Source organism: Prionailurus bengalensis, chromosome E2 (genome assembly GCF_016509475.1).
Source record: "Prionailurus bengalensis isolate Pbe53 chromosome E2, Fcat_Pben_1.1_paternal_pri, whole genome shotgun sequence".
Classification (NCBI taxonomy): domain Eukaryota; kingdom Metazoa; phylum Chordata; class Mammalia; order Carnivora; family Felidae; genus Prionailurus; species Prionailurus bengalensis.
In genome coordinates this window covers 37,829,369-37,901,457 of record NC_057352.1, presented here as the reverse complement: position 1 = coordinate 37,901,457, position 72,089 = coordinate 37,829,369, and positions in this window count along the sequence as shown.

Below are 72,089 nucleotides of genomic sequence, written 5' to 3'. Positions count from 1 at the left end.
AGTGGAGGAGATTTTTTGAGTATTTATAATTTTGTATGACTACAGTTTTATTGGTAACTAAGAGAGCAACAGCGGTAGGGCAAAGAGTGGTGGTGTTTAGTGTTGGTAAAAGTAGTAGGAATAGGTAATAAGAGCTAACACTACTCAGAGTTTGCCATGAGCTAAAATCTTCACACATAGTAGGCCCCACAATCCTATGTGATAGGCACTACCTTTATGCCAATTAAAAAAAAAAAACTATTAAAGGTCTCTATTCTGAGACTTATTTAAGTAACTTTCTTAAAGTCAGGACTCTAACCCAGGAAGTTTGACTAAAGCTTCACTCTAAACAATGCATTCTATAGATTATGGAGCTACCAACTTTGTCATTTATACGGAAAATGTATACTTCTTAATTTTTGTGCTTATAATTTTGGTGATTTTAATGTACATGATTTTTTTGTAAACACAAGATTTCAGCATTATTCTGCATTAGAATTATTCTCCCCAGGTAGTCAGTTCTTTCAGGAAATTTTCATTTGTTATCTTTAGATTTTTAAACCTTCTGAATATGAATACATATATGAGCAGGGAATAGTTATTTTATGTGAACAATAGGGGCATTTACATATTGTGCTTTATTTCTAGATGCTCTACTTTATTCTGCTTTCCCCGGTATTAATTCTGGAGACAATGTTTACATTAATCCTCATGATATCCATCTCAGAAATTTATAATGTTCCCTTTTTGCTTCCACTTGATTTTGGGATCTATCACAGTGTGATTTGCATCTTCTGACCCTTGTTTATATTCTCCTTGAAGCATATACTGTTGGTATGCCTGACATTCCCTCGGGGTTCATCAGCCGTGGTCATGCGTACTCAAAAGCTTCCAAAGGAAGCATATGTAGCTTTTCTAAAAGGGGCTTCCTCTGTCAGTACCTACACAGCCTTGTAGCTGGCAGGTGGAAAGTGCCAGGATACAAACTGCAGTCAATCACAAATGAAAATTGGCACATAAATAACCTAGGTCCCCCACCTCCTAGATGACATAACAGTTTATCTGAAGATCTGTCCTTGCCAAAAGAGGTAATGTGCAAATAACACATGTATTATGGATTTTATTCCTCTGTCTTGCATTCCAATTCTCCCACAGGTGTGCTTCCTTCAACCCCTCTCCCAACAAACTGCACTCAAATACTTCTCTAACAGTCTGCTCCTCAGAGAACTTAACCTCAGACAACCCTTCATGGTGTTTTTTTTTCTTCTCTACTGGATTGGGTGCATGGTAGGTTTTCCCTCCAATTTGCTTAGTGCCATGATCACGAGGCACTTAGTACATTATTCTTCCACCTGAGGGTGATTCAGCCTGACCAAGAGGGAACCTGTCCTTTGGTTGCTTCTTCACAGCAAAGCTGACAAACGAGACACGTAAGTTTCTGGCCTCTCCCACACTTACGTATTTGGGTGAAATGCCCCATCATGAAACTTGGGACCTGGCATCCTAAGAAGCTACTAAAGGAGCTAGTGGATACACTCTAAACTGCCAGGAGTGAACTCTTTATGGGATGAACTTGGACAAACGAGAAACAGGGGATGGGGAAGATTCTGACAGATAAATGTGTTGGGATCAAATATGAGATAATCAAAATAATTTTACAAAGGCTTGGGGATGTTATTTATAAGATACCTACAACCCTGGCCTGAGTTACTTAATAACTCAACCAAAGGGGGGGAAACAGTCATCTATTATGTGCCTGTCACAGTATGAGACATTGAATGCATTATAAAAGAATCATGAGTCAGGGTGTTGGAAATTTATTGTAACTGACATGGCCTAACCAAAGGAACACATTATTGAAGTCTGCAAGCTCTTCAGAGAGTGCTTCCTCCAACTATGATTTTTAAAGGGATTAAAAATTTTATTGTGAAGAAAAGCAAATACAGAAATGAATAAAGAACAATATAAACCATCTAAAGACAACTTCTGCTAATACTTTGGTATATGTCATATATTTATTTATTTATTTTTTTTTTACTGTATGTACATATAAAGATGCATTCTATTGTTGAAAAGAAAAAAGTTCACTTGTCCTCTTAGCTGGTGTAATAACTAAAATGACATTGCAGGAGCCAAGGACAGGCTGCTCCAAAATGGGCCACTTTGGCATGAGGATTATTTTGAGTTAAAAGCAATAAAAACCCAGCAGAGTCAGGTAAGGCACTTTACTTTCCTCCCAAATGCCTAAAAAGAATTTAGATAGAAGATTTGTTCCAGGTAGAGGGCTATCACCAAAGACAACTACATTATAATATGAACTAGATATGGTAGACATGGAAGGTTCTAGCTAGTCCTTTATATCCCACTGTTTCTGAGTGTCCCAGCAAACATTTACCAAACATTTAATATTTCACCTTCCTGTAAATTTCATCCTTTTCCTTTGAAGTTCCAGACCCCTGCCCCTTCTCCATAGTTCAGAATAACATATATACCTCATTTTACCAGTCTTTGGAGTTTCATCAATTTGATGCATAGTCCAGCTGAGAGGAAATTTCCTCCCCAACAAAAGCCACATTAACATGAGAAAAACAAAAAATTAGTAACATTTATAACATTTCCTGGAAGATATTCAGGAAAACTGATAATCTCCCTGAAATAACCCAAGCCATCATATATCTAGCCAAAGACAAAAGAAGATGTTAGAGGTATGGAGTGAGTTATGGGAGATTTCCAGGAAAAACATAGTAAACAAGGGTATGGTTGTTGCACAGATTTAAGTCCAGCCTTCTCCACTGCTAAGTTTGAGTCACCCCTTCTTCCTTTTACAGCTACAGAGACACCCCTACAAATGGATATTTCCCTTATATTCATATGTTTCTTATTGAAGGGTAACTTCTACTTCCTTTCAGAATTTCTCTTCTGTCTGCAGTTTCTTAAAAATAATCAGCTTAAAATAATCCTTAAGTCAAAGAGGCATATCTTAGAGTGGCAGAATTTGTTCCCCTTCACTGTAATTTCACATTTGCCTCTTTATCCTTTTTCTTTTCTAATGTAATTAAATACTCTTTGAAAACATGCTATTTAATATCTGCATAGTATTCCTTCTATTAAATATATATTCACTTGTTGAACTAATCAGGCATTGTTGGACATTTAAGATTGTTCCAAATTTTTGATTAATATAAAAAAACATTATGATAAATACCCTTGTAAAATACAGAATTACATAGCTATCATTAGTTTTTTCAGAAGAGTTGCTCTTTCTTCTGAGGGTTGACTATGACAGTGATTTTTAATCTTGAATCACAAAAGCAATATACCATAATAATGATATTAAGAAAACAGCAATCATTCTAACAGAACTATTATTAATTTTTCATATTATCTTCTGGACTGCTTTTTCACATGACTATGCTTCTGAGGAAAACTATTTTAACATGAGCTTTTCAATTACTATTTTCTCTTTTGTAGTTCCAGTGTGGCTAGAGGTACTTGATGATGATGATTAATGTATACATCCTAGTCAATCAAGTGTATGGGCCATGACTGACAATTAAAGGGGAGCAGAATTTGCCACTCCCAAATACATCTCTTTGGCATAAGGGTTATCATGAGTTGGTTATTTTTAAGAAAATTCAAACACGGGAGAAGCTCTGAAAAATGAGTAAAAGCTACCCTTTTGTAAGAGACATTTACATTCATAAGGGAAATATCCATTTATGAGTGTCTTCCTCACTATACCAGGAAGAGAAGGATGACTCTAAATCAGAAGAAACTTTTTTTTAAGTTTACTTATTTATTTGGAGAGTGACAGAGACAGCGCAAGTGGGAGAGGGGTAGAGAGAAAGAATCCCAAGAAGGCTCTGTGCTGTCAGCACACAGACTGACTCCAGGCTCAAACTCACAAACTGTGAGATCACGACCTGAGCCAAAATCAAGAGTCAGACACTTAACCAACTGAGTCACCCAGGCACCCCTAAATCAAAAGAAACGCTTATCAATGGAAAAGACAAGGTCTTAAATCTGCATAACAACCATATGTTGTATACTGTACTTTTCTGATAACTGCCCAAAACTTGCTTTCCTTACCTTCCACATGTTCTTTGGTCTTTGGCTAGAGATGGTATATAAGTTGGTGGCTTGAGCCACTTCTGGAAGTTACTTAGTTTTCCTGGGTATCTTTCATGTATACCAAAGGTATGTAGGTTATATTGAATTTTCTTTGTTTGTTTGTTTCTTCTGTTAATCTGCCTTTCTATTACATGAACCATCTCAGCCAAGAACCTAGAATGGTAGAGGGAAAATTATTTTTTCTCCCCTAGCCCCATACAACTATTCTTCTATAGTAAGATATTTAAATTTCTTCTAATATTTATTTGTTACAAATAACCTCCTCCTTGAATGATTTTCAGGGTTAATCATTGGTTTTCTGTTAAAAGATTCAATCATTATTTTTTAAAAAATCCAAGTTACACAAAGGGTAAGAAGTGGGAAGAGTTTTGCAGCTGCTCACTCTTTAGCTGTTAGATTTAGTTTTTGTTGGCATCAAACTCAAATTCCTTCTAAAGACAGGTGACAGTGGCACTGTATTTCATCAACATGACCTGAGCAGGTTGATTTAACTTTATATTGGGTATTGGACTAACACTGTCCAGGAAAATCATTTGTCCTTCTCAGTGGGGAGGGACACAGACCAGTGAATGCATTTATTTTTATCCTTTACCATACAATGGCATATCCCTGCTCAGCTGTTGACTCAGAAGTATTTGCTATGAGCTCCAGGATAGCCAATAAAACAACCAAAGTCTGTTATTTATCTTGATTTAAAAGGGAGATGCTATTTCTAGGCTAAACCTGAAATGTCACTTTTGCTATAGTCTTTATACTGCAAAGTCAAACCTTTTCCAAAGTGGTTATTAAATGACAAGAGAGTTGACTAAAGTTTACTGACCACTTGAATTTCTTGATATAGTTAGGCAATTTACATAAAATAACTTAATTATAATACCAACCTCATGAGGTGTGTGTCACAAACACCTTTTAACCAAGAACAAAGTTGTTTCGCCGAGATTCTGTCAGACACATAGCTAGTAGGTGCAAAATTAGAATTCAAATCCATCTTAATTCTTTCCAAAAATATTTAATATATAAAATGTTTTTGACATTGTAAACATGCCTGTGGGTAAGGGCATAAAAAAAAGGTGATTTTTATTCTTCTTTGTGATTTTTTGGTGCAGGCATCTCTACCACATTGTTGCTTATTTGAAAATGTGTAATAAAGGTGCTTCTCCAACATTTTTTCCTAAATTGAATCCAAAATAGTGTCTAGGGAAAACTGATAATACCTTAAATTAAGAACACATAACATTTACATCTTTCATCCACTTTGAATTTATATTTGTGTATGGTGTAAGAAAGTATTCCAGGTTCATTCTTCTGGATGTTGCTGTCCAGTTCTGCCAAAACCATTTGCTAAAGAAACTTTTTTTTCCATTGGATACTCTTTCCTGCTTTGTTGAAGATTAGTTGGTCATATGTTTGTGAGTCTATTTCAGGGTTCTATATTCTGCTCCATTGATTTATGTGTCTGTTTTTGTGCCAGTACCATAGCAGTCTTGGTGATTATAGCTCTGCAATACAACTTGAAGTCTGGAATTGTGATGCCTCCAGTATTGGTTTTCTTTTCCAACATTACTTTGGCTATTTGGGTTCTTCTCTGGTTCCACACAAATTTTGACATTGTTTGTTCTAGCTCTGTGAAGAATGCTGGTGTTATTTTGATAGGGATTGCCGTGAATGTGTAGATTGCTTTGGGTAGTATAGGCATTTTACCAGTATTTGTTCTTCTGATCCAAAGCATGAAATGTTTTTCCACTTCTTTGTGTCTTCTTCAATTTCTTTCACAAGTTTTCAGTGTACAGGTTTTTTACCTCTTGGTTAGGTTTATTCCTAGTTATCTTATAGTTTTGCTGCTATTCCTTGATTTCTCTTTCTGCTGCTTCACTATTGGTGTATAGAAATACAACCAATTTCTGTATGTTGATTTTATATTCTGCAACTTTGCTAAATTCAAAGTGGATGAGTAAGCTAAGAGTGAGACAGGAAACCTTCAAAATCCTACAGAAGACAGGCACCAATCTCCTTGACCTTGGCCACAGCAACTTCTTACTAGACATATTTCCAGAGCTAAGAGAAACAAAAGCAAAACTCAACTATTGGGAGCTCACCAAGATAAAAACTTTCTGCACAGTGAAGGAAACAATCAACAAAACTCAAAGGCACTGACAGAATGGGAGAAAGTATTTGCAAATGACATATTGGTTTAAGGGTTAGTATTCAAAATTTATAAAGAATTTATTGAACTCAACACCCAAAAAACAAATAATCCAGTGAGGAAATGGGCAGAAGACTGAATAGGCACTTTTCCAAAGAAGACATCCAGATGGCTAACAGACACATGAAAAGATGTTCAACATCACTCGTCATCAAGGAAATACAAATCAAAACCACAATGAGATACCACCTCGCACCTTTCAGAATGGCCAAATTAACAACTCAAGAAATAGCAGATGTTGGTGAGGATGCAAAAAAAGGGGAACACTCTTGCAATGTTGATGGGAATGCCAACTGTTACAGTCACTCTGGAAAACAGTATGGAGGTTCTCAAAAAATTAAAAATAGAAGTCCCCTATGATCTAGCAATTACGCTATTAGCTTTTTATCCAAAGGATACAAAAATGTTGATTTGAAGGGGCACAGGCACCCCAAAGTTTATAGCAGCACGATATACAAATTATGGAAAGATCCCAAATGTCCATCAACTGACAAAGAAGATACGGTATATATACACAATGGAATACTGCTCAGTGGTGAAAAAGAATGATAACTTGCCATTTGAAACAATGTGGATAGAACTAGAATGTATTATGCTAAGTGAAATAAGTCAGTCAGAGAAAGATAAATATCATATGCTTTCACTCATGTGAGGAATTTAAGAAGCAAAACAGATGAATATATATATGGGAAGGTAAGGAAAAATAAGATAAAAACAGAGAGGGAGGCAAACCATAAGAGACTTAAAAATTGGGATGCTGGAAGGAAGGTGGGTGGGGAACAAGTTAATTGGGTGATAGGAATTGAGGAGGGCACTGTTTGGGATGAGCACTGGGTGTTATATCTAAGTGATGAGTTACTGAGTTCCACTAAAACTAATACTACACTGCATGTTAACTAACTTGAATATAAATAAATTTTTAAAAGAATGCATAGCATTTGCTGATCCTGAATATGAGGCAGACACTATGTACCTGCTGTACAGTGACTCTTGCTAATGCCTGGTCACTTAAAAGACAATTTAGTTTTTTTTCCCAATAATTCAACTTAAATATATGGGAGTGGATATTCAGAGAAAGAAACTCAAATGGAATATAAGGCTTCCTGAACAAGTAAGCTAAAAAATAATCCCTTCCATTCAACTACCTCTTACCACAGGAGGTAGAGAAGATTTATCCTTTTCATTTTATCATAGATATTCTTTGTGATTGGAGACTACATCCTCATACTGAGAATTGCCTTTCATATATTTTGTATTAAATCCTTATTTACTTAAAGATGATGGCAGATGATGGGCCCAACATTTGTCTCTTCATTCAGATCACATGGGGCTGAGGGGTAACTTTCAAAAGTAGGTTGATGGCAGAGAAATTATCCCATGATGTCAAGGTGCAAAAGTCAAGACAAAAATCTCCCAATGAATGCATGGACATTTAGTTTCTCTAAGTTAGATCAGAGAGGGCAACCCACTGAAGACTGCTTTTGAATTTGTTTAAATGCACAAAGTGCACAAAGAAGGAAACAAGCAAGAAAAAAACTTAAGAGGTAAGCATCACTGGATAACAGGAACATAAATCATAAATCATTGGATTAAGTGAGGGTACCTTTAATAAAGGGGATACAAAGGCTCTTGGAACCTCTATCAGTACATTCTTTTAGAAGGCATGCCAATAATCACATCGTCTGAAGAAAAGGTATGATCTACCCTTTTAAATGTTTTGATACTGAAATAGAATGTGTACAACGTATTCAGAAGAACAGAGAACCGTGGTTCTGTATCCACAGAAGAGAAAAGGCCTGAACCAGTCCTGGGCCAGCCTTCTTTGTATTAACTGTAACCTTGGGAATCAGTTCTCCTTGGAAATGCACACAATTGAATTCAGATAGTGCTTAAAATGAGAAATAAAATCTAAAATGAGGGTGTGTTATTCCTCCAGCAAAACAAAGCAAACAAAAACAGAGCAGGTCGGTCAAAACTATGGGCCCGCAAGGAATTATGATCATAATGGATTAGACCTTTGTCAAGTCACAGGATTGGGGATAAAAATAGCTACTGGGGAAAGGACAGTACTCCTGGAAGTGATAAAAAATAGTCAAGGTGTAGCATATATAATATGTTAATTAGTTTAAAAATAGGAGATTTGAAGAGAGCCAATGTGATTATAGTTGTTATCATCAGTTTGGGAGGTTACACTTGCTTTCAAATTGCTCTTACTTTGCTCCAACTATTTCTGGAACTTCCCTCTGAGATGAGTTTCATTACTTTTTTACTTCAAATTTGTAGGACCCAGCTTGATCATCTATCAGTTCCACAGACATGGCACCCCATGGTTAGTCTTTATTTCCAAAAGTCATGTCTTCCTCAGGGAACTAAAACTCTTTCTCCCCCAACAATCAAAATAATAGACTTCAGCCTCTAAAGTGAATTGGTCTTCATTTTGTCCTTTACACATAAAGCAATTAGGTTGTTAAAATACAATGCAGTGTAGAAGATAAATGTTGTCTGTGATCATTATTACAAGATTTTCAAATCTTGGATCCTTACAAACAAACTTCTTGAAAATATAGGGAAATACTAATTTTTATGCATTATGCACTATGCTACAAGATTTACTTAGGTCATTTGAAAATTATTTTTCCTATACCTACTGGCACAATTGCATGAAATAAAAATTATCTACAGATTAAATAGGTAAAACAATTTTAATAAAGTCACATAGAAATGGGTAACAGAAGATGGAATCCTTTTGTTTTAAAATCCCACCTTCCCCTACCAAGTCACATCGTCCTGTATTATCATTTACCTCTAGTACATTTTCAGTGTATTTTAGGCACTTACTTTTTGCTTAGTATCATGCAGGAGGAGAAAGAGAAATATTTGAAATTTCCAAAGTTAGTCTTAACTTCACCAAAATAGCCCCTTGGATGGCAGTCATGGTAAATTCATTTCAAAAACTACCAAAAGAATTTTACAGTTCTCAAAAAGAATAAGTAACTTACTTTTAGTCTTTCCAGGATATTTAAAATATGCAAAAGTATAGAAGATAGACAACAATCTGAAAATGTTCTTCTAATTCCAAGATATAGTATCTTGGAATTCATCTAGTAGAGGCTATTTTGCTGGAATCATTCCATGGTTTATCAGTAAACAAACAATTCATTTGTGAAATTCATAGGATGTGTGAATCCAAACATTCATTGCTAAGCTTTCTGTGTGTCTGTTTGTGTGTGTATGTGTGATACACATACACCTGTGTATATACACATAAAATGAAATAAAATGAATAAATGTGGGGCACCTGGAAGGCTCAGTCGATCAAGCATCTGACTGCAGCTTAGGTCATGATCTCATGGTTCATGGGTTCGAGCCCCACATCAGGCTCTGTGCTGACAGCTCAGAGCCTGGAGCCTGTTTCAGATTCTGTGTCTCCCTCTCTCTCTGCCCCTCCCCCACTCATGCTCTGTCTCCCTCTGTCTCAAAAATTAATAAACATTAAAAAAAATTAGAAAACATGAATAAATAATAAGCATCTTTTTTCTTCACAAATTCTAAGGAGATAAGACTATTCTAACTTCTCTGGCAATTGCCAAAGCTTAGTTGTGCAGGCTGGGTTGTAGGGTGGAGAAAAGAGTAGTAGAATCCAAGAAAAAACTAATATTTCTTCATAAGAATGAAATAGAAAAAGAATTGAGTACTCAGAAAATAAAAGAAGTGAAGCAAGAGGGGGAAAAATCAGAACCAAGAGGATTATTATAAAGTATTTATGTATTCAGTCTTTACATATTGCCCATATGCTGTTATTTCAAGAGAATTTACCATAAAATCCTACACTGTTCTCTAAATGTAGTCAAATTCATATTCAATTTTGCTGCTACCCTGAGTCGACAGAAGATTTCAGGCAGGAGTAAACCATCTATTCTAATTCGGGCTACAGGCTACCTCTTTGGAAATTCTAATAAGGACTTATGGAATATCTCATCAAATATACAATTAATTTAGTCCATATTTTGTATTTATCAAATATGCTAATCCAATTATTTGTCTATAAACACAAAACATTTTCATGTTCTGTGACCCAGATCCACATTTGACATTAACTCTTGGTTCAGTTCTACAAACCACAGTTTCTTTTCAATGCTCCACTGAATAATCAATATAATAGTACCTTGGTTTTCCAGTGACTTGGATGAACGTCAGTAAAGAGTCATAAGAGAATAATAGAGTTTTTAGTCAGATTGGTGATGCCTTTTTTTTTCTTTAGTAAAGTTAGTCCACTGTCATTTTTACACTAATTAAACCAGACCTTCATCCTAATAGAGTCTAAAGTAACCAAACTCCATTGCTCTTTATATAAATATATCAAAGCTCTATATTAATGTATCCTTGAGATGTCAAAAAGTAAACAGATGGATATTTACAAATGGCACTCAAATATGAACATCAGGTACATGAAGTGTAACTCTTTTTATGTTCTTAGGCTTGTTAATATTAATACAAGGATTCCAGAGATCAACCAATTTAAAAAATGTGGAGCAATGCTCATGGAGCATTACATGAAACAGGTGATAGTTCTCTCAAGAAAAATATTATAGAAAAACAATGTTTAAATGTGTAAGATAATAGAGGTCAAACTTATAGCCATGACTTTCTGCACCTTTACTGACAGTTTAAATTTTATTTTAGTAAGAAAAAAATCCTATAAAAATTAAACTGCGGTAAAACACACATTTCTCCAACGCAGCCTGCAATACAAAGAACAATTAAAGTCTGACCAATTATATAGGAAAGTATATAATCTTAAATGATTGCATTTGTCAACCATTTATTTGGTACAAATTGCTTACTGTGTACAAAGTACCATATTAGACCCACGGAGTACAGAACATGAGCCATTTCTGTAGCCCCTAATATCTCAAAGGAGATATACACATTAATAAATATTGTAATAACACACAGATGCTGCAAGTGCATGTGCATGTACATGTCACGATGATAATGTCAAGTGTATGGAGGGAGTGGGCAGATTATTTCACCTACTTTGGTGCATCACTGGAAGTTTTATGAGTAAAAGTGACACTTCAGCTGGGTCTTGAATATTTGTAAAATTTTTCCATACGACCCTTCAGAGAAGGTCCTTCTGGGAAAAGAGAACATTTCCAAACAGTATGATATGTTCTGGGTTTACATGTTAAAGGATATATAAATAGTTTGATATCCCTAGAGGAAGACATACATCCAGGAGAAGGCAAGGGGGATTGAAGCTTTAGAAGAGATAAGTGGAGAGACAGTTGTAGATAACCTATAAATGTTGTTTTGTGAGCTTGCCTATTATCCTGCTGGAAACTTTTTTAAACAGGAAGACTTTTTTCATCATGCTTAGATTTATCTTGTGATAATCCTAGAAATTCCCACCACAGCTCAGTTGCATCTGATTGTCATCAATAAACAATATCACTCCATGAATTCATTTGGCACAAACTGTGCTCTATTTGGTGTCTTAGAAGAATATATGATATGTGTGCTAAAAGCTGGGTAGCATCTCCTCACTGCCAACTTCAGCACACCAGCACTGGACAGCTCCATGTTCTCAGCCCAGGTTGTCCCTCTGAGGGGATCTCTGTCTTTGAGGCATTTCTACCTCTTTTTTCTCTGAAGTCATGCAAACCTGCCACGAGATAATGTTCAACTAATGGGGACAGGAATCCTAGGAAACGTACTGCATCTTCATATATGTTGTAAGGACAATTTCAATGTTCATTTTACTTTCTTGAGTGAAGCCCCAGTAGGATTGAGCTTCTCCAGAAGCTCACTGCAATAAGAGTTCAATAATTTGCCCTTTATTTTTTTTTTGTCTTTGTGTCACTTCCCTACCCCCTCACTTTTTATTCTTTAATTACCTCTGAATAAACTACCTATGTCCAACTCCACATCTCAGGTTCTGCTTGCAGGGAGACCCAAACTGAGAAAAACACATGTTCTTTGAAAACAAGGACCATATTACGCTGCCCGGTACGTTGAATACAAACTAACTTTAAAAACAACACAGTAGGCTGCAGTGTCAAAATCTGGAGTAAATAATATTCATTTTTTTTAAATTTTTTTTTCAACGTTTATTTATTTTTGGGACAGAGAGAGACAGAGCATGAACGGGGGAGGGGCAGAGAGAGAGAGGGAGACACAGAATCGGAAACAGGCTCCAGGCTTTGGGCCATCAGCCCAGAGCCTGACGCGGGGCTCGAACTCACGGACCGCGAGATCGTGACCTGGCTGAAGTCGGATGCTCAACCGACTGCGCCACCCAGGCGCCCCAATAATATTCATTTTTTAATAAAAATAAAGTGCTTTTATATCCCAAGAAAAATGTTTGTGCATGAGTTCATGTAAGGTTGCTACTGAGGAGACAGTTTGTGCTGTTGCACTTAATTTAACATGCTGGGAGAGAATTACTGGGTATTCACAGCACACTCAAATCTAACTACCTCTGTGGGTAACATGTTGCTTTAAGATGTCTTTGGAAGGTACTGATGTTAAAACTTATATTAATTATAAAACTGTCCTATTCCAGTTGGTTATAGAAGTAGGCACTCCCCAAAACTGATTGTTAAGCAGACTTTTCCAATAATTGTTTAGTGTATAATGAAGTGTCCGGGGCTATGGTACACTGATAGACATTGTGAATGATTCACTAGAAGAAAATTCATTTCATAACAATTTCAAATCCAATATAATCTTTAAATAAATTTAAAATTCATCAAGAAAGATGGTAACACTATTAGCACTGGAAACGCTGTTTCCTTGACCAGCAGTTTTTCAACTCTTCCACCTTTAATTAAAACCAACAGAATCATAGCTATTTAGAAGAAAAAAAAGGAATATTTTTATGTTCCTTTAATGTTGCACTAATAACCATAGGAAGTGAACTGATAAAAAGTAAACTGCCATTGTCTCCTTTTATTTAATTACAATAGTATAGAATTTCCCCTCTGCTTATTCTTAAAAAAAAAAAGGAATAACCTAATGGGTTATTTCCTTTGTATACACTGAAGAAGATGATACCAAGGAAAGAAACATTTCTTAAAACCAAAGTATATTTTAGTTGGAAATGAGGATAAGGACGCCTGTACAAATAATTCTGCATATGATATGATTTTATTTTTCAACATAAATTGTACAGGTGGAAGATGACTGAAGCCTCTAAGTTCTGAGAAGTTAAGATTTGTAAAAGAAAGGCCTTTAATTAATCTATGTTGCCATAGCAACGGAGTGTGCAGCCATAGATAGTGAAAATAAGTATGGCATTTACATTCTGTGTTTCGTAGTGGCATGTGATAATTATAAATACCCATATACATATATGTATTTGAGTATTTGTGGGATTATATATCTATGTGTGTGTAACTGTAATGTTTATTTTCTCTGAAACTTTTCCTAGCCTCTAGGCAGAATTAATCAGGATGGCTCTGGTGCTCCCAACAATCCTTTGTTTTTAGCAGAACAACAACATACATCCTATTCTATTTAGGATGGCTGTGCATATAGTTATCTTCCAGCTCTAAGGTGTGAGCTCTTTCAAAGCAGGGGCTATATCTTGATGATATCAAAGTGGAGTGACACATTTTACTTAGATTCTAAAACTAGTGAGAAACCCAGATATTTGCATGGAGCTGAAAGTACAGAATAATTTCTCAATGTCTGAAACTTTTTCTTACAGCACTTGATTATTGCTAAAAATGACTAAAGAAGACAATTTAGGTGATACTAATCAACTTTACCTAACACTTCATGAAAAACAGTCTCTGTTCCCATGGGTCAAGAGAACTTCAAAATGAAGTAGAAGGTGGGAAGCTTTTATAGGATAAAGAATAAGGAACAAAGAAGAGAAAAATTTTAAAACGGAACAAAGAACAGGAAGTAAGTATAGAGCCCAGAGTTGGCTTGGTATTTGGGAATTGGCTGAGTGAATATATTGTGTTTCTGTTCAAGCAGAGCATTTATAACGACATGGAAGTTATTAAAGTTTTTGTTTTCTGACATGATACTGGCTCCATCTTGGGTCCTGAAATTAATTTCAACTGATGATGATGATGACAATGATAAAAAAGAAGGAGGAGATAATGATTTACACCAGCACCACTCCCATTACTACAACTACTGCTATTACAACTTCCCCACTCCTACTATTAAATAGACGGCTTAAATTTTAGGTTTCTTTATAAAATGTTTATTTTTTAAACTTTTGCATTTTTAAATATTAAATGGATTTTCATAAGCAAGTGAGGTGTTCATATTATGAAATACAAATAGAAATTAGATCTGACTGGACTCTATGAATTGCAATACCTCATTTCTTCTTTATTTTAGGGCCTAAATTCTCTGAGAGCTAACAGTAGGTTCAATTGCATTATTAATTTTATGTTTTGCCTTTATTTTTGGAAAGCTTATGATTGTAATTGTTTTTATACATACACTTGATTTATATTACTTGTGTAATAGGAAACTCTATAATCCTGAGAAGTGTAATAATTAGTGTCAATGTGGCATGTGAAGCACTATCATTTATTGATAGTGTGTGTGTGTGCATGTAAGATAATCTGATTTTAAATTTTATGTTAATTATTTTATGACTGAAGAGCCAAAGTGATACCAACAGTTTGTTTTCTTACTTCCAAAGAAGAGTTACAGGGTTTTATTGCATTCATTTATTCAAGTAATTAGTGATGATCTTCTCTGTTCCAGTCACCATTCTAGGAGCAAAATAATAAATAAGGCACTTTTGGAAGCTATGAAATGGTAGGTGAGGATGCCAATTTTCATAGTAACTGAAACAGAAAAATTACTTATTAGGATAAGTGTTATGAAGGAATATGAAGCAGTGTAATATTCATTTTTTTTTATAAATCTTAGTAGTCACAAACAGATCCAAGGGGGAAGATAGGTAAATAAACTAAGTTAAAAGAGCCAGAAAGAATGTTAAGAAGTGCAATAGGGAAACCAAGATGCTGAATAGTCTCCCAACTACAGCCTCAAGGTCAGGAGGACAAGGGTGACGATTTGGCAAATGGGAAGTGGAAGTCATTACTCAGCTTCAGTCAGTTGTTGCCTTGCCCGAATACCAGCCTAGTAATGTGAGAGCTTATGATTTTTTTAAAAAAATGTAAAAATGTGACATTTTCTGCCCTTTAATGATTGGGAACACATTATTATTTTTAATCACAGTATGAGCCAACATTTTGTGACTCATTTAAGAACACGAGTCTCTGTGGCCTCAGTAATGGATCCAAAGAAAAGTTACAGTCAGAAGAAAGAAGGATGGAGGCTGAGTTCTTCAGGCATTGAAAAGAGAGATGAGGTGATACATTGGTTAGAATAAGGTTTTGTGTATCTGTGGTTGCAGGACTGTAGATTCGTGGTGGGCAGGTATGAGTGGTATTGGTGCTGCATAAATGCACATGCAATTTATTTTTTTTTTTAATTTTTTTTTCAACGTTTATTTATTTTTGGGACAGAGAGAGACAGAGCATGAACGGGGGAGGGGCAGAGAGAGAAGGAGACACAGAATCGGAAACAGGCTCCAGGCTCTGAGCCATCAGCCCAGAGCCTGACGCGGGGCTCGAACTCACAGACCGCGAGATCGTGACCTGGCTGAAGTCGGACAATGCACATGCAATTTAGACACTGAGCACATTGACCACTGAGACTGGGAGTTCCTATGACCTTCCTAGTGTAGAAGCAGTGCTATCAACAGGAAGGGTACCCATCTTGTAGTAAAGTATTTGGGCATGGTCAAGAATGATGACTGAATCAGTTTTCAGATACTATATAGGGAGGGTAGAAGGGGCCACAAAGTTACTGCTAATAACTTTCTTGCCAATTTTGGCAAATGGAAACTTACAACTGAATTGAATTGAATTGAATTGAATTCAGAAGAGTAAGGGATGTTGCACCAAGGGTCCTGGAGAAATTCCTGCCAATAGCACATATTTTAGATAATTTGATACTTAAAACATGAATATGGTAAAGGTACTATATGATCTTAATTTTATAGATATAAAAAGTGAGCTGTTTAATTTCTCTCTAGTGTTGCAATTCTAGGATGTGTCAGTCAGACTTGAATATGAGCCCCAGACCTGATATTAATCAAGACAGCAGCACAACTTTGGGCTAAAATGGAGATGTTAGATGGTGCTCCTTGTGGACCCACACACTTTGAAGTGAGAAATTCTTTGGTAATATGCAAATCCACCATTTAGTAACAACTGTCCTTAAGTAATTCTGGCTATGGCCAGATTCTTGATATTTTGAAGTCTAAAATTAGTGTAATGTCAAAATTGGGGGTGGAGGAGTGTTTAAAAGAACAACTGAAAATATATTTTGAACTGCAAAACATTAAGGAAATATTATGTATCATAGGCATTAGTGACACTTAAGTGCAACTATGAAAGTTTTTTTTAATGTTTATTTATTTTGAAAGAGAGAGAGACAGAGACAGAGTATGTAGGAGAGGAACAGAGAGAGAGAGGGAAACAGAATCCCAAGCAATGTGGGGCTTGAACCCAATGTGGGGCTTGAACCCACAAACCGTGAGATCATGACCTGAGTTGAAACCAAGAATTGGATGCTGAATAACTGAGCCACCCAAGCACCCCCAGATTTTAAATAAAAGCAGTAAATTTATTTTCAGTAAATAAGGGATCAGAGCTGTTTATATCACAGATATATTTCACCGGTATGGTTAATACTGTGCACTCAAAACACTTCAGAAAGCTAGGTGCCATTAGTATTGATTAGCATTGCATACATGAGAAATGAAAGTCTCAGATATTTTAGTTACCTACACTAACCTTGTAATGATTTAGAGTTGAGAATATGACCTGAAATCTAAACAGAAATTCAACTAATTCCAGAGTTCACTCTTCCCTTCACAACTAAGTTGTCACTTAGTTGTCACTAAGTTGTGCCATGACTCCTCAGCTATCATGCAGTGTTTTTCTACGCTAAGGGAAAACAACAGATACATTAACCCGATGCTCCTAGATTTCTTTTACAGTAGCTTCACTATATATTTCAAGGCACTAATTCTATGACTGCCATCAAAGGCTTATTAAACCCAATATACATAAATAGTTGCATAGCCTAAACATTAGTGAAATTGAAGACCCTGGAAATGGGAAAAGAACAGTCTTCATTTCCATCATATATCCAGCAATATCAGCATGCTTTAACAAAAATGTTCACAGAATCAGCATTTTTACAATTGAGTCACCCTGTGACACAGTGATATTAACCATTTTACTTCAATATCTTTACAATAGAGCAATGAAGAGAATTCTCTAATACCAAAGCCTTAACATAGTATTTAAAATTTCCTTTATTAATTGTAAACAAAAAATGTACTTTAGGTAAATAGGTAAGGAAATAGGTAAAGTTTTATTTGCATCCCAAACCGGGATTTTTAACAGAAGAAAGCAGATGTTAATACATTGGTTAGTTATATCTGCATGAAAACCATTGTCATTATTATTGTTGTTTTAGTTTTAGGCAAACTTGTCATCCCACTGCTGAGTCTAGACCTCCATTCCTTAATTTGCATTTGTATGATCCAGATTAAATTCAGCAGATGGTTTTGTTAATGCTAAAACAAAATATAAAATCACCTATTTTTTGATCCCAACTTCTTTTGCATTTGAGTGGAATAAAAAAAGTAGGAGAGAATTTTACACTGTAGCAAACAGGTCATCCTGGTTTGAATGTTTGCTTTGATTGTTAATACTCCCTTTCAGTTTGATTCTATTCACAACTCTCTTTAGGTACTATTATCTGCTTTTATCAACCCTATGTTATTTAGCAATTCACCCTTACTTAGGAATGTGTTTACCAGGAAACCAAACTCATCCATGCATCAATTCATTATCTAAATTGATAAAATTAACTACTGAATCTATATAATACAAATGCAAATTGGAAGGAAATACTAAAAGCATAAAGCCTGTCTCAAAAAAACATCTCCCATTTGTATGGCAGTGGTTAGTTAATAATTTTCTATTGATTAAAGGAAATTTCAAAAGTATTTTTCCATGTTCATTCACTCATGTGTTGCTTAAACAATACTGAGCTCTTCCTGTTTGATATCCTTAAACATACCCCAAAAACTGTGTGGTCTCAGTTTCTGTATCTGTTCAATAAGAGAGAAGGATAAGAAGGACACCTTGGATCTCTGCATGTGCACATGTATTGCAAAGAGATCAAAGAATATTCACATTCACCACTGAGCTAACTAAACAGGAAAACTATGTACTGAATTTCAAACCACCTATTTAAATATCCTAAAAATATATACCATATTTAACATATTTCTAGCAGTAAAATATGAAGTAAAACACATATTTTATTTATATAATGTGACCGTCTCCAAGTAGCTTCTCCTAAAAATTCACACATAAACCTTCCAGATTCCCTATCAAAGTTATCAAAATAAAAGTCTTATTTTTACATCTCCTACTTAAGAGTTAGAGCACTGTAAATAACTTGGAATATTTCTGAATATTGAATTAATGACATAATAAATGCTAACCTAATGGTTACAATTCTGAAAGCATAAAGAATGCTTCTTCAAGAATTATTTTTTTCTTACATCTGAAGGGGTGGAAAGAGCCCAAGATTTAAAGCCTGAAGAAGCAAAAAAGGAATCCTGTCCGTTTCCTTGCTACTTATTTAGTAGTAGTGTGAACTTTAGACAAGCACCTGTCTCAACTTTGGTTTCCTAATCTTTTTTGTTTCCTTCATTCCTTTTTTGAGAAATAATTTAAATACAATAAACCACATCCATTTAAAGTACATTACTTTGATGTGATTTGAGAGATTTTATACTCCAGAAAACCTCCCCCAAAATCAAGAGTCAGAATGCTTCCATCAGTATCTCCTCATGTCTCTTTGCAAAATTCATCCCTCCTCTGAGCTCAGCTATAGGGAAACTACTGGTTTATATTTTGACATCATGGATTAGTTCATAATTCATGTAAGTGGGATGTTTTGCACTTGGCTTCTTTCACTCAGCATAAAAATTTTTAAACCCACCCATAGTTTTGGAGAGTAGTTATGGTTATCCATGTTTGCTTTTTAGTGTTGAGCAGCATGCCATTGTACAAATATACCTCATTTTGTTCATCAGTGTAACTTTTTGATGGATGTTTATGTTCTCCCCACTTGTCCCAGGTTTCTCCTGTTGTGAATGAAGTCTCTATAGACACCTACAAGTCTTTGTGTGAATATGGTTTCATTTCTCTTTGGTAAATAAATACCTAAGGTTGGAATGTCTGATGTCTATTTTTAATACTTTCAACTATCTTCCATGTTTTTAATTATTGTTAGAAATAATAAAGGAGAATGGTCTCACATGTTGCCTAACATTCTGTACAAACTGAACAAGAAATAGGTAGAATTATCGTCATGAAAGTTGTTACAACACAGTGCTCAAAATTTCTAGACCAAATGCGATATCATAGAGCAAGTCACTGTAATGCCTGGATTTCAGGGGTGAATCAACTTTTTCCTTACAAAAACTTTGCAATTTGTACTGTGTTTGCTTACATTTTCTAAGTTTTCTGGGTGAAGTCTTTATTTTAATCATGGGCCAAAGCATTTCATAGTGAGTAATTATGTTCTGTTTCTCCTGTAAAGTGTTGCCATTCCCAAAACAAGTTAAAATGACTCTACTAAGACCAGTTCTAAATTCTCTATGATGAGCTCAAGTCTGTTGTGCTTCAGAAGCAATAATCCAGGCTAGTAAAAGAGAGGGTTAATCCTATCTATGTGAAAAGGTGTTTTACTAGGTAAAGATGCTGCCTTGCTGCTTTGGGCAGTGTTGCCAACCTCTATTTTTCTCCTTTTTAGGATGATCAGCATGAAATTCATCAGATGGTTTTGTTCAAGTTAAAAGACAAAAAAAAAAAAAATTACATTTCTCTTTTATGTCATTTTATGTGAAAAGAACAAAAATGGTAATCAGGCAGAATTCCATATCAAGGCAATCGTGTCACCTCTTCAATAAATTTTTGATTTGATGGCTCATGCCGATTTTTAATTTTTCTATGGCGAATAAATATATTAAAACTCTTTTCCAGCCAAACATGACTTTTAGCTCATAATGGGTCATAATAAATCTAACTTCCTCAATCAATCTCAGATTTTAAGAATCTAACGGGTGGCAAAATGGGAGATAGGACAGGCTTGTGAGTGAAAATGGAATCATTACTACAAAGCACCTAGAAGTAAAATTAAATCTGATTACGTTGCACACAGATAGTGGTAGATCAAATGTCTAGGTTCACATGAAGAACCCCTACCATTCTAGAGCATTCTCACTGCTGAGATCCTTTTACCATTGTGAAGTCCTTTCAAAAGCAACCTCCTCCAGCAAACCTCCCCTCACAGCTCTAAATTAGCCCTATCAACCAGCAGCTCTCAGAATTCTGCTGTATTTTCTTCAGAGTATTTGTAACCTTGTAACATTGTCTGTTCACTTATTTATTACTCTCTGTCCTGTATGAGACTTTGTTCACAGATGCTATTTTAAAACATACCCAGGACCTGTTTTACTGGGGTCTGGGGAAGGCAACAGATCAGGAGATAATCATGGAAAGCAGTTATGAGAATTCCCAAGAGAAGGCCACATGGAAATGCACCAGGGTAGGTCAGGAGGCAGAAGGAGCAATTGGCAAAGCACAGGCAAGAGCCATGATTGTGTTTTTTTGTGGGAAGGAAGGGGTGAGGCAGGGTAATCAGCTAAGCACATTTAGGATTGTATAGGGCTTCTTGTTTGTTTTTTCCTACAGTGAAATTTATTTAGTAAGAAATACCATTTTGGAGTTTAAAGTGCACAGAGATCCTTTTGAAATATTATACTTTGTTTCCCTAGCTCCTAGCACACTATAGGCATTCAATAAATATTTGTGGAATGTCAAATGAATGAAGCCTAGAATTACTATGACTGGGGCTTTCAGTAAAAGATATGGTCCATTTGCATAGGCCATTTTCTCCAGAAAGTTAGGTGACGGTCTTGACTGAACTCTTTATTTCTAAGTGCAAAATATCTCTAAAGGAGATTCAGTACCCATTTAGAAATGCATAACCACCTCCTTTGAACTCTGTCACTTGAAATTGCTTCCCTCCTCTCAACACTTACAGTCCTTCTCGAAGCTCATTTTAAATTCAGTGGCAGAGAAATAAAATAGGGTTTAACATTCTTGCAGAACTAAGCTTTTTGTGCCCACTGTAGGGCTCAGTTTTTTTTTTTCCCCTTCATTTCTTTCTTTTTAAAATTTTATTTGGTTTGTTTGTTTTGTTTTTGGCAAGACCAGACTTTTATCCGCTGCATGCATGCACAAGATCTTGCTGCCTTTCAATCAAGCATATAAATTAGCCACAAGCCTTTGGATGAAGATACAAAGAAATAATGGCATCACAGTATAATCTCAGCACAAAAGATGCAGAGGCTGATTGTGCTTTCATGTGTCTAATCCCCATCTCCCCCACAAGTTCTTAAGTGGTATTAAGGAAAGAACTGTGACTTCCATTCTCTGGACTCCCAATGAGCCCTATTCAGTCCTCTGCCATGGCATTTACTGTGTTTAATATGATTGACGTATTTGCATATCTGTTCCTCCACTATCCTATGAGGTCCTCCAGAAATCTTAGTCACCATATTATTTAGCAAATGATAGGTATTCAGTAAATGCCATCTCAAGGTAAAGGAGCACACAGTATTGTGTAGTAAAAGTCCTAGATGAAGTAATTGCATGCCACATCAAACTCATCGTGAAAAAAGCTAATTTCAACCAACCCCTAAGATTTGGCTGATTAAGATTGGGACCTATCTCAAAAGATTCTTTCTCCTTCAGTATTTCTAATATTTAGGAGCCAGTGGAAGAAAAAAAAATGCAAATTAGTTTTAGGGAAAAAACATATTAATTTTTTTCCAACAAAATGTTGTAAAAAGAAAACTTTCATTTAACTTTTGTCCACTGTAATACCAGGATGGTATTTTTGTCCAATGTAATACCAGGGTGGTAGTTTAGATAAGAGGACAAGTTACATCAGCAGACATATATTCTCTGTCAAAAACAAAAACAAATTTTTTTCTCTTCCTCCTTCTTCTTCTTCTTCTTCTTCTCTTCCTCCTCCTCCCCCTCCTTCTGCCACATCCTACTTCTTCTTCCTTCATTTCTTTCCTTCTTCTTTCTTATTTCTTAATTGACTGTTTTTGTTTACGGTATTAGGTAAATACTATCTACTTGGCTTTATAATTGGAAATATAGTCTCATAAAAACTGCCAAAAGACATAGCCCATGAAGAGAACTGGGAAGGAATTTTCAACATTTTAGAAGTTAGGCAGGATGAGAGAGAAAGACAAAGACAGAGAGAGATCCGAAATGGTGAAGTCCCAGGTTACACCAAGTAGAAGTGACTTGGAAAATACCAAGGTAAAGGAAGATCATTCTTTTTTATGTAATGATAACTGGATTGGTATAACAGCACTACAAAGTGATATTATGTAAATGTTGCATTTTGTAACTTCTGTGATCAGAGAACAAGATTAGACTATTGCCTTTTCAAAAAAACAAAAACAGTAACAAACAAAAACCAATTTTTCCCCATCAAAGCCTTCATTAATGAAATGCTGTATGTAAATTGGATTTGCCAAGGATGGAAACCTCAGACAATAAAGTATTTGTAACACCATTTCCTGCTTGTTTCCTGTGACTTTGAAAGCTTGTCAGGTTAAGCATGGATTGTAGTAGTTCATTACTCCCTACTTGTTACCACACTCACTGGTTGCCATTGTAACAGGGTATAAATCCCAATTTCAAAGTTTAATCTTCAAATAATCATTTATCACGACTCTAACACTGGTTCTCAGATCAAACACATTCATCCATTGAATATGACCAATTTAGAAGATAAAAACAGGCCTTCTTGATATTGGATATGAGTAGTTTATACCATCAGATCTATACATTTCTAATAATTTAATAGCTTTCAATGATTCTTGAAAATAATCCATAGGGAACATCACCAAATACAAATGCAATTATAACTCTCAGTTCATGTTTGGTTGCCATACTTGGATATGATCACTTCTCATTTACCAGAGATAAAAAGAACAAATATTTCCATTGATCATAACATCTTCATGCTGGACCTTATTTATTCAGATAGAATTTTGATAGAATTTTCCCATGTTCATGTAAACATGAGGGACAGAAAGATCAATAACCCACAGGCAGCAACTTAGAAAAAGACATGTTTTGTCTAGTTGGAAAAAAAAATGTTCAGATGCCCAACTTTTCATTCTGCCTGAAATTACAGTTAAGAACCATAAAAGAGATATTAATGATGTGTTCTGTAAAGAAGATGTCATTGTTTAAAACTCAAAAAGCTTCACAGGGGAGCCATCACTTTACCTGGGTCTTAAAATACTTGTAGAATTATGATAAAACCTAACAGGGATGGATACTAGGGGTGAAAATAGCTTGAACAAAGGCAGGACAACAGAAGTGCATACATGCAGACAAATACATTCAAAACAAATTGTATTAGACGGTTCAGCTAAGAATCTGTTATTGAAATGGTGTTTTTTTAAATCTTATCACATGTGATAGAGTGTTAACCTGCTATTATTATCTACAATACTTATTACTTCTAAATTACAGAATAGATTCGCAGGGAATTTGTTTCTTTTTGGAGAATTAACTGAAAACAATGCTTATTTTTATTGTTTTAATAACTAGAAAATGGGTATGAAAACTCATACCCATTTTGGTGGGGTGGTTGACGAGTAGAAAGCCAGACTCTCATGACAAATATGGTGTTGGTGACTGTGGTTAACTACTCAGTATTATGGTTGTCACTCTCCCAATTAATGGTAGTGAAAGCAGTTTTAAGGACTGGCCCAGCTTCATTAAGGGCCTGATTGGACTCAGGGTATAATCTTTCTCCTCAGCAGTGATAAGTTCAGGAAAAAGAATGTGAACAAATCAATGCAAAAGAAATTGGAGATATGGTTTGCTGACCTGTTCTGGAAGAGTTCTTGCTCCCTAAATGAAGTCCCAGGAAGCTGCCTTTTTCAACTGTAGCAGAGAATGCTGTAGGCTCAGCTACTACCAACCACCATGTTTTGTGCTCATATTGCAACCAACGATTCACCATTTTGGAGTTCAAAGAAGAGGAAACAAATTGCAGGCTCAATCGTAAATAGAGCTGTTAAATGAACCTACTTAAACTTGCCATATCTTATGCCTTCAAGTTATGTGAGCAACTGTTTTAGGTCAGCATTCCTTTATTGATACCGCCAATTAGATTGGAGCTTTCCATTTCTCCAAGTGAAATCATTCTTATTGGAAGAGTCACAAAGATAATAACATCAATATACTTAAAATATAAAACAAACAAGCAGACAAAAACCCTGGCTATAAAAATGAAGGAGAGGATACATGACTGCCAATGTTCTGGTTGACTCCAGGGAAGGTGAGACAAAAATGGAACTGGTTTCTGCCAGAGGCACATGGTTGAGAGCTTCACTTTTACCGATACTGTGTTAACATTTAGCTTTATCTTTTTCCACATAGTTTTATCTAAATAATTATAATATTTTAAACCTAGGTGTTGGACACATGGATTGAGAGTTATTTTATCATTATATATGATCAAATATGGTAGTGATAAGTCACATGTGGCTATTATGTATATAAAATGTGACTAATCCAAAGTAAGGTAAGTTAAAAGTGTAAAATACACACTGAATTTCAAAGACTTAGTACAAAATACTTCCATAGATATAAAATATCCCAATAACTGCACAATGATTACATGCCAAAATTACATTTTTAATATACTGGACTCAATAAAATATTGTATTGAAATAATTTCACATGATTCTTTTTTACTTTTTTAAAATGTGACTATTAGAAAATTTGAAATCATATGTGTGACACGCATAATATTTCTACTGGTCATCACTGCTACAGATTTTTTTTAATTAACATTTAATACTGGCATTTAAAATAAAAAGTCTGTGTCATACTGAGAATTTTCTTCCACATACAAGATATTTTACTGTAAAAGTTATTAATAAAGAAAACTCCAGTAATTTCTGCATAATTATTAAACTTTATCCATCTTTTCTCCCCCAAGGTGTGGAGTAACTATATTCTAGAGACTTAGGATGATAAATAACACATTTTCCACCTATTATATTTTTCTGCTTCAAAGATATAGAATGAAGACAAAATAGTAGCAATAGCATCTTTTTTTTTTAACATGTTCATGTAATAGAAATCTGCTCATTAACTGGGTTTTTAATTACTTTCATTAAAAGATCTCCTTGACTTCCCCTGACCTTCTTGATACTCATTACTAACTGTTTAGAAGCCTGAAGACTAAGAGTTTTAACTTCAGGGCCAAATCATCCATGAGATAGCTAATAATTCCAGGAAATTACAATGGCTATAATAATATGGGCTAAGATATTTTTATAATACTTCTTAAAAATTGTGTTTATATTAATTTTTATGACTATCAGAATCATACAACAATACATGTTTCTTATCATTCTCTCAAGCTCTCAAATCTTAATTGAAAATCTTTAATTTTTAATTTAATTAAAATATTCTTTCTCAATCATAATATTTGTTAAAAATGACACACTGAATATGTAAGGAATAAGAAAACAAAGTCCATAAGCTCATCATTGTAACATAATAATTATAATTTTGTAATATTACTTTTTAAATGTATACATAGATCTAGATTGTCTTAAATTTAGTATTATATACTCATGAATTTCTATAGAGTTCATTAATATTAGTATAAAAACATTAAATACTCTTAAATACTCCTTTAGAGTTTTTCATTTTAATAGATGAACAATGATATCATAAATTAAAATTATTTATACACACACAAATATATGGTCCAAACTGAGGTTATTTTATTCCAGTAATTGTGAGAGAAGTCCAAAGTTCTTTTATACCTATAATGAGAAGCTACAACTAACTTTGGGCCTATTTTTGCCAAGCAAATAGTAATTTAGGCGTATTTTATTTAGTATTCACAAAAAATATGCAGTACAGCTAGATACGTCTGCATTGTTGAACTTGAGTAGTCAAAACAGTGAAATTACTAAATCACCAAGTACCCAATAGCTTACCAAAATTTGCCTATTCTTTCTTTAATTGGCTCATAGAAGCAGAAAATTTTAATGTGAAATGTGGTAATTTGTTACCGCTTTCAACTGTACCTGGATTTTTTTAAGGGATATTTTTGAAGGTTTTTTTCTGTGTTATTATTACCTCTGAATATTTCAACAAAGTTATATATATGTATATATAATATTTTTAAATTTTATATACTTTTTTTTTAAGCTCCATGTTCAGGGAAGAGCTGGATGCAGGGCTCAATCCCATGTCCCTGGGATCATGACCTGAGCAGAAATCAAGAGTTGAACGCTCAACCAAGTCACCCAGGTGCCTCTAAATTTTACATACATTTTATATATTTATATGGACAGGATATACACTATAAACATGGATATATACTATATGATGGATATATAATATTATATTTTATGTATTTATATACTATATTTATATGTATATACTTAATATAAATATATATATATATATTACATATACAGCATAGTATACATGCCCTACAAAAATTATATATATATATATATATATATATATATATATATATATATATATATATGTTTTTTTTTTCTGATCTTATAGTATGGCCAGTCAAGTACAGTATATTGGATAGAAGAGAACTAAAAAGTCCATTGGGCCCATATCCAGGCTATACCTCAGACTTTGAGATTTAATTAAACTAACTCTCAGATTCCCTACTGGGAAAAGGAGATATTATTCTTAATTGCCAAATGGTGTGAAAATTAGAGATGGAAAATATGAAATGTCTACATTACCTGTTACAAATGAGATATTTACCTAATGCTGGGACTAGATTTTTTGTTACCAGAGGACTATTGTTGAATTATTGGGGAGATTTTTCCATGCATATTTCTTCACAAAATAGAGAATGCAATATTATTTGTTTCTCATAGGCCCAAATGTGAATCAAAATATTTCTATTCTAGCTCCTTTAGTTTCAATTTTTTTTAACGTTTATTTATTTTTGAGAGAGAGAGAGGAAGAATGTGAGTTGGGGAAGGGCAGAGAGAGAGGGAGACAGAATCTGAAGCAGACTCCAGGCTCTGAGCTATCAGCACAGAACCCGATACAGGACTTGAACTCACAGACTGTGAGATCATGACCTGAGCTGAAGTCAGACACTTAACCAATTGAGCCACCCAGGCACCCCTCCTTTAATTTCATTTCAATTCATAGAGTAAACATTGGATGGGTTCCAAAAGTACTCATGATTTTGTCTATGTATTATCTATCTATCTGTCTGTCTATCTCTAGCACTTTTCCTTAGAATTCTAGGGTTTGTTTGATTTTTGTTTCTTCACCATTTATGAGAAAGATGAATTTGGAACTTTATTCTTCAGAAAAACATTAGATCCATTATAGTTCCATTATAGTTCTGATATATTAGCATACTGAAAAACAGAAGAAAGGTTTTTTTTCAAGGATTCACTTATACTTAAAAAATGGACAAAAATATCTTATGAGAAAATTCAAGGATCCTAAAATAAGAAAAATGGGAAGCTTTTCTTGTATCAGAAGTTAGCCTAATCTGAATTGGCACAACATTCATTTTATTTAACTTGTTGAATACCATTCAAATACGCAGACAAGCTATTATTTGGCCAAATACATTATTTGACAAGCTAATATGCAATATCCTTTTATCACAAAACTTAGTAAGTACCATTTTTAACACATATTTAAGGGCTAGCTATGTGTTAGAAGCCATGATGTGTTCTGGATAAATTTGTTTGATGAGACATTTCCTACCAAATGTCATTTGTAGTCTTCATGGGGAGAAACAATTAGTCTAGCGTAGTAGTAAGGAGAAATAAATGCTATAAATAAGAGTTAGTGAAGACCATTATGAACATAGAAAATGGACATGTAATCCAGTCTTAAGCAATCAATGAAGACACTCAAGGACTATCCATCTAAGTCAAGTGTTGCATGATAAGGCTTGACCTCCAAGTGAGTGGAGAGTGAGAAGCAGGGCATTTACATAAAAGAAGTCACAAATATAAGGACCCAAAAGAAAGAAAGTATGGTACTCTGGTAAAATGAAAAGGTATTTAAAAATATGTCATCATAGAATTTGACAGAAAGAATGTTAAGCAACAAGGCAGAGAAAGAAAAAGACCAGAAGGGAGAAGAAACTGTTTACATTTAAGTCTTATTAAGAGCCTTTCCTCAAGCCAGTGCTATACAAGATACAGGATCCAAAATGGAGTAAAGTATGAAAAGCATCTAATGTACTTAATCTACCATGTTTGATTATGACATGGAAAAAACTGCAAAAAAGAGGTGACAGATGAAACACATGGTTAAAAGGACTGGGTGCAATTTTAGTGAAATTCCACTGAAGATGCCAATGAAACAAGCAAGTGACAGAAATATATGAAGAAAGTAATTTTCAAAATGATAAAGTCAATAGAATTGCTCAGAACTCCAGCCTGATTAGATGTTTCCTTCTCTGATAAGTCAAGTTTGACACTCAAAATTCATGAGCTAAGTGGTTTGGCCAATTAACTAGGTGAATGATGATACCACTAGTATAATAGCAGAACAACAGGGACAAATGGAGGTGGGGGTACTGAGTCAAAAAAAAAACTGAGTTCAAATAGCTGGTTAAGGGCAGACATAAGACTACTTCCATCCACTTGCCACTGAAGAGAATGCAGAGATCTAGAAGCAAGTCCTTATCCAGGAAACCTTCTCAGCAAGCATTTATAATCTTTCAAAATGTGTTTCATAGCTATGAATAAATAGAGAATGCTAGGAAATGCATAATGCATTTGAGTTAGGAATAATTTAGCATTATCACCTTGAATGATCTATTTTTACAACTATCAAAGCATTATATCAGAGGCCAACAAAGCACAGTATATAATGATTACCTAGAAAATCAGAAACACACACAAACATACACACGCACATACACACACAGTGGATTTTGGTTCTGATGCCTCCCGTATACTACTGGATAGCAGGTGTTCAATCAAAATTGTTAATGTACTTTCAGTGGGTCTCATATCCTTTAAAAGCAGGTAATTAGAATTATTCACAGATACTTTGAAACCATGAATAATTCATTTCCTTCACATCAATAAAATAATTATTGAATATTTTTGTTCTTTGCTTTCTATTTCAATAAAATTGCTCATGTTGTGGCACTGTCATAGGAGTAAACTTTTAAAATATGTCAAATTAACATGATCCCTACAGGATATAAAATGTTCAGCAGACTGAGAACTTACCAGAAGTTCCATTTACTTTTTATAAAACATTTCAGGGTTACATATTTTAAAAATATTCAATACTAATACATATCCCGAATGCAATGCATTGTCAGTTCTAACTAGGTATTTTGAGTCCTAACTAAACCTTTCTTATACAGCCCTTCAAAAAGATGGCATGCATATATATTGATATAGATGTTGTAAAATATATTCATATAGTAACTAAAAAACACAGTACTGTAAAGTATTATTGTTTTTATTTATTTGGGAAAACTTGAGATATTTTCATTTTAATAGGTTAAAAACAATCAATGATTATAAAACAGACTTTATAGACTTTAAAACTATTAAAATTTTTATTTTACTGAGAAAAAATAATTCTATTTAATTGGATAATAATAAGGTTTTAGAATGCTACAAAATAAAGCATACCAGATAGCTGATTTCTGAATTTTCATACTAAAATACTTTTTTTGTTTAATAATCTGAGGAGGTATACCAACAATGAATTAAAGCACTTATATGAAAATTAACTTTAAAATTTGTGCAATAACCTTATAACCAAAAGTTGGCATTTCTTATATATCTATGATAATGATATGTCACCCTCATTTAGCAGGGGTTTGATATTACCTTTTATTAAAGGGAATTCTTTATCCACATAAGGCAATAAAGAATACATTATATTCTGAAAATAAAAATCTTAGATAATTTTTTGTCTGTATAGATATGTTGTGAATGACTTCTATGAACTACAAAACAAAACGAAATCCCCTAAAAATTCTCTTACTTTTTTACCAGGTGCTTTTTCTCTCCTCTTGTGCTCTCTCTCTCTCGCTCTCTCTCTCGCTCTCTCTCTCTCTCTCTCTCACACACACACACACACACACACACACACAAATACATGTGTATACTATTCATTTATATGTGTGTACATATGCATACAGAGGGTATATACACACAAGCAAAAATACATACAGTGTGTGTACTGCAATGTGGAAATTTTAGGCTATAGTCTTTTGAGAACACCAGTTACAAAATGCCTAAATATACAAATAAACAATTGAAAATTTTGGTAAACACTGAGTAGAAACACAGAGTACTATTAGGAAAATGCAGAATAAATGTACCTAGAAAGAACACTCTAGTAAAGTGGTCCCAGGCAACGAAGTTAACTCTAAACCAAGAAGGACAATCTTTAATGTACCAACTGAGCATTACTGCTCATTTCCAATTCAAGTATGTGTACTAATTCAAGCAGTGTGCAGATTCAGCATTTGGAAATTCTTAGAAGTAAAACTGATTTTAATAGAGATGCTGATAGCATAAAACATCACACACGACCAAAGTATGTGGTTCTTCATGTGTTTTCAGTTTTGATGGGGAGCAAAGAAATCAGAATTTGTTAGGCAGGATAAATATTCATAAGGCTAAATATTTTCCATTTACAAAGGCTATTTGTCTTCTATGTTTTATATAAGCAGTTTAGGTGTTAACTCTAATCATATAAAATAAATTACAGGTGGATTTTATACACTAATTTTTGAAGGTATGGGGTTAGAGATTTGGGGGAAACTGATGATTTGCATTCTAACCCCTTTCTGGAATTAATTTACTTGCCTGGATTGTCTATTTTCACACTTTAACTCCAAATGTATTTCACACAGCCATTAATATTTCAAAGTGAAGATTTGTTTTTTTCTTGCCAATAAGTTAATTTGCTCACAGTAGGATTCTCTGAGTGAAGGTCAGCTAAGTTCTCTTTATCATTCTCCAATATGACATACCTGTTGTGCTCCACTGGTCAGTCTGAGATACTTGCTGCCTATTCATTGCTTGTACTTTTCCAACTGAAAACTACTTGAAAAGTCTATCGGCCCATTTCTTTTTGACCATCTTTAAAACGTATTGGTAAAGCCTGTTTTCTTTTACTATACTGATGTCCTCAGGTAAGAAATTCTCTGGGACTTCAAGGAAATGGGACAATAGAGAAGAAAAATGAATGAGGACTTAGGCCAGGATTAGGAGAGTGTGGGTGTGGATCAAACAAAATGGACCAAGTTTAGAGAACAGTTGTTCAATGTGAGTTAAACAAATAGAGACGTTCTGACCAATAGCCACTATAAAATTAGACTTATAGCACCTGGTAATCAATCCCAAGTGGTTCCAGTAAATGATTCTAAATGGGGGTGGCAGATTTTATTTTTCAAAAATGGCTACAAAGCTATTAGTAATCCCACGTGCTTCTACAGAACCTTCCCATGCCCATTAAGAAGTGAAATCTGTGTTCTTTCCTCTAGAACTTGGGTGTATATCTGTTACTGCCTCAAAGAGCAGGGTATCATGAAAATAAGTGACACCATGTTACAGCTTAGGTAGGTTATAAAAGGGGACATTGCTTCTACCTGTCTCTCTCTCTGATGAGCTCATCTTTGTAATCCAGTCACCATTATAAAAAATCACAGAGTTCATGAAGAAGCTCCATGAAGTTATACAGGATGAGAGACTCAGCTAAGTTCCCAGCCAGCAATCAGCATGAATTGTTAGACATATAGGTGAATAAGGCTTCAGATGATTCCAACCTATAGGCATAAAGTTACCTTCACCCACCCAGGCTTTGATCTTTTGGTTGAGATCCCAAATTTAGGTAAACAGAATCAAATCATCTCTACTATGCCCCACTCAAATTCCAGACCTACAAAATCCAGGAGTGTAACAAATGGTTGACCTGTACCAATATGTTTTGGGGTAATTTGTTATGAAGAAGTAGAAATTCGGAGTAAAGGGAAAGAGGGGATACAAACTTTTCTGTCTAATATGGTGGCGGTGAATTACAAATATTTTATGAAGTCAGGCCAGTATATCTTGATAGTTTCCACCATGCTATGGAGTGAATTTATCTTGGCCAGAATTGAAGTGCTATTAATACTGTGGACTAGTAAGATATTTATTTGGAATGTTAGTCTTGAGTACACGTGAGGATGTCCCTCTTAGCTCTTTGGGGCCATGTAGCTTAGCAAAAGTTAACCACAGCTTTCCATAGTGAAAACATATAAATATTCATGAGTCCATACTAATACACCTAATACAAACAAAAGATTTAATAAATAAATGAGGAAGAGGAGACAAATCATCCATGCAGAAGTTTTCCAAATAATGTTTACATATTCAACCCTCAAGTAGATGAAGCTTAACTTCCCACCTCTTAAGTATGGGTGGCACATAGTGACTTCCTTCTAAATTTTTTAAATGTTTTTATTTATTTTTGAGACGAGACAGAGTGCAATGGGGGAGGGGTAGAGAGAGAGAGAGGGGGACACAGCATCCAAAGCAGGCTCCAGGCTCTCAGGTGTCAGCAACAGAGCCCGGCATAGGTCTTGAACTCACAAACCCTGATATCATGACCTGAGCTGAAGTCAGACACTTAGCCAATTGTGCCACCCTGACTTCATTCTAAAAAGTACTATATGGAAGGGGGAGAAAAAGAGTACCTTGACAGAAGACAAACCCTAGCCAGATAATCAATGTTAACATCAATAGCAGTAAGCCATGTTAACAGCATGTACCACTGATATGAAAACAAACACACTTAATTTTCAATGTCTTCCTCCCCAAAACCCCTAATTCCAGTCTAATTATGAGAAAGACCATCAGACAAACCCATATTGAAGGACATTTTACAAAATACCTAACCAGCACTCCTCAACACCATTTACATTATCAAAAATAAAAACTGAGAAATTGTCAGAGCTTAGTAGACATTGAAGAGATATAGTAGCTATCATGTGGTAACTTGGATGGGAATCCTGGAACAGAAAAAGGACATCAGGTAAAAACCAGGGAAATGTTAACCAAGCAGGGATTTTAATTAACAATAACATATTGATACTGGTTCATTAGCAGTGACAACTATACCATACCATTTTATGATAATAAGAGAAACTGGTAGAGGGTGTATGGGAACTCTACATTACCTTTGCAACTTTTGTATGGATTTAAAACCATTCTAAATTTTTTTAAAGTTTACTTAAAAAAAAGCCCAGGGTTTTCATAGTAAAAGCATTAAAGCTATTGTTTATCTCTCAGGTCATTCTGCGACCTGGAAACAGGAATTAATTCTTGGTCCTGTATTACCTCCATACCTTCAGCCTGGGAGAAGGGGCAGGAGCCAGGTACCCACAGGGGCTTCAAGTGACAGTGGAGTTTTCAATGAGAAACTATCTCTGGAGGGCAAGGAAGTGCTGGAAGCATAAATTGAGCATGCTCCCTATACACACAGCTTTACATCTTTCTTTGGTAGAGACAAACTTTAATAAAATAAGCACAGAAATAGAAGTATGTTTCTAAAATTATTAGATGGATATGTTGCTCTGAGATACATTACAGAGTAAGTTTACTTTGTTACTAAAGACACCTCTGAGATAGAGATGAGTGTAATCTGAAGAAAGAGTAGAGATTAATTTAATGAAGTGAAGTGGGGTATGAGATGGGACTCATGCCAGGAGATGATCTAGCTTGTGCAAGACACTGTGGCAAGAAACAGCATAAAAGGGATTGTAAACTGGAAAACAGAATGACAGGAAGTCTGCAGCAAGATGTGTCTAAGCAGGGCATCTGGGCAGGACCAGTCAAGTTGGAAGAGTCTTCTGTTTGGGAGGTAAGCCATCTCCCAAACACTCAGTGTCAAGTGGCTGAGGGAGTATTTAAAGGCAGATTTGATGCCAAAATTTGAGCTTTTTCTAACAAACCACCTTGCCTCTCTACTAACGTCATCATCTGAAAAGGCTGCTGTTGTTCTGTTTAAAAGGAGTTTAATTAGTAAGTACCAATATTAAACTGAATAATTAAAAAAAGAAAAAAAATCTTTTGGAGGTAAGAGTAAATTACTAAAATTGCCTTTTATTGACACAGGAAAACACCAGGGTCACTTCTCTCACTATGTGCCTGTGGCCCATCTGTTGAATGAGAGAGTCCCTCTCTGGGTTTCACAGGCTGAGAAGTGACATTTGCATGAATTCAGACTTTTTCAGGCAGAGCCTGACAGATGCAAACTGGGTTTGTGTGATTGCCTGGGAGCTCCGTGAGGAGGGTGACTGATGGGAATGAGCTGCCGAGAATAATCAGAGCAGAAGGAGGGTTAGCAAAGGGCTGAACAAGCTCAGCAAAGCTCAGGTCATTGCCTCTGAGAGTTGAAACCTCTAAAGAAAGGAGTTTCGCATATTGATTTCCTCATTCTTCTGCCTAGTGGCCCGGGTTGCTAATTATGGGTTGCTGTCCTAGTCTCAGGCATGACATAAACTCAAGATCCAAATAGCAAATCTGCCCTTACTCCATCCACCATGCAAGCACACACACACATGCACAAACACACACACACACACACACACGCACACAGACACATGTGCACATGCACAGATATACACGCAAGGTGTCAAATCTGAAAACAGATTTTGTTTATTTCTATATGCTTTATTTGACTTATTTTTATTTACTTCTAAGATTTTATAAGTACATTTTAGAATCTTTCGCAAATACAATTTTATCAGAGTCTCTGCAGGTAACCACTGTACTCAATTTGCTGTCCATCATTCCCAAGCATGTACAAACATATTACTGGTATTTTGATTGTTTTTAACTTGATATAGTACTGTGCATAGCATTATACTACTTTTTATACATAGCATTATATGCGGTCATTACCCATGTTGATGTTTTATTCATTTTTATTGTTTAATAATATTTCTAAATATACAATGATTTAATTATAAACTCTATTGGTGATCACCGAAGTTTCACATCTTTTATTTCTACCATTTTTTTTCTAAAATTCAACCTTTATGATATTACTGTTGCCACAGGAGCTACATTCATTTAGTGTTGGCACAGATACCATTTTTCCAGCCCTTCATTGTAATCTTCTTGTGTATAGTATAGTATTGCAATATAGTGACTCTTATCAACACAAATCATTTGGATATTTAAAAAAAACATTCATATAATTTCTGGCTCTAATTAGTGATATATTCTAATTCTGTTCATAAATGCTTTCATATTTGGACTTAACATACATAACCCTGGAAACTGTTATTATTCTTTGCCTTTTTACTCCTACATATTTTATGTTGATTTAAAACTTCAGCATTTTTCTCTTTTCCTTCTATAGATTCTAAAAATAAATATTTGAATTTCTATCCTTTAGGATACAGAAGGGCTGATGCATAGGGGCACTTGCACCCCAATGTTTATAGGGGCACTTTCAACAATAGCCAAATGATGGAAAGAGCCTCAATATCCATCAATTGATGAATGGATAAAGAAGTTGTGGTTTATATATACAATGGAATACCACTTGGCAATGAGAAAGAATGAAATATGGCTTTTTGTAGCAACATGGATGGAACTGGAGGGTATTATGCCAAGTGAAATAAGTCATACAGAGGAAGACAGATACCATGTTTTCACTCTTACTGTGGATCCTGAGAAACGTCAGAGAAGACCATGGGGGAGGGGGAGGAAAAAAAAAGTTAGAGAGGGAGAGAGCCAAACCATAAGAGACTCTTAAAAACTGAGAATAAACTGAGCATTGATGGGGCGTGGGAGGGAGCCGTGGGTGGGTGATAGGCATTGAGGAGCGCACCTATTGGGATAAGCACTGGGTGTTGTATGGAAACCAATTTGAAAATAAACTTCCTATTAAAAAAAAAATGAGTTTCTATCCTTTAGAGAAAAACTTATATTTAAAAAAATACCCTTTATTAGAAATCTTTCCCATAAACCGAGCCATTTCTATGCTGAGCAAGACAAAACACATATGCAGCATGTTTTCAGCACTAGGAAATCTCTGACTTGTGACTATTATCCAGATCCCTAGTTTAGCATTTTCTTGAATATAAGAAACATTAGTCTATTTAGTTCTGCTCAGCTTTTTCAGAACTTCTCTGACTTCCATCCAGATTCCCTTTATTCCTGTTCAAGTGCATCATTTAATACTCTCTCAGTGTGGATTTCTGGATGGATATCTTAATCTTAACTCTAAAAAATTCATTTATCTTTCAAAATGAAAAGGCAAAGTAAACTAGCTAATCTGTATCTTATTTTTCCCCAGTTCTCAAGATATTGCTCTGTTATCTTCTGGCATTTATTATTATTTAGGAGAAGTTTGTTGTCAGTCTACTTAACTCTATAGTAATCTACCCCTCTATAGATTTTAAGATAGAACTTGAGTAACCTGTACTTTCACTAGAACGTGTCTGGGCTGTGATTTATTCTTATTTATGCTGCACTGCATTTAGTTAGCCCCTTTAACCTAAGAATCAATGCCTTTTTTCAACTGTGGAAACACAAACTTAAATCTCCTCTTAAATGTTGTTTCTACACCTTTCCCTCCATTTTTCTCTTTCTGAAACACCTGCCAGATAGACTTGGAATTTATAATCTATTCTTCATCACTCCAAACTTCTCATTTATTTTTTAAATATTGTTTGCCTCTTTAAGTTGAGTTCTGGATGAATTCTTCACTACTCCATTTAAAATCAGTAATTTTGGACATGAGGCAAGATGGCGGCTTAGGAGGACTCTGGGCTCACCGCACGTCCTGCTGATCACTTAGATTCCATCTACACCTGCCTAAATAACCCAGAAAACCGCCAGAGGATTAGCAGAACAGAGTCGCCGGAGCCAAACGCAGACGAGAGGCCCACGGAAGAGGGTAGGAAGGGCGGCGAGGCGGTGCGCGCTCCACGGACTGGCGGGAGGGAGCCGGGGCGGAGGGGCGGCTCGCCGGCCAAGCAGAGCCCCCGAGTCGGGCTTGCAAAAGCGGAGGGGCCGGGCGGACTGTGTTCCGACAGCAAGCGCGACTTAGCGTCTGGGAGGTCAGAAATTAACAGCTCTGCTCGGGAAAGCGGGAAGGCTGGAGGACAAAGGGAGGGAGAGCTGCTGAGCCCCCTGACAACAGAGCTCAGTTTGGTGGGGAACAAAGGCGCTCGCCAGCGCCATTTCCCCCGCCCATCCCCCAGCCGAAATCCCAAAGGGAACCGGTTCCTGCCAGGGAACTTGCTCGCTCCGCGCAAACACCCAACTCTGCGCTTCTGCGGAGCCAAACCTCCGGCAGCGGATCTGACTCCCTCCCGCTGCCACAGGGCCCCTCCTGAAGTGGATCACCTAAGGAGAAGCGATCTAAGCCTGCCCCTCCTGCCCCCGAGCACCTTGCCTACCCACCCCAGCTAATACGCCAGATCCCCAGCATCACAAGCCTGGCAGGGTGCAAGTAGCCCAGACGAGCCACACCACTCCACAGTGAATCCCGCCCCTAGGAGAGGGGAAGAGAAGGCACACACCAGTCTGACTGTGGCCCCAGCGGTGGGCTGGGGGCAGACATCAGGTCTGACTGCGGCCCCGCCCACCAACTCCAGGTATACACCACAGCACAGGGGAAGTGCCCTGCAGGTCCTCACCACGCCAGGGACTATCCAAAATGACCAAGCGGAAGAACTCCCCTCAGAAGAATCTCCAGGAAATAACAACAGCTAATGAGCTGATCAAAAAGGATTTAAATAATATAACAGAAAGTGAATTTAGAATAATAGTCATAAAATTAATCGCTGGGCTTGAAAACAGTATACAGGACAGCAGAGAATCTCTTGCTACAGAGATCAAGGGACTAAGGAACAGTCACGAGGAGCTGAAAAACGCTTTAAACGAAATGCATAACAAAATGGAAACCACCACAGCTCGGCTTGAAGAGGCAGAGGAGAGAATAGGTGAACTAGAAGATAAAGTTATGGAAAAAGAGGAAGCTGAGAAAAAGAGAGATAAAAAAATCCAGGAGTATGAGGGGAAAATTAGAGAATTAAGTGATACACTAAAAAGAAATAATATACGCATAATTGGTATCCCAGAGGAGGAAGAGAGAGGGAAAGGTGCTGAAGGGGTACTTGAAGAAATCATAGCTGAGAACTTCCCTGAACTGGGGAAGGAAAAAGGCATTGAAATCCAAGAGGCACAGAGAACTCCCTTCAGACGTAACTTGAATCGATCTTCTGCACGACATATCATAGTGAAACTGGCAAAATACAAGGATAAAGAGAAAATTCTGAAAGCAGCAAGGGGTAAACGTGCCCTCACATATAAAGGGAGACCTATAAGACTCGTGACTGATCTCTCTTTTGAAACTTGGCAGGCCAGAAAGAATTGGCAAGAGATTTTCAGGGTGCTAGACAGAAAAAATATGCAGCCAAGAATCCTTTATCCAGCAAGTCTGTCATTTAGAATAGAAGGAGAGATAAAGGTCTTCCCAAACAAACAAAAACTGAAGGAATTTGTCACCACTAAACCAGCCCTACAAGAGATCCTAAGGGGGACCCTGTGAGACAAAGTCCCAGAGACATCACTATAAGCATAAAACATACAGACATCACAATGACTCTAAACCCGTATCTTTCTATAATAACACTGAATGTAAATGGATTAAATGCGCCAACCAAAAGACATAGGGTATCAGAATGGATAAAAAAACAAGACCCATCTATTTGCTGTCTACAAGAGACTCATTTTAGACCTGAGGACACCTTTAGATTGAGAGTGAGGGGATGGAGAACTATTTATCATGCGACTGGAAGCCAAAAGAAAGCTGGAGTAGCCATACTTATATCAGACAAACTAGACTTTAAATTAAAGGCTGTAACAAGAGATGAAGAAGGACATTATATAATAGTTACAGGGTCTATCCATCAGGAAGAGCTAACAATTATAAATGTCTATGCACCGAATACCGGAGCCCCCAAATATATAAAACAATTACTCATAAACATAAGCAACCTTATTGATAAGAATGTGGTAATTGCAGGGGACTTTAACACTCCACTTACAGAAATGGATAGATCATCTAGACACACGGTCAATAAAGAAACAAGGGCCCTGAATGAGACATTGGATCAGATGGACTTGACAGATATATTTAGAACTCTGCATCCCAAAGCAACAGAATATACTTTCTTCTCGAGTGCACATGGAACATTCTCCAAGATAGATCATATACTGGGTCACAAAACAGCCCTTCATAAGTTTACAAGAATTGAAATTATACCATGCTTACTTTCAGACCACAATGCCATGAAGCTTGAAATCAACCACAGAAAAAAGTCTGGAAAACCTCCAAAAGCATGGAGGTTAAAGAACACCCTACTAACGAATGAGTGGGTCAACCAGGCAATTAGAGAAGAAATTAAAAAATATATGGAAACAAACGAAAATGAAAATACAACAATCCAAACGCTTTGGGACGCAGCAAAGGCAGTCCTGAGAGGAAAATACATTGCAATCCAGGCCTATCTCAAGAAACAAGAAAAATCCCAAATACAAAATCTAACAGCACACCTAAAGGAACTAGAAGCAGAACAGCAAAGGCAGCCTAAGCCCAGCAGAAGAAGAGAAATAATAAAGATCAGAGCAGAAATAAACAATATAGAAACTAAAAAAACTGTAGAGCAGATCAACGAAACCAAGAGTTGGTTTTTTGAAAAAATAAACAAAATTGACAAACCTCTAGCCAGGCTTCTCAAAAAGAAAAGGGAGATGACCCAAATAGATAAAATCATGAATGAAAATGGAATTATTACAACCAATCCCTCAGAGATACAAACAATTATCAGGGAATACTATGAAAACTTATATGCCAACAAATTGGACAACCTGGAAGAAATGGACGAATTCCTGAACACCCACACGCTTCCAAAACTCAATCAGGAGGAAATAGAAAGCTTGAACAGACCCATAACCAGCGAAGAAATTGAATCGGTTATCAAAAATCTCCCAACAAATAAGAGTCCAGGACCAGATGGCTTCCCAGGGGAGTTCTACCAGACGTTTAAAGCAGAGATAATACCTATCCTTCTCAAGCTATTCCAAGAAATAGAAAGGGAAGGAAAACTTCCAGACTCATTCTATGAAGCCAGTATTACTTTGATTCCTAAACCAGACAGAGACCCAGTCAAAAAAGAGAACTACAGGCCAATATCCCTGATGAATATGGATGCAAAAATTCTCAATAAGATACTAGCAAATCGAATTCAACGGCATATAAAAAGAATTATTCACCATGATCAAGTGGGATTCATTCCTGGGATGCAGGGCTGGTTCAACATTCGCAAATCAATCAACGTGATACATCACATTAACAAAAAAAGAGAGAAGAACCATATGATCCTGTCAATCGATGCAGAAAAGGCCTTCGACAAAATCCAGCACCCTTTCTTAATAAAAACCCTTGAGAAAGTCGGGATAGAAGGAACATACTTAAAGATCATAAAAGCCATTTATGAAAAGCCCACAGCTAACATCATCCTCAACGGGGAAAAACTGAAAGCTTTTTCCCTGAGATCAGGAACACGACAAGGATGCCCACTCTCACCGCTGCTGTTTAACATAGTGCTGGAAGTTCTAGCATCAGCAATCAGACAACAAAAGGAAATCAAAGGCATCAAAATTGGCAAAGATGAAGTCAAGCTTTCGCTTTTTGCAGATGACATGATATTATACATGGAAAATCCGATAGACTCCACCAAAAGTCTGCTAGAACTGATACAGGAATTCAGCAAAGTTGCAGGATACAAAATCAATGTACAGAAATCAGTTGCATTCTTATACACTAACAATGAAGCAACAGAAAGACAAATAAAGAAACTGATCCCATTCACAATTGCACCAAGAAGCATAAAATACCTAGGAATAAATCTAACCAAAGATGTAAAGGATCTGTATGCTGAAAACTATAGAAAGCTTCTGAAGGAAATTGAAGAAGATTTAAAGAAATGGAAAGACATTCCCTGCTCATGGATTGGAAAAATAAATATTGTCAAAATGTCAATACTACCCAAAGCTATCTACACATTCAATGCAATCCCAATCAAAATTGCACCAGCATTCTTCTCGAAACTAGAACAAGCAATCCTAAAATTCATATGGAACCACAAAAGGCCCCGAATAGCCAAAGGAATTTTGAAGAAGAAGACCAAAGCAGGAGGCATCACAATCCCAGACTTTAGCCTCTACTACAAAGCTGTCATCATCAAGACAGCATGGTATTGGCACCAAAACAGACACATAGACCAATGGAATAGAATAGAAACCCCAGAACTAGACCCACAAACGTATGGCCAACTCATCTTTGACAAAGCAGGAAAGAACATCCAATGGAAAAAAGACAGCCTCTTTAACAAATGGTGCTGGGAGAACTGGACAGCAACATGCAGAAGGTTGAAACTAGACCACTTTCTCACACCATTCACAAAAATAAACTCAAAATGGATAAAGGACCTAAATGTGAGACAGGAAACCATCAAAACCTTAGAGGAGAAAGCAGGAAAAGACCTCTCTGACCTCAGCCGTAGCAATCTCTTACTCGACACATCCCCAAAGGCAAGGGAATTAAAAGCAAAAGTGAATTCCTGGGACCTTATGAAGATAAAAAGCTTCTGCACAGCAAAGGAAACAACCAACAAAACTAAAAGGCAACCAACGGAATGGGAAAAGATATTCGCAAATGACATATCGGACAAAGGGCTAGTATCCAAAATCTATAAAGAGCTCACCAAACTCCACACCCGAAAAACAAATAACCCAGTGAAGAAATGGGCAGAAAACATGAATAGACACTTCTCTAAAGAAGACATCCGGATGGCCAACAGGCACATGAAAAGATGTTCAGCGTCGCTCCTTATCAGGGAAATACAAATCAAAACCACACTCAGGTATCACCTCACGCCAGTCAGAGTGGCCAAAATGAACAAATCAGGAGACTATAGATGCTGGAGAGGATGTGGAGAAACGGGAACCCTCTTGCACTGTTGGTGGGAATGCAAATTGGTGCAGCCGCTCTGGAAAGCAGTGTGGAGGTTCCTCAGAAAATTAAAAATAGACCTACCCTATGACCCAGCAATAGCACTGCTAGGAATTTATCCAAGGGATACAGGAGCACTGATGCATAGGGCCACTTGTACCCCAATGTTCATAGCAGCACTCTCAACAATAGCCAAATTATGGAAAGAGCCTAAATGTCCATCAACTGATGAATGGATAAAGAAATTGTGGTTTATATACACAATGGAATATTACATGGCAATGAGAAAAAATGAAATATGGCCTTTTGTAGCAACGTGGATGGAACTGGAGAGTGTGATGCTAAGTGAAATAAGCCATACAGAGAAAGACAGATACCATATGGTCTCACTCTTATGTGGATCCTGAGAAACTTAACAGGAACCCATGGGGGAGGGGAAGGAGAAAAAAAAAAAAAAAGAGGTTAGAATGGGAGAGAGCCAAAGCATAAGAGACTGTAAAAAACTGAGAACAAACTGAGGGTTGATGGGGGGTGGGAGGGAGGAGAGGGTGGGTGATGGGTATTGAGGAGGGCACCTTTTGGGATGAGCACTGGGTGTTGTATGGAAACCAATTTGTCAATAAATTTCAGAAAAAAAAAAATAAAAAATAAAATAAAATCAGTAATTTTGTCATTAACTATTCAGCTCAGAATTACTGATTACACACGTACATTACAATTAAACATATATTTTATATATATATATATGCATATATATATATATACTGTATATAATACATTTTCAGTAACGTCTAAGAATTCTAATGAATATTCTCTGCCCACCCTCTAACTTCTAACACTTCCAGTTTCTTTTCTGCTTTTTACCTCATTTAAAACATTCAATTCTTTTATGGGTAAGGTCTCTCCATTCCTCTGCTTGAACTAATTGTACTCATCTTTTTCTGAGTCTCTAGCAGACTACCAAACCTATAATAAAGTTTTAAAAAATACTGTTCTCCAAATTTTAATAATCATCTCTACATATAGAGTATTTTTAATAAAGGTAGGTCTTCCATTAACAAACTCATTCATTGAATATTCTTATTTTCATCTGCTTATTTTTATAACCATCTGTAACCTATTACACCAAGTGTCTATCCATACTAGTTGAGACAGATGACAGCAATACATCTTTAATTTACTTGTTCTTTCTACTCAGATCTCCCACTTCATAGCTACATAACTGTAACTAATCTACCTAATGTTTCTCAGCCTCAGTATCTTTATTAAAGTCATGGAAATAGAAATACCTTCTTCATACATCATGTGAGAAATATTAAATGGTTTTTTAAAATGTGCCTACCACAAGACAAACCCATATAATGTTGGTTCTTTACTTTTCTATTCTCACCATAGTCCTTTTACTCAGGATTTATATTCAGCGCCAAGGAGGAAGTTATGGAGATGTCAGACTATTGACCTAAATCATTAACATTTCAATATATTTAACAGAATGCGCGAGATTGCTGCCAAATTCTATTATTTTTATAATTCTCAGGTTATCATTCAAGAAACATAGAGACCGAAATCTTTGTATGTACTTTATGTAAATGAGGCTTCCAAGGAAGCTATTCCTTACAGCACCATTAGTGGGGGCAGGGAGGGAGTCTAATTTTAATACATTGTTTAAATACCCTGCTGAAATTTGCAAACATGTAAGATAAGGCCCAACATTCATTCAATAATTCACTCAGCAAATATTTCTTGGGCACCTTCTATGTGCCAAGCATTTCTTTAGATGTTTGAAATACAGAAGTAAACAAAGCCATTTGTTATCATAAATATAAAAGCCACTTATTCACCTCCTAATTGCCATCACGTAGTCTCCTGCAGAAGGAAATCCCCAGGGTTTTTTGTGGAAACAAGCACAATGTTAAATAGTGGTTTTTTACTTGCTAAATCAGATAATACACATTTAGGCAACATCAGTAAGAGCATATGGTCTGTCTAAAGGCAAACTTCATCTCCTCACAATCTCCCTGGCCATATCACATGCAAAATAGCAAGTTACTGGCTCTATATTTAGTCATATTTTAAAACAAACTAGGGCATCCTTAGGGTAATAAGTGTTTTGATAGCCATGGGCTCTAAGAATATTTCATGGAATGAGCTAAATTTATCCTGGATAAAAGTGGACTTAGCTGTCATGTGAAAGCAGTTTTCAAAATTTTGAAGATATGGTAAAAGAAGGATTAGAAATAATCTATATGCTTCTGGAGAGCATGATTAAAATAACATCTGTCAGTATCAATACCTTCAGGATAAAATGCAAAATATTGCCTTAGCACAGTGATTCTCAAAGTGCTGTCCTTGGACCAAAAGAGCATCAGCATCAATCATGGATTTGTTAAAAATGTAAATTCTCAGTTTACTGAATCAGAATTACTGGGGGGAGGGCCCAATAATCTGTGTTTCAATAAACCCTACTTTGTAAAAATTTTCCACCTTTATGGAGATATAAATGATACATTAACATTGTATAAGTTTAAGGTATGCAACATGATGATTTGATTCATGTAGATACTGCAAAATAATTACTACAATAAGGTCAATTAACACATCCATCATCTCACATAGTTAGTATTTGTTGTGCTGGCTGTTGGGTGAGAACATCTAAGATGTACTCTCTTAGCAACTTTCAAGTACTCAATACAGTTAACTCCAGTCACCATGCTGTACATTAGATTCCCAGAATTTATTCATCTTGTAACTGGAAACTCATACCTTTGACCAACATCTCTTCATTTCCTTCTACTTGCCACCCACCATTCCCTGTCAACCACAAATTTGCTGTTTCTGACTTCTACTTTTTTAGATTGCTCATGTAAGTGAGATCACACAGTAGTTGCATTTTTTTTTCTGGCTTAATTCACTTAGCACAATGCCCTCAAAGTTCCATCCATGCTGTTGCAACTGGTAGGATTTCTTTCTTTCTTATGACATCCCTCTGTGTGTGTATATCAGAGCTTTTTTATTTTTTTAATCCATTCATCCAAAGATGAACACTTCCATTGTTTCCATGCCTTGGCTATTATGAATAATGTTACAATATACATATATTGATGTGTTTGATGTGTATTAATGTTTGAGATATACTGAGTTAGCATTGATTTAGCACAAACTTACCCATTTCTCCAGGCTGATCTCTTTTTATTTCAACATATGTGCTTGTGTTCTAGCTTCACTGTACTTCTATATAAACTTTAAAAATCCCAGGTCTTTGTATATGCTACTAACTCTTTTTGGATCTTACTTCTCAATCATCCTTTCTCGGCAAATTTCTATTCAGTCTTAAACACTGATCTTTTTTGTTCCTTCAGTAGCTCCTAGTCAGAGTTACTCATCCCTCCTAGATTTCCAAAGTGTTTTTAGTTAACAACATTGTAGATATGTACCTATTTTTCTATGTAGACAAGCAATCACGTAAATGGTAATACCTAGATTTCTGGTCATTTATACTCATGATTGCCCGTGCTTTAACTGCACCTCTAGAGTAGTCCATTAAATGAGTGTTTCAAGTGACTCTTATCTGTCTGCATGGTTTTGGTAACTTTTCACGTCCACTAAGTACTGTGGAGGATCATATAGATTGGAAATGTATAGTCAGTGTGGCTAAACGACCAGTAGCCCTTCAGAATAGTCCACAGTTTTTTTCATGAGATTTTAGACTAAGATAAAAAGATGGTTTAAGGAAAACTTCCCTGGAAAATATAAAGCCAGGATATACAATTGATTTACTTCTGAGCCATATTACAAAGTTCAGTAGAGAATGATAACAGTAATCCAGAACATTAAGAATGAATTGAAAATGCTGAAAATAATATCTTTCCATGAGTCCTGAAAGGGAGGAAGAAAAAAACAAATCAGGCTCTTTTCTGAGCCATACATTTTCTAGGTATTTATACAGAATATAATTCAGCAGGAATTACGTTTATTCTAATAGGTAATAATGAGAGCTTAAATATATTAACCAATGTCTTATTTTGGGTTCCCTCCAATCAGACCCTAGATAAGTATTGTAGAACAGTAGTCTCCTTGGGAAATAATCTCAAGAATGCCTAGAAAGGGAATGTAAAAGTCACATGGGGGAGGGCATGAGGCCAATATAGGGTATATTAATGATAAGCCAACTTCTGTGGGAGACTAGAGCTCAGGTCCATTGGGCAGCTCCGAGAATACTTTTTAGCATCTGACTAAAGGGAAAGGCAAAATAGGGTATTTAATCATGAATCCTATCAAGTCATCAGCTGAAGACTGCTCTTCAGAGCCAATCATTTTCCTGGGACAGAAAAAGACCTTCATAGAGATTTCTGTACATCACAGTGTTTCAGAAGAGCAAGGGCCAAGACTTAACAATTTCTACAATACACACAAACTCTGATAATCATAAGTATTTATGATACTTAATTTACAAGCATTAACTAATATACCCTTTTCAAAAACACTGTGAGTTAAGATCATACTATCATCTCTGTTTTACCCATGAGGAAATTGAGAATTGCCCAAGGCAACATGGATAGCAAATAGTGCAAGTGACTCAGCAATTTGACCTCAGAATTCTTGTTTTCAAAATCCACCTGGAAATTACTATCAACCCATCTGTCTGGCTGTCTAAGATCAATGAAGTTTATCAAGTCTTGATTCTTCCCGTCCCTATGTAAATATATCTGTTTCTGGCAAGGTACCATTTTCTCCCAGAGTTCATGACTAATTACAACTGTCAATCTTTCATGCTCATCAAATACTCCCATGGGAGCCAGTCACAGCATCTTCAGATACTCACTTCAGCAAATGCTTTTCTATCTACTGGACTTTACTCCATTACTACATTATCTCCATTGACTTACATGTTTCAAACATTCAATTATTATTTTACACCTCATTTTATTTTCTCCTAGGCACTAGTCATGGTGAGCCCTTTTTCTCTCAGGTAAAGCTGACAGTCATTCTTTTGTTATTTTTCAGCTGACTTGGGACCATGGGACACCCACCATGATGGGACACATTGATGAGAAAGCATCAAAGCAACATGTCTAAGACCATCAATGGCAAAGTGAAGGGAAATTAAGCATGAAAGACTTGAAGGAAAAACAAAACACTTCGTAGATTTTGTTACCATTTAAAGCTAGCGATGAATGCTTTTTATAGTTTTTTTTTCTATCTTAGATTTTTCTATTCCCCATCTGACCATGATATATTCTGCTAGAGAAATACACATTCTAAGTTATTGAATAATTTACTGGGCAGGTTAATACTATCAGACAATGGGTTGATTCAGTCAAACCACTGCTTAGTGACCAATCAAATCAATGAAACAGAGGAGCTTGTAAACACAGTCAAAGATGGTGAAGTGATTAGTTGTGTTTCCCCAAAAGACTTCATCAAGGCTGATTCTCAAGGTTGAGAATCCAAGAAACAGGGAACAATGGTATTTCATGTCCTATCCATGACCTTGTTTTTTATTTCTCTGGTACAATCTTAGTAGGACAGCTGCTTCGTACTAACCATTTGGACAATGTCTCATATTTATTATCCAGAGAAAATAATAAGTTCTTGATTCTAAAATGTTGTATTTCTCAGTGAAATCTGGTGTCAGTTCACTGCTACCAATTTTAATCCCAAACTTCCTTTATTTTATATTTCATTACGCAGAGAAACCTAAATTCTGGTTAGCCTGAACTTTAAGGAAAAAAAATCTATAAAATGTGTTATTGAGCATTCCTCTTTTTTTTGTTTTTGTTTTGATCTGTATTTACCACACACACATCTACCGACTCTCACTAACTTTCTTAACTAATGCTTTACGTAAATCCTCCTTCTTAAAAAGACCTCACGGGGCCCCTGGGTGGCTCAGTCGGTTAAGCGTCCGACTTCGGCTCAGATCATGATCTCGCGCTCTGTGATTTCCAGCCCCGCGTCGGGCTCTGTGCTGACAGCTCAGAGCCTGGAGCCTGCTTCAGATTCTGTGTCTCCCTCTCTCTCTGGCCCTCCCCTGTTCATGCTCTGTCTCTCTCTGTCTCAAAAATAAATAAACGTTACAAAAATTTTTTTTTTAAAAAAAGACCTAAAAAACAGTATTGATATCAACTAGAGACATCTGTTTCAATCAGGTACTATCTACACTCTATTTTGTGAAAAGACAAGTTTAAGAAGACTTACACCACTTTCTTCAAATACTCTTCAACTGTAACAAAAAAATTCATTGTTCAACCCATTATTTGACTTATGCACTTATTCAACAAATATTTGTTCACTCTCTATCACTTTACAAATATTTTGTTAACCTCTGAGGACAAGATCATGAATAAAAGCAAACAATGTCCTGGCTTCATGAACTTTACTGCCAATATCATAGACAGGCATTAAGCAAGTAATCAGAGCAATAAATTTTAAATTTCCAAAGCTATTAGCTTAAAATATGGAATTTTGGGGGGCTATCAGCATGTATACAGTAGGAATTTTATAAAGTCATGAAAGTCTAGGTTGCTGCATTTAGAATGATAGCTTAGTTGAGATCTCAAGGATGAAAAGGCATTAGACAGATGGAAAAAGCAAACTCTGGTAAAGGGAAACAGATGGAAGCATACTATGAAGGAGCAGGATGTTTGGGAATTCTCAAATTGAAGAAAGCCAGGATGGTTGTAATACAGAAAGCAAGAAAGGGCACTGCCAAACTAAGACTGCAGAGATATATAGAAGTTAGACCAGACGTAACTCTGGAGGCTACTTTTACGGGATTTACCTTGATTGTGAGAATAACGGGAAGAAATCCAACCATTTTAAGCCAAGATAGGGAATGGCATGATTAAATCAAATATTAAAATGACTGCAAAGGGTCAAGGGTGGATGCAGGTGAATGGGCTAAGAAGTCATTGAAGTATGTCACCAAACTTATAGGATTCAGATAATCATGTGAGATAATATAGATTTTAGGAAAGTCCCATATACATTGCAAATGATGAATATTATTTGTTTCTAGTGTTGCCATTGTCAGTAATAAAGCAATGTATATTTTTGGCAACCCTTGTTTAAAAATGTATTTTACATATTTTCTCAACTCCCAAACTAGTAGTGTTTTTTCATTAAAAATATCTACTTGGAAAAATAAAATGAAGAGAAAGATACATTTAAAAATAATTGCTATGTTTCAGGTATATGTTGATACATCATATTCCTGTCTTTTGTCTTTTTTTATAATGTCATGGCCATACTGTTTGCATTGTACAAAATAAAAAATAGCTTACAAATATTTTTTATCTAAAAACTATGATGAACATTTATTTCCCTGTCACATTGAACACTTTTAAAAATCCTTTACCCTTTTTACCATCTACTTTACCGACAATGTGTAATGGATTTTAGAATTTTATTCTTGAACATCTTTTAGTGCAGTGAAAAAATGGTACAACACCCTAGTGTTCTTCCAGAGGGAGAGCAACTACACCTGGGGGAAAACAGGGGAATTAGAAAGACACGTGGAGATGTTCCAAATGTGCACTTTCTTAATAATTAGCACATCACACATCTAGTTAGCATCTCATAAATAATCATAGAGTATGTATTTAATGAATCATTTTACTTTGCACTGTCAGAGGTTAACAGGAAAGCAAAATGGTTTGCTTATTTTAAAAATGAGAGGCAGTTGTTCTTTGGGTTTACCATGACTAAAAAATAATGAAATGCAGCGAATAAGCATCCATCATACTAGTTTTAAACACACTGATAGCAATAGATATATATGTATACATATCTGTCACATCTGTCAAAACACTCTATATTTATATGTTAGAAAATAACTATCTATATACATTTATGTTGTGACAAGCATATGAATATGCATGTATAGTGTGATTGTGCGTTTTGTTTTTAATCCAAGCCTTTCTGTCAAAATCTCGTCCTAAGTTGCATTTTGATGGTATACATTTTTTTCTTCTTTTCTACTGTATCAGGAAAGAAACTTATAAAACCAGGTTCCATCAGTATTTTCATCTTCAAACTATCTTTTTAGAATATGCTTTTATCTTTCCTCATCTTAAATTATTTATTAGGTTAATTGTAAAATTTATTTTATCTATGTAAAATGCATTTCACAACTAATTGTGTTAAGGTGATGACAATTTAGAATTGTGTGTGTGTGTGTGTGTGTGTGTGTATAATTCTGTAAGCTGCCTGGACAGTTCTCTTGCTGGTCTAAGGCTCATTTATATATATTTAGCCTGCTTAGCTAGAGTAAGATGGTCTGAGATGACCTCAGTCAACATGTCTGAGATCTCAGCCAGGACAGGTGAATGGCGAGGATGAATGGGCTTCCCTCTGCACATAGTCTTTCATCCCAGGCTGATACATAGCATGATTGGTGATGGTTTGAAGAGAGAGAAAGCCTCAGATGCAAGGCATCTTTAGATATGCTTTTCAAAATCTAGTGATATACTTTGTATGACATGCTGTTGGTCAACCCAAGTCCTAAGACCAACTCATATTCAAGGCATGGGGAAATAAATTCCACCTCTTGATAGAAGATCTGCAAGATATTGTGAGCATGTTATTCTATTTACCACAGTAATTGTTGGAGTAATAAAATCATCAGTCAAGATACATTTTTGCTAAAAAGAGTTTCTGATTGTTTACCCTACTTTCCCTGGCTCTGAGATCTAGAGTCACTGATATGCTTTCAATTGATGAAATCAAACAGAATATTCACCTGCATCTGAGATAAGCAATCTTGATTCTCCTCCCAAATTGAATATTATAAATCCCTAACTCTCTCTACAATAACTTCATCCTTGTAGTAAAGCAGAACACCAGGCACTTCTCTCTACAACTGTTTTATCCATATCAGAGTTCTTTCTTCCCTAAAACTTGGAATGTAGTCCCAAGATGAGGACTCCATTGTCTCAAGATCCTTTGTTCTCATACAAAGTGTCATTGTAATAACATTTCAGGCATGCCATCTTCCTGCTTGACTCTCTTCTCCGTTTCCTAAACCAACTTCTCTCTTTTTAAGCATTATATGGTCTGATTTGCCAGACATTATCAATTACCTCACTGTTTTGATATATTCTTCTTACCTCAATATTTAAAAGAAAATCTTTTAGAGATTGGTGTGTGTGTGTTAGTTAGGTTTTAGAATACAGGGACTAGTTGAGTCCCTGATTCCATTACTAACATCCATGGTCTCCTGATTCCAGAGGTTTTAGCTGGGGAGACACTGCCCTCCGAATCCCAACTTTTGCATGAATGGAGCAGTTTTCCTTGAAAAACTGTGACATGGGGCTGTAAATGAAAGAAGAAGAAGAAGAAGAAGAAGAAGAAGAAGGAGGAGGAGGAGGAGGAGGAGGAGGAGGAGGAAGGAGGAGGAAGGAGGGAGGAGGAGGAAGGAGGGAGGAGGGGAAAAAAGAGGAAAAGATCCAAATAAAGATTTAGCAACAAAAAGCATTGAGAAGATAGAGCTGGACAAGTAACAACACAGAGATCTCCAAGGTAGTGCTGGCAACTGACATCAGGCACTGAACACTCCAAATACTGAGGGAAATATTTTGTTCCCTATTTCTCAACATTGAGGAAAAGTGTTTCCATAGGATATTTCTTGCAGTAATTATTCCAGATGATACATTTTTAAAAACATGCTAACCAGGTTTAGTTTTAAGTTATAAGACTCTCAAAAGGATAAAGTAATACTGAATATGTATTACAAAGGATGAGCTGCTTCTGATGTTCAGTGCCATTACTTTCATGACCTAGCCACTGCCATGTAAATACCATGAGTAAGACCTATTGGATGAAGCAAGGGTTTCATAAGAGCTCTAAAATATGAACAACTATGTATCCACATGGGTCATTTGCCTTGTTTGTGATGGCACAGAGGAAATCTTGGCAAGTCACTTTTACTAGGCATTCTATGTTTGTCACTTCTGCTAGACAATTTATGAGTGACATGCAGGCCTATTCATATTACCTACATTATCTTGTGTAAGTTTTGGCAAACTGTGTCTTTTAAGGAATTGACCCATTTCATTTGGGTTAACAGACTTGTGGACAAACTTGTTCACAGTATTCCTTTATTATCCTTTTTAAAATTATTTATTTATTTATTTTGAAGGGAGGAGCAGAGAGAGAGAGGAAGAGACAGAATCCCAAGCAGGCTCTGCAAGAGGGCGGAGCCCGAAGCATCATTCCCAAGAACTGTGAGATCATGACCTAGGCCAAAACCAAGAGTAAGATGCTTAACTGAGCCACCCAGGTGCCCCTCCTTTATTATCCTTTTAATGTTCATAAGATTGGTATTGACATACCCTCTTTCATTTCTGGTATTAGTAATTCATATCCTCTTTGTTTTCGTATTTAACCTAGCTAGAGGTGCATCAATTTTATTAATCTCTTCAAAGAACCAGCTTTTGGTTTCACCGATTTTTTTGTATTGATTTCCTGTTTTCAATTTTATTGATAACTGCTCTAATTCTTATCATTGCTTTTCTTCCACTTGTTTTGGATATAATTTGACCCCCCCCCTTTTTTTTCCCTAGTTTCCTGAGATAGAAACAAATTATTTATTTTAAATTTTTCTTTTTTTTTAAATATATGCATTCAATACTATAAATTTCCCTCTAAGCACTGCTTTCACTGCATCCTACAAATTTTGGTAAGTTCTATTTCCACTTTCATCAGTACAAAATATTTTTTTTTAATTTCTCTTGAGATATCTTCTTAACCCTTATATTATTTACAAGTGTGCATTTAATCTCTATGGATATGGGAGTTTTCTAATTTTCTTTCTGTTATTAATTTGTGGTTTAATTTTAGTTTGGTCTGAGACCAACACCATATGACTTCGAATTCTTAAGTCCGTTAACGTATATTTCATGACTCAGAATGTGTTCTTAGAGAATGTTCCATGTGAGAACATGTTCCTTGAGAAGGATGTATATTCAGTCAGATGAAGCAGTGTGCAGATGTCAGTTACATCCAATTGATTGATGGCACTGTTGAGCTCAACTACATCCTTACTGATTTTCTGTCTGCTGTTAACTGTCCACTTTTGATAGCTTCCAACTATGATAGTGGATTCATTTATTTCTCATTATAGTTCTATTAGTTTTTCACTCAAATAGCATGACATTGTGTTTTCAGGGACATACACATTAAAGGTGGTTATCTTTCTGGAGACTTGCTCCATGCATCATTATGTTATTCTCTTCTTTATCCTTAACTTTTCTTGCTCTGAGGTCTGCTTTATCTGAAATTAATATGGCTGCGCTTGCTTTCTGATGACTGGTGTTAACACCATATATTTTCCTCCATCTATTTCCTTCTAATCTATGTGTGTTTATATTTAAACTGGGTTTCTTGTAGACAATATATAGCTGGGTCTTGTTTTTTGATCCACTCTGACAATCACTACCGTCCTTTAATAGATGGATTTAAACCAGTGACATTTATGAGGGGCCTGGGTGGCTCAATTGGTTAAGTGTCTGACTTTGGCTCATGTCATGAGCTCATAGTTCTTGGGTTCTAGCCCCATGTTGGGCTCTGGGCTGACAGCTCAGAGCCTGGAGCCTGCTTCCAATTCTCTCTCTCTCTGCCCCTCCCCTGCTCACCCTCTATCAAAAATAAATAAATGTTAAAAAAATTTAAACCATTGACATTTATAATAATTACTAATACAGTTATTGATACAGTGATATTGGCATACTTGATATACTGATACAGATTAATATCTACCATAGTTGTTATTGCTTTCTGTTTATTTTCATATTGTTTTTTCTTCCTATTTTTGTCTTCTTTTCCCATGGTTTTAAATTGAGTATTAATATTTTATCCCATTTTCTTTCCTTTCTTAATATATAAGGTATACTTTTTTATTTTACTCCCTTTAGTGGGTGCCTTAGAGTCTGCAACATACATTTACATATAGTCTAAGTCTACTTTCAGGTAACACTATACCACTTCAAATGTATATGAGTGCCTTATATTAACAAAATAATCCTAATACTTCCTTCCTATCCCATGTATCATTGCTGTTATTTATTTCACTTACATATAAGTATGTAAGCATGTATATGTATCATACATAATAGAATACACTGTTGCTATTATTCTTGAACAAATTGCTGTCTGTAGATCAATTAATGAAAAAAAAAAAGTTCATGGCCTTCATTTCTTTATGGAAATATGAGCTTCCAACCTACAGTATTTTCCTTCTCTCTAAATTACATCTTGAACATTTCTTTTAAGACTGGTCTACTAGCAACAAATCCTCTCAATTTTTGTTTGAGAAAGGTTTTTTAAAAATTTTTCTTTTAAGACCAATTTCAAAGAGTACAGAATTCTAGGTTGTTTTTTCTCTCTCAACACATAAAATGCTTATTCTCCTCTTGCTTGCATGATTTCTCTTCTTACTTGCAAAGTTCTCTTTTCTCTTTGCTCTTCTGTAGTTAATGTATTTTACTCCTCTGTAAAGTACATGATTTTTTCTTTATTTTTGATGTTTTAAAATGTGAAAATGGTATGCTTGGATATATGGTTTTGGGGAGGAGGGAGGCGTTTATCCTGCTACTGTTCTCTGAACTTCTTGGGTCTGTGGTTTGGTGCCTGACATTAATTTGGGTGTCATTTCAGCCACTATTGCTTCAAATATTTCTTCTGTTACTTTCTCTCACTCTTTATTTTCATTTTGATATTCCTACTACATGCATGTTACACTCTTAGTGTAACACACTTAGTAATAGTGTTGTCTCACTATTCCCAAATATTCTACTGTTGTTTCTTTTATTTTGTTTCCTGGTCTTGTTATAGCAAATTCTATTGTCATATTCTCAAGCTCAGAGATTCTTTCCTCAGCTGTATCCAGTCTACCAATAAGCACATCAAAGGCATTCTTCATCTCTCTTAGAGTTTTTGATCTCTAGCATTTCCTTCTGGTTCTTTCTGAGGATTTCTGTCTGTCTGATTACATTACCCATCTGTTCCTGCATTCTGTCTACTTATCCATTAGAGCCCTTAACATATTAATCATAGTCTGGTAATTACAACATCCCTGCCTTGTCATAGTCTGATACTTGCCCTGTCTCTTCAAATTGTGGGGTGTGTGTGTGTGTGTGTGTGTGTGTGTGTGTTTGAGTATACTTTGAAAATTTTTCTTGACAGAAGGACATGAATTACAGGTAAAAGGAACTACTATAAACAGACCTTTAGTAATATAAAGGTATAATTTGGGGAGAAAGGAAGTGTTTCACAGCCCTGTGAATTTTGTCTCAGTCTTTCAGTAAGATTATGCCTCTGGACTGTGAACTTCACACCAATGTTTCTCAGTTTTTTCTCCCTCTCTCCCCCACCCTTTAGGTGGGACAGGTGGCTTGACTGGGCTAGAGTTGTGTATTTCCCTTTCTCCAGGTCAGTTAAGCTCTGATAATATACCAGCAGATTAGGCTCCCTCTATGAATGGGTACTCCTGGAATTTTTAACTCTCAGGCTTATCCACAGTAAGTCTCCAGCAATTAGTCAATTGTGGTTCAGGTTTTCTTACCCTCACACTGGTTCCCTTGCAGTTTCTGCTTGTGAGTTTCTGCTCTGATTAACCTTGAGTTGCAGTATTAACCGTTTCCAATGTTGGGGGCCACAATTTTCCATGTCCTCATCTCTTTCATGTCCTAGAAGAGTTTACTTTTTGTCTGTTCAGGCTTCTACCTGCCTTACAATGGAGTGGCAACTTATAAGCTCCTTACATGTGGAAGAAAAACTACTTTGTCTAATTTATTCTTTGATCAAAAAAAAATCAGGGCTTAGTCTGCAAACTTTATATAGGAAAATTAAGGGTTAGATGCTATGAAACTTGCCTTGAGTCATAAAATTATTACATATCTAAACTGGAACTAGAAGTCTTCCTTTTCCCAGGTCAGTTATTGTCATAAAACCTAAATGTTTAAATGATGTTATTGACAGATCTTTCTATGATTCTTCTTCCTCATTTTCTTCCCCTTTCAACTTTTCTTCTTTCTCTTACCCTATGACTTGTATAATTTATCAATTCATTAATTTATTTACACTTGAATTAGCAAATATTATGTACCTGCAATTGAATAGCAACTGTGATATATACTTGGCACAAAATAGTGACAAAAATAAGCATGGCCTCTGTAATATTGGAGTTTATAAGTTAATGGGTAGAGTTACATAAAATATAAAATTCCACAAATAAGTATAAAAGTCTAATTTGACAAATTTCTATAAAACAAGTTCATGGTGACCAACATACTAAAGAACACTGAGGACCATCTTAGAACAGTAATTGAAATATGGAGGAAAAATACCTAAAGTATGTGTTAAATAAATGCTTCTAAATGTTTTACGTAATTTTTTTTCATTTAAACTTCACAAAACTACCCAGCAATATAGTAAATATTCTCTTTCTCTCTCTCCCTCTCTTGATCTCACTCTCTCACATACACACACATACACACAAGGCCAAGACAACAAGATAATTTAAAACTTGCCAAAGATCATGTAGCTATTAATCATGCCTCACTCGTAGTCTGTATTTTTCATTAACACCTTAATATCTTCTCTTAAAGTAGAAAATTGAGGTAGATAGAACCTAATTTCTCTGTCATGGATCCATCAACATTTTAGTTGGATAATTATTTGTTGCATGAGGCTACTCTGTGCATTGTAGAATATTTAGTAGCATCCTTAGACTTTACCCACTAGATGCTTCCTTCTTCAGTTGTGGTCATCAGAAATGCCCTAGATTTGGGGGGAGGAGGTCAAATCCTTCTCAGTTAAGGACCACTGATATAGAAGGACTTTTAAGTTATTTTTGTTTTTTTTTGTTGTTGTTGTTGTTGTTTTGTTTTGTTTTTGACTGCTGAAAGTGGCTTAATATATAAATTAATCAATAAATCAATGAATATGCCAGCACTCCTTATGAAAAAAAAGCACATAACCACTTGTTACCCATCTTTTCCTCTAAATTTTCTTATCCCAAGCCTAATCAGAATGAAGCATACAAAAAGGCCAGGTCAGGTTTTATGTTAGATGTTGTGAGGAAAGCTATGTCATTGTTTCCATAATTAATGACTATTCATCTTTGGAACTCAAACCTAATATAAGAGAGCTGGGTATGTAGGTTCAGTTCAATTTTAGCTACGATGAAAGTTTCTTTCAAATGTATTTATTTTTTATGTATTTTTTTCGAATCCTGCAAAATATCGTGAATTATCCTAAGTCCTAATTCCCCATCCACAAGAAGACAACCAGACAGCTCATGACTACAAAACATTCAAGGTCATCTAGTGGTGAACAGCAAGCTACAAACTTGTGCCCCCAAAATAATATCTGCAGTGTCACTTTCTCACTCTCTTCTTTCCCCTGTTTATAAATTTGAAACATCTGTTATATAATTACTTAATACTTCTTTTGAGGAAAAATATGATGAATTACTTGTCTCGGAATATTTCCTGCTGCAAAACAATACTCACTCCCATTTAAAAGAAAAGTAGTTGAAGAATACTAATTCCAAGATTGTTTATATATAATGAAAATCTCGAACATTTATCATTCTTATTTAGATAATGGGAAGTAATAACATGCCTTCCTGAAAACTGAAGAATCAACATAATCACATTACATTAGTTAGAGATCATAGAAGATAAATTTTAGCATATGTCAATGTTGCACAGCATCCAGGCATATTTCATTAGATGTTGTCAAAGGCACAGAAAACTGCCAATCACAGTAACAACTAACTTCTTTTAAAAGCCATTCAGCTGAGTTTAATTATGATTAAGTATATTTGAACTAAAGGAACATTAAATACACAAAAGCCTCCTGGCAATCTTGTAGAGTCTGTAGTAAATAGTTTCTGCTCAATAGGAAGAAACATTTTTATGTATTCCAAAAAATAAATAAAATAATAATAAAAAAAATAAAATAAATAAAAATTAATATCTTGTTGTATCCAGTAAAGTGAATTTTTATTTTTCTTGGCAAAACAATAGCAAATGGCTGTTACAGGGCAAGCTCTTACAGGGCAAGCAGCTAATTAACACTACCATTCACCTCAAGTCAGGAACCTCAAAGATAGCCTAGATTCTTCTACATATTTCTTGTCTACCACTGCAAAAAGTTAACCAACATTAGCTAAAAATGACAAATTTCATGCATGTTGCTTTTGATCCACCTTTTTCTTTCCACCCTTGCCACCGGTGGTTTTATTGTTTAGCACATCAGTAATTTTCCTTGGAGCTTCTTTAACAAAATAACTGGGTTTTACAGTCCTCTCAATTCTCCCTTTTCATTCCTTAATTCATTTTTTCCAATGAAAAAGGGAAATCGGAACATGGTTTTACTCTGTAGAGTGTGTCTTCAACTGTGCCGAGCAGAAGTTTAGCATATCTGAGGAACTATTTCTGGGACAGTGAATAGCAGTTTGTGTGAGGTGGTGACCTTGGTGGAAAAAGCTGACCGAATTGTAGAGGGGAGATTTCCCACCCTAACATCAGTCACAGCACCTCCATTCTTGTTTCTCCATGAAGAATTCTTTTAGGCAAATGGTTCTACAGCAAACAATCCATACCATCATCATCAACAACAGCAGCATATAAAGGTTAGAGTCCAAAGTTTCATAATGCTCTGACTTCCACTTAATTTCCATTGTCTCTTTCTCTTTCTCTTTCTCTCTCTCTCTCTCTCTCTCTCTCTCTCTCTCTCTCTCTCTCTCTCCCCCCTTCCTCCATCTCTCTAATCATACTCTTTTTTCATTGCACATTTCCTAATACTCCACATGCTGTCCATTTGGTACTTCATCTTCTAGCAATTTAGAATTCCCACAATAGAAGTTGATGTTTCTCGTATCTGTACCCTGGAACCTATTATTCCCCTTCCATGTAATTCCCATTATGTGTAATTAGCAAATGCCTCCAAATGTTTGGGACACCCCTCTGGCTTCTATATATACTTTTGAACCTAGCTAACAATGAATTTGTAAAATCAAGATGATTTTCCTTACCCATGTGGATAATGTGAATCACTCAATCCCTTCTATCCTCTTCTTTAAAAGAAAGGCAATGTGATAAATGCATCCTTTATTATTTTTTCTTTCGATATTCATTTATAATAAACTTGTAAAGATATTATTTTAGCTCTTTACCTAATTGCTTGTCTACCTTGGCTCAATGATTCTTTGTTGAAATAAACTGAAAAGTAAACATTGGTTTGTTATAGAAAATATATGGGAAGCCTGAGTGGATAAGCATCTGGGTGGTTAAGCATCTGACTTCAGCTCAGGTCATGATCTCACCACTCTTAAATTCTAGCCCCATATCAGACTCTGTGCTGACAGTTCAGAGTCTGGAGCCTACTTCAGATTCTGTGTCTCCCTCTCTCTCTGCCCCTCCCCCGTTCATGCTCTCTGTCTCTCTGTCTCTCTCTCAAGAATAAACATTAAAGGGGCGCCTGGGTGGCGCAGTCGGTTAAGCGTCCGACTTCAGCCAGGTCACGATCTCGCGGTCTGTGAGTTCGAGCCCCACGTCAGGCTCTGGGCTGATGGCTCAGAGCCTAGAGCCTCTTTCCGATTCTGTGTCTCCCTCTCTCTCTGCCCCTCCCCCGTTCATGCTCTGTCTCTTTCTGTCCCAAAAATAAATAAACGTTGAAAAAAAAAAGAATAAACATTAAAATATATGAATATTGTTTCAAACCTCCAAGATTCTAAACATCCACCTTCGTTTATTCTTGACCACTGGACAGGCTTAAGAGTAGAGAAAACAAAACAAAACAAAACAAAACAAACAAACAAACCAAAAAACCAGTCCAGGAATCAAATCAATATTCTATTCCTTGCTCCCAAAACTTGACATTCAATCAAAGCCTAACTTCTGTGTCACAAGTTTGGGGAGATTCCTTTTGGACACAATGCACCTATTAATTGCTGGTTTTATCAAGGAGGATATTGCACTTCTTGGCTAACTCCTTAACATTACTATATTCTCAAGTAGCTGAAGTAGTAATATATTGTAAACATAGAACAAAAACAATATACTATGGAATAAGGGAGAAAAAATTGTTCTATAGCCTCTCAATCAGATGAGTTGCACTGCGATCATCACTACTATTAAACATTATGGTGGAAAAAGTTAGGGTTCTTTTCTATTTCTCTCTATCCCTATCTCCCCTCTTCCCTCACCACAATTTTGAAATCATACACAGCATGGATTAAAGAAATTCTTGGGGTGCCTGGGTGGCTCAGTCGGTTAAGGGTCCGACTTCGGCTCAGGTCATGATCTCACAGTTCGTGGGTTCGAGCCCCGTGTCAGGCTCTGTGCTGACAGCTTAGAGCCTGGAACCTGCTTCGAATTCTGTGTCTCCCTCTCTCTCTGTTCCTTCCCCGCTTATGCTCTGTTTCTCTTCTCCTTCAAAAATAAAAACATTAAAAAAATAAAGAAAAAAATAAAGAAACGCTTCTGTCAGATTCATGACATAAGAAATGTCAGATATTAGCAAAAAAAAAAGTTTTTCTTACAAAGAAATAATATTGAAATGAAGGCCACTGATGAACCTATATAAACATCAACTCTATCAAGGAGAAGGATGGACAGCAAGTGACTAAACATAATCTATGGCAGTGGGATGAAGTGAGGGAAACCAAGAAGCAGGTATATGTTGGATGGAATAGGAAAGAATTGAGAAGAAACATGGGAGGCAGCCCTGGCAAAAGCGAATTTCTAAGCTTCAGATAAACTGGTGTCCAGATGGTCCCAATGGGGATCCAAAGAGAGAAGAACCTTTGTGCACCACATTCTGAATTTTGTGTCTTTGCATTATTGTCTAGTAATTACATTTCCTCCAGGAAACAGATCGTACCTCCTAACTACTACATACTTAAACAGTTTCAGAGAACATGACAATGGAAAACATAATCCTAATGGGCCCAAAGTAAAGTCCTGCTTTTCAAGGAACAAATGAATTTTTTTCCTAAGTACATATGAAATTCAATACAAAGTTCAAATTTTCAGACATTTATATAAGTCTCCACATATCTTTTTTATTTGTAAAATAATTATACACAATTATTACTTTAAAATGCAAATTATTTGGAATCACACTTTGGTCATTTATCCAGTTATTTTACTCAGTAGAGATAGGCAATCTTATTATTTCAGGTTTTTAGAATAACCTCTCTCTCTTAAGAAAAAAAAGAAAACTCCACTTGTGCAAGGTGCAACCTCCAGGAGATTTTATACCTCATCTGTAGTAAATGCAACCTTTTTTTTAGTCTTTAAAACACCACAGGGAATTGCAGGAATCATTGGTTCACTGATTAGTACAAGCGATGGACCTATATTACACTCAAAATCAGTTCTCTGAAGGGCTTTTACTGGTTGTCATTATTTGAGCACAAATGAAGTTCTTAGCTATTTGGTGGTTGTTAGCCACCATAAAATAGGATAGACATGGAATCGTGGGCAAATACATCCCCAGAGTGGAAATAAGAAAAAAACATGCGGTCTAGGGACAAGCACTGCATTCCAATACCATGTCAAAATTGTCCATAAGCGGAGGAGTCCTTTTTATAGGCCACATATGCAGGTCTTACACACATATTCTAAAATGCACAAATTTAGAGACATCATCTTAAGGCCGTCTAGGTAGAACATCTATTTAGAAACGGGACTGAAATGGGAAAAGAGTTTTGATTACTGTGTAGGAATGTACTAAACTATTAAATGGCATGCATATAGGACCCACAGAAATGAGAAATGGCATGCATATAATACCCACAGAAATTAGTTGAACATATTCTCATTGTCTTAGGAGGTTGTTCACTGCTATGATGGTCTGGCAACTCTCTGGTCTTTCCACTGGTTTTGAAGAAAGTCTATACAGTCAGTAAGCCAATTGATACAAACAATGTAATATCTCACATCTACAACATGTTTACAAATGTCCATTTCGCAAGTGATGGAGAGAGCCTTTAGAACACAACTATTTAGAATCAGTGTACTTGTGGAACAAGTCAGAAGAATAGAAGTAAAAAAGAACTTCAGGGAAGACATGCTAATCAGAGAGTGACTAAACAATAATCCTATCAACTGACCAATTTAATCAAACAAAATTGTGTTTGGCGTTTTTCTAGCTCAGTATACCAAACAGCTCTACCTATTTTAATAACCTAATGCCATAGTAAATATTAAATATGTTAATATTAAAATTGTAGTTTTAGCCTTAACTGGATTTATAATCCAGTTTTGAGTGCTAAATGTGAAAGATTAAGAAGCCATGTCTCCTGTCCCAATAGAAACCTGCTGAGAGAGATTAGTGACGTCTGTAACAGGAGAAGGAAGGAAACTGTTGAAACAGCAGTAGCTGACACTAAACTATAATCTGAGGAGGGAGGAAAACAGATTTATTTCAAAAGAGTATGATACTTTCTTGGTAGAAACATGGCATGTGTAGACCAAACATAGTCTACATCATAGTCCGATACAGTGTAATGTCATTTCTGCTAAAAGGGAAATGTAATACAAGATGTCTTAGGAGCACTGAATAGAAGTCTTCATATCTGCCTGAATGAGTCTCAGGAAGATTTCACAGAAAAAAATTTTGAGTAACCCTGGAAGGCAGAGACAGGGTAGGCAGGAGTCATGAATTTAAGGCAGAGAAAGCAGCATATGCAAAAATGACAAGATCAGAAAAGGAAAATGTATTTGAGAAACTTTAAGCAGATCAGTTTTGCTACAGCATGAAGTGTAAGGAGGACTGTGTTAGAACTGAACCTGGACAATAGCAGGATCATAAATATACTGTCAACAATGTTGAAAGGGACTCAATTGCATGCTGTCAGTGGTATTCCACCAAAGAAATGTATACCTGAGAAAGCTGATTATACTGGCAGTTTCCACAAAATTTATCAGACCACCCTTGTTGGTGTCACCCTCATTCCAGGTTTACATTTTTCACTGGCATTCAGTTCACACTGATGGCTTTTCTTGCCTGTATTGGACCTAGTTACTTACACACAATATTGTGTTTAAGATCACAGAAAAAAAATCTGCCTCTTTCACATTAATTCATTGTCCTGATGCTGAATGCACCTGACTTTATCTCCATGCTCTTCTCCCATAAGGTGGAGAGTATCTTCATTAGACTTGCTCATCCCTCTGCCATTCTCTTCCTCCAGGTTTGATTTTGAGACACATCATTATGTATTGAATAAGTCTGTACTTAAAGTACCATCTTTGTCAAGGCACATTCTGAAAAGCTTTCTATGTGGGGCATACCATGAAAAACAAGAAGAGACAGAACACTTAATGAAGGGAACCCAAAGACCGAACTGCACAAATCAATTCTGTGCTTCCATTTCTTTTCCAATGTGTCTTCATTTATATTTCAATACTTTGCCACAGCTTAATTTTAGAGAATTTATTTTCATGTCAAAACCCTTTGAGATGGACCTAAATAAAAGTAAATTAAAATGAAGATTGCTGCTGCCATGCAGCTGTACATATAGATTTTAAACTTGATGGGAATTTAAAGTCATTTCTTCCTCATCATTCTTAATGGAACCTAGAATTAAGAGCCAGCAAAGCTTCAGTTTCTAAATTCAGTTATACTTTCTATGCACCAATTCTTGCTCTGCTCTTTTTTTTTTTTTTTCATAGGTTGGAATTGCAGAAAGATCGCAAACACTGAAGTCAAGCACACCTTCTCTTACTAAGTTTGTGAATTTGGGTAAAGGTTACTAGACTCCTTTATGTCTAATGTTTCCTGCTCTACAACTCTGAAAAGGTGCTAATAATAGCTGACTCTTGTAGTTATTGTGTGCTTTCAATAAAAACATATGCAACAAAACTAATATAAAACTTAAACTAATATTTACTCTGTAGATACTCAATTTCTACATTTACACATTCTAAGGACAAAATGGCCAAAAAGCAATCTGAGAATATTCCCCAAATGTAGCAGAAAATGATCAACTACTATTTGAGACAGACATGCAGAGGGACCACAATGAAAAAGGGGCATGTGTGTTAAAAACATAGAGGTATGTATATGTGAAAGCAGTCAGAGTAAAGATCCTGTTGGGTAAGTACAGCAAAGCTCAATTAATGAATTAAAAAAAAAAAAAAAACTAGACGAATAAGGTGAGAAAACAGAAACACAAAAGTGTAAGGCAAAAGCTGACTAAAATGAGGATTGGTTTATTTTAGTTGTTTCCTGGGCCTTGGTTTATGAAATGAGTTCTCTACATAAGTGAGCAGTAAGTCTGTGTGTCTACTAAAGTGGCCTTACCACAATGTGGTGTGTACCCCGAAAGCACCAAAGAACTAGATTCTATTTCTCACAGTGAGGCATTTTGGAAATGTTTTCTCTGATACCTTCAGGAAAAAATTCACATACTTTAGAAACTTATAGAAACCTTCCAGGTCAGGTGAGTCCCCTGGGGAAATGCAGCTGTAATGGAAATCTTCTTGTTCATCTGTCTTTGTAAATGTGTGTGTGTGTGTGTGTGTGTGTGTGTGTGCGCGCGCGCGCACACGTACGCGTGTGTGTGTGTGTTATGATGTATTTAGTGTTCCCAAGCTATATGAAGTCAAGTTATAATTTGAAATGTGTTTTCACCAAAAAAACTGTCCCTAAGTTATAATAAGTTACCAGAAACTTGCTTATGTGAAAATGCAATTTTCTCTATTCCTGTATGTCATTGGACATTGATTTATGCTTCCCAGTTCAATGGGGGTAAAGGACATAGGGAGAAACATGTATCCTGCACCTACACTGAAATGAATGTTTCACCAAATGTTCTTCATGAATTTATTATTTAATCATCATAATGAAATTTTGAGAACAAAAGTTATCACCAATTCACAGAAGGAAAGGAAAACTGAGAATCAAGGAGGTTAAATAATATGAGTATTTGAATAGCTGTGGTTGACATCCTAAATTAGGCATATCTAAACTGAAGAACTCTATGAACTCAACAAACATCAGCAAAAATATGAAAAGCAGAGGTTATGACGACAATAAACTATGACTTAAAAATAAATCTTGATTTCAAGATGATTTTAGTCTACTACTAGAGAAAATAATTTCTTTCTCTCTACATTTTGAAAAATCCAATCGAAATTTGCACTGTAATCCATAAAAATATTTCTTATGTATAAGTTATTAATGTACAAATATCAAGTTTTATTTTGATATACATTCTAGATATCGATTTATACAGTGCCATTTATGTACTATGTCTAACAAAGTATAAGAATATATATGTACAGATTATGCATGTATATAGAGATGAGACACTATATATGTAAATACATATGAACATATAAATATATATGAACATATATGTAAATATTTATAAATGTGTATGTAAATATATATGAACATATATGTGTGTGTATATATCCAAGTATAAAACTTCAGGCTCATTTGATATATTTGATATCAGCTATTCAAGTCTTCCTCATGTAAGTGTTCTTTTTGCCATTTTACTGGCAATCAACAAAAAGGTTACGGACAGGAAACAGCATCATATCCCTACTACATTTTCAACAACTACATTTTTCCTGTTTCCCTAAGTGTGGGATGAAGGGCTGGGGCCAATGGTGCATAGCCCCCTGTATATGGCTTAATTTACCAACTCAGCCTGTCTGTTATCAAATTCATCATTACTTCTCCAAGGCCAATTCTTTCTCATGCCTTCCTTAGTCCTATTATTGATACCTGCTCTTTCAGAGTCACTTAGACTCAGAGAAACATATTATACATTATGAATAACAGAAAAATCCTTAAACATTAAAAAAAATTTTAAAAAGGGGGGGGCACCTGGGTGGCTAAGTCGGTGAAGTGTCTGACTTCAGCTCAGGTCATGACCTCACCATTTGTGATTCCGAGCCCTTAGCTGGGCTCTGTGATGATAGCTCAGAGAGTGGAGCCTGTTTCAGATTCTGTGTCTCCCTCTCTCTCTGCCGTCCCCTGCTTGCTCGCTCTCTCTCAAAAATAAATAAACATTTAAAAAAATTTTTAAAAAAGAACACAAAAATCTCATCAATTAAGATTCTGCCTCCCTATACTTTCATTACTACAGGGTCTTTTCATATTCCAAGTTAAAGGCAATCACTTTAATCACACTTTAGTTGTATGACTGAGTGTATTAGCAAATCGTCTAATCACAGATTAGAAGCGAAGGGAATGAAAAGAAACAAGGTTACATAAGCATATCAAGTATAAGATATAACTTAAAGATTCTTTACTAAATAAAAAATAGAAAAAAAAATTTAAAAAATAGAAAAAAAAAGTCTAATTGTGAATATCAAAAACAAGGAAATAGGGTTCACTTCCAAAATGGACTTCAAGGGTTTTGTGCATTGTTCATAATATTTTCCTTAAATTGCATGCTCCCTCATGGGCATCTGCCTTTCCAGCTCTAACCAAATGCTCATTAACGTTTTTTGCTTAGCCAGAATAAAATATTATAATAATTTTATTGTAGAATTGTTATGTTTTAAACACTTGGATACATTTTATAAATTATATACATATATACACGCGTTACATATGTGTATATGTAATATTTTACATTATATCATATATTATATATATGTGTGTGTGTGAAGAGAGAGAGAGAGAGAGAGAGAGAGAGATTGATTTTTGAATGTTAGAATTGGTGGCAGGGTGTTAGTGGCATCTAGTTGGTTAAGATTAGGAGTCCTAGGGGCGCCTGGGTGGCTCAGTCGGTTGGGCGTCCAACTTCGGTTCAGGTCACGATCTCACGGTTTGTGAGTTTGAGCCCCGCGTCAGGCTCTGTGCTGACAGCTCAGAGTCTGGAGCCTGTTTCGGATTCTGTCTCCCCCTCTCTGTGCCCCTCCCCTGCTCCTGCTCTGTCTCTGTCTCTCTCAAACATTAAAATTAAAAAAAAAAATTAGGAGTCCTTAAAACATCTTACAATGCACAGGACAGCCCCTCACAATTAATAATCATCCAGCCCCAAATATCAATAGTGCCAAGGGTGAAAAAAAAACTGACTTATATGAAATGTGTATACAATACATACGTTGTGGGATTTTTTTTTCCTTTAGAATACTTCCAGAAAATATAACATATTCATTCACTTGTTATACAACTGCACTCTTAGTAGATACCTATGATGACTGGCTTGGACAAATGTGATGGTTCTTCACTTTTGGGGAATCATTTCTGTTAATGGAACATATTTCATATATGCATACATGCATCAGGGGAATTATGAATTCAGGTATAAAGTAACTTGCACATACTTCCCTGAACAATGAGGCCTACTTCTATAACGGTGTCCAAATTCTGTGGAAGGCAAAATCCCTCGACTAGGGAAGCCATATATTCTTCCATGAAATGACTAATGATCTCAAGTTCCTGGATGTTGTCTGTTCAGCTAAGCAATCTGTGAAATTCATGCGGGGAATGGCTCAGTAACCATCTTCATAGAACCAACTACAGCTCTAGAGAAAAGGGTTCCATTCATATGCCTTTAGGTATCTTGATGAAAGATCAAAAACAACTTAACCAAGATTTTATATTCTTGAATCAGTTTCTTAGAATATTAATTAGAAATCATAGTGAATGCAGAGATTCAGAGACTGCAAGTAAATATATAATGTTACGACAAATGAGAACAAGGGACATGACTTATACTAATAAAAACATTTTAGAAGCATTAGCTCTGTTTTATCAAAAAAGCAAACATAATTTAGAGACATTAAACAATAGATGATAATGGTAGAGTCACTCAATCTGCTCTTTTCAGCTAAACAGCAGAGTTTGTTCTAAAGCTCTATCAGAGATCATTCCTTATGAAAATGATTCTTAGGAAAATGATTCTAGTAAAATCATTTCTTTCCACCTGAAAATGATGGGGGAGTTGATGTAACTGCATTCATGTGTTTGTGTGTTATATATTCATCACCACATTTATGCCTCAAAGCAATCCTAAGATATAGATATTACCGTCTTCCGAGAATGAAAATACTGTAAATGATAGGCTTTTACCTTGCTCACCACTCTATCCAAAGCACCCATGAAGTGACTGGCATACAGCAGAAGCTTTGTGAGGTATCTCTTGACTGAATGAATGAGTGGGGGCACACAAGAGCTAAGGAAATTTATCAAGTTAAACAAACAGTGAAGGTCTGCTAGGCTTTGAACTTCTGAGTAATCTAGGGAAAAATTCTCAGTGGAAAATAAAATAGAAACTGTGTCAGTTAACTCTTGTTATATAGTGAAGAGCAATAGAGCATAATGGCTTAAAATAATTTATTTAGTTTTCATTTTTGTGGAGTGGCAATTTAGACTGTGCTCATCCATACTGTTCTTATGTAGGTTTCCTGCAAATTTCAGTTCTGCTCATCTTTGCTGGCATAACCCCCTGGGCTCAAAGTAATCACAATGTCCCTAATACTATATTGTACTGTTTAAAACAAGCAATAAGATCAGAAGAGACTCAAAGAGTGAAGAAACACACTCCACCTCTTGATAGGAGAAGCTCCAGCATCACAGATCAGAATGGAAGGAATATAGAGAGGGCACTGATCGGGCCATTTACGCAAACAACATACTATAGAAGGAAATAATAAAACCAATTAATCCATGTTCCCTTCTTTGTGGATAATGGTTTATTATATCAAGCACAGTGTTAACTACTTGATTATTTGAAATACAAGATGGAAAACTTTTTCTAAAACAGAATGAAGACTTTGTTTTAAATTTCCATTCATGGATTAACTATATTCAAAGAGCTGCTATAACTAGGTCTTGGTCAAGAGCCAATAATGGCCCCCATAATCAGAAAAGCTGCAAGAAGCAGGTCAGATATCAGAAGCACTGCTCAATTATTTAAATCAAAAACCCAATGCATATGATCAAATAAGTAGTTGACAGTATTTGATCTGGAGCACAAGGAATCATCGGTTCTTCTATAAACTAAAGTTTAGTAAAAAATTCAGGCAACCACGTGCAGATTTAAAATTCAAATGTGGGCCACATTATCTGGCCTTAATTCTAATGCAATTCATAACCTTAATTTCCTTTTTGTAAAAATATTTATTTATTTTGAAAGAGAGAGAGAGCACAAGCAGGGAAAGGCCAGAGAGGGAGACAGCAAATCCCAAGAAGGTTCCATGCTGTTAGCACAGCATCTGACACAGGGCTCAATCCCACAAACCATGAGATCATGACCTGAAACAAAATCAAGAGTCAGATACTTAAATGACTGAGCTACCCAGGCACTCAGAATTTTAATTTCTATAGAATACTGTGTTACTCACAGAGGTTAAAAAAAGAAAAAAAAACACACAAGCAAAAACCAAAAACCAAAAAACAAACAAAAAAACCCCACCAAACTCATAAAGAGAGTTTTCATTGATTGTTCCTCTGAGATCTAAATTTTGCGTTCTGTTATATATAAAACAAACAAATGGGATGCCCATATCCAACTGAATGTGGCAACTATGGAAACCAGTGCTTTCCTATTTTTCACCATTTCTTAGGAGATTAGGAGTATCTCAGTTGCCTGGGAGGGAAGAGTTTCTCAGTCTCTGTCTTCCTTTTACCTTCCGTTTCTCTCCTTGCCCCCAACCTCCCTCACAAAATGACTTACACACATATATTTTGTTATGGTACCTGCATTTAAGAACATAACAATAATTTCCCTAGTTCCCTGAAGTATTAATGTACTACTATTCATTGAGAAAAGGATAAAAAAAAATGTTTAAAGAATGTGTCTCCTTTGCATCTGTTTCCCCACAATATTTAAAAACCCCTTGTTGGTATTTGCAAAAGTTTATCTTAGGGGATTGAAAAGCCTCAAAAAATAATTCTTTTGAGTCTAAATCTTTGATAGAATAACTTAAAAACATATATTTTTATTTTCAAAAGGAAGTTGAGTGGAATATCTTTTTTTTTTTGACATGTGTATTAAAGTAATAAAAATTTAATTTCTGAAAATCTGGGGAGAAAAAAAGGGGGAAAACATTTGAAGTAAGGAAAACATGTTAAAATTAAAAGGAGAGGAAGTATATGAATATTAAAATTATTGAAAATTCCTCCAGGTTTGGAATAATCACCATAATATATTTTCCTTTTTTTTTTTAATATTCTGAGTTGAGTCATTTGCAAAACTAAAAATTCAGTTTATTCTTCTGTCAAAAGAAATAGATGATTTATCTCTTCTCATACCTTAGTAGGGGGGTAAATGATGTCACTGGGTAGGAATAAAACACAGTTTGGGGAATTTAAAACCTAGAGCAAGTCAGACTTTTTTAAGTTTCATGAACTTCAGACTTCTCCCCATGAACAGTGTGGGTAAGATTTCCTGACTAGGCTCTCTGGTCTGATAAAAGTCTTTCGAAAACTCCTGGCTTCAGAAAACTGTGACCAGAAGACATTATATTAAGGTTCATGCATGATAGCCATATCATTGACATCTGACTGTAAAATATTTTTTATACAACCAGCCACAGTTTCACAAAAAGCATTACTTTATTGATGCAGTGGTGGAGGTAAAGGTTTTCCTTAACTTTCTTAGTGCTCCTGGGTGGGACTAAAAATTAAACTGATAAAAAAAAGATTAACAAAAGAGAAGAATACAAATGTATTTAAGTTTATGTGACATGGGAGCCTTCAAAAGCAAATGAAAAACGGAAGAAATAGACTTGAATGTTTTTACAGTAGGCTGTCCTGGAAGAATAAGATATGTACAGAGTATGAGATGATTACAGTAAAGTGGGGGAAACTTAACAAGGCCTGTTTGTTAGGAATTTTCTGAGCATCTCTTTGTCTTGGAAGATAAGGATGCTTCTTTCCTCTGGGTATAGAGAGATCACCTCTCATGGGAGGGTTTTATGACCTATCTCAGGGGAAAAAGGGTACAAAGATCCAAGTGACTCTCCTACTTAAATCCTTTGGCTTAGGGGCGCCTGGGTGGCGCAGTCGGTTGAGCGTCCGACTTCAGCCAGGTCACGATCTCGCGGTCCGTGAGTTCGAGCCCCGCGTCGGGCTCTGGGCTGATGGCTCGGAGCCTGGAACCTGTTTCTGATTCTGTGTCTCCCTCTCTCTCTGACCCTCCCCCGTTCATGCTCTGTCTCTCTCTGTCCCAAAAATAAATAAACGTTGAAAAAAAAATTTAAAAAAAAATCCTTTGGCTTAAAATATTCAGTATACCAAGACACCATATTTTCCAATAGTGTGTTATGAACTCCATCAAAGCTTCTATTTACATTTTCTTAAAGCAACATAAAAGTAACCTGGAAGGGCAAAAAAACAGGAGAGTACATATGTATTTCATTCTAATAGAAGGAAAATTTAGATGGATCCCAACTACTTCTAAGCTCTATTGCAGTAACAGCAGCAAAAGAGCACGGTTTAAGATGATTAGAACTAATACTATTAGAAGATCTTGGATATCGTTCCAGTAATGGAGGGATTATACTGAAGCA